General features: G+C 43.0%; 2 protein-coding genes across 2 annotated transcripts in view; both read left to right on the forward strand.

Annotated features, from left to right (window-relative positions):
- The first annotated feature begins 562 nt into the window (after nucleotides 1-562).
- LOC106606731 (uncharacterized protein C16orf52 homolog B) lies at nucleotides 563-40,296 on the forward strand. Its single transcript, XM_045720017.1, has 3 exons — nucleotides 563-1,630; nucleotides 21,279-21,491; nucleotides 33,265-40,296. Exons 1-3 carry the CDS (start codon nucleotides 1,525-1,527, stop codon nucleotides 33,447-33,449), a joined length of 504 nt encoding a protein of 167 aa, XP_045575973.1. The 5' UTR covers nucleotides 563-1,524; the 3' UTR covers nucleotides 33,450-40,296.
- A 2,807-nt stretch (nucleotides 40,297-43,103) lies between these two features.
- Nucleotides 43,104-66,193, forward strand: part of vwa3a (von Willebrand factor A domain containing 3A) — a 38,387-nt gene continuing 15,297 nt past the window's right edge. The window contains exons 1-16 of the mRNA XM_045720018.1: nucleotides 43,104-43,568; nucleotides 47,848-47,975; nucleotides 51,698-51,816; nucleotides 52,161-52,241; nucleotides 52,464-52,518; nucleotides 52,632-52,733; nucleotides 53,493-53,599; nucleotides 57,213-57,344; nucleotides 57,789-57,897; nucleotides 58,028-58,090; nucleotides 58,205-58,339; nucleotides 58,451-58,589; nucleotides 58,867-58,970; nucleotides 59,745-59,825; nucleotides 60,082-60,176; nucleotides 61,142-61,261. Of these exons, the coding sequence (XP_045575974.1) occupies nucleotides 47,853-47,975; nucleotides 51,698-51,816; nucleotides 52,161-52,241; nucleotides 52,464-52,518; nucleotides 52,632-52,733; nucleotides 53,493-53,599; nucleotides 57,213-57,344; nucleotides 57,789-57,897; nucleotides 58,028-58,090; nucleotides 58,205-58,339; nucleotides 58,451-58,589; nucleotides 58,867-58,970; nucleotides 59,745-59,825; nucleotides 60,082-60,176; nucleotides 61,142-61,261 (1,565 nt within the window). The 5' untranslated portion in view covers nucleotides 43,104-43,568; nucleotides 47,848-47,852. The remainder of the gene's footprint in view (nucleotides 43,569-47,847; nucleotides 47,976-51,697; nucleotides 51,817-52,160; nucleotides 52,242-52,463; nucleotides 52,519-52,631; nucleotides 52,734-53,492; nucleotides 53,600-57,212; nucleotides 57,345-57,788; nucleotides 57,898-58,027; nucleotides 58,091-58,204; nucleotides 58,340-58,450; nucleotides 58,590-58,866; nucleotides 58,971-59,744; nucleotides 59,826-60,081; nucleotides 60,177-61,141; nucleotides 61,262-66,193) is intronic.

Consider the following 66,193-nt stretch of genomic DNA (forward strand, 5'->3'; position numbering starts at 1 on the left):
GTGTTGAGTGGGTGGGTGGTTACGTTCTGCTGATTGCTTTGCTGCTCTAATGGAAATAGTGGAAAGCGCTGACCAGCTAAGTACTGCTATCTGGCACACTCCCTTGATAGATCAGAGGATTTGCTTTGACCTTAACTACAGCATGTGTCAGTGAGAATAAACTAAGGCATCTACAAATGCTTTTGTTGGCAAAAATGTGTCACAAAAAGGTAATCATACAAACATTTCAGATTGTAGTTTTTTCCCCCCATCACTTCCATCTTGGGGACCACTTTTATCTGGTAGAATTGACACTTATTCAAACATGGGATAAGGAGCCTTTGGGTGTTAAAAGGAAAGGCGTTACTTCTTCCTCTGATGAGAATAATAAACGGTTTGATGAATGTCAAGTCCTTCTAAATGAGTGGTCTCATCTACCCCCTATGCATGGTCCCATCTGTCTGAAACGTCTCTCAGGCCAACGATCTCGCGAGACGATAGCGAATGCCCCCTGTGTGTGTGTGTGTGTGTGTGTGTGTGTGTGTGTGTGTGTGTGTGTGTGTGTGTGTGTGTGTGTGTGTGTGTGTGTGTGAGAGAGAGAGAGAGCTGTTGTGTCTGTGGAACGCACTGCGTGAGGGACGGTGTTAGGTTGATAGGGGGCCAAGCTAGTGGGCTAATCGGGGAAAGCATAATCACCATCTTTCCTAGCGGCTTTAATAATATTGTATTTCCATATAAAGATTATGCGAAAGCCGCCGACCCTGCTCGAGCTGCCTTGGTTCCTACTTCGCTTTGTCGGCACCAGAGCTTGCTAGCTAGCGGACTATTTACACTACGGATGCTATTCCAGCAGCGGAGAAGAAGGGGACATGAATAAGCAAGAGGGAGGATGGGTTCTCGTTTTCCTGACGGCTAGCTAGCCTTAGAGCTTCTCAGAAAACAAGGACATACTGAAGGCACAGCATTATTAGATTATTTAGTACCTCTGTCTGACGGAGTTTTGTTCGTAAAATGGTTTAAAGTACTTCTTCAAATGGGGGTTCGGCCGTCAAGCACCCTCTCTGGGTTGTTGTTCGGCACACGGAGTTCGATTGTGGGAAATAGCTAGCTAGGTGGCTAGCTATCCTGCTAGTCTCAATAACCAAATGCTGCTGCTGCTACCGTGCAGATCCGAGCGAGAACACCAGCGACTGGAGACCTGGGCCCTGACGCTGCGCGACCTCCTTTTGCTTTATCGGAGGAAGATTCGGGGCGAAAAGATGGTCGTTTGAGATGTGATTTTTTTTCTCCGTTTGTAGCCATATGTAAGCAGAATGAAGGTTTGTTGATTTGCTGTTGCTGCCATGTCCAAAGGAATAATGACAGGCTGAACCTCAAAACCAGTTGAATCTCATTTGAAAGGGGTGAGGTGGACTGATAACTATCTAACGTAAACATATATCTAAAAACGGTATCTCTGAGGTTTAAACTCCTTGGTCTTACCTGGAACTCTAAACCACGTCTTTCATATCTGCTCATTTAAAGCGCACAGACTTGTCTGCAAATATGGATAAATTAACAATTATATCAGGATGTCTGTTTCTGGCAGCGGATATCTTTGCGATCGCAAGCATTGCAAACCCCGACTGGATCAACACAGGCGAATCTGCAGGTAATTGGTGAATTATTGAACTCTTATCTTTGACATTGACCACTGTATTTTCCTTTTAATGTTACAGCATCACTGATGGAATGATTCCCCTTTGCAGATTGTAGGGCTATACGTTATGCATTCATTTAAGCTTTTCCCTGCTGCTGCGTTCATCATCCACAGAACAAAGATCCACCCGCTAGCAATGTTTACATATCAGCAGGGGTATCTTGTCCCCTCTGCAACTGTCGTTTGTTCTATGTTCCTCTGTGAATTGAAACACTGGGCTACTAATCCAAAATAGTGATGCATAATAAACATATCATTTATTTATCACATTTAGATATTATTTTAGGCCTATATAATGTTTTTGCTGATATATTGGGGACACAGAAATGATTTGATATATGTTATATTCTCTACTACACTTGTTCCCATGTATTACCTAGTGGTAGTGTTGTAATGATTTCATATTTGCAAGACCAAGAAGCACTACTCAGTCATTTCTTGGCAGCGGTTGTTTATTTAGTAGATAGATCTGTCATCAGAGCAATTGGCCACGTCACTTTCAGATCAATCCTGTAGGTCAATCGACAGACTTGATCAACTGTTACAAGTCTTGAATACAGGCTTCCTGCTGGCCTCCCGAATGCCAGTTGGTCTTTTTCTGTTGACAAGCCTCAAAACATATCCACATGCCATTAATAGGCTGATGCTCTTCTTTGTCCCCACCCACGATGATGACGGCTTATAGTAGGAACTGGGTCAGGAAGGGTTCATGCACCAATGTGAAACCAATGTAACCTTTCAGCTGCTGCAGCAGAAGCAATTTGTTTTCATTGCCCTATTTTCTAAGAAGAAAAGGGATGGATGTTTTCAAAACACTGATTTTGATGTGTGTTCACTGTCTTTCTTTCAATTAGACAGTGTCCACACACACTCTCACACATCAACTCATATAAGCCTTCTATGACAATAACATTCATGTTTTGTCTTCAAAAACGACTTGACGATATTGACACCCTTACTGGAAATGAAGAGTAGCTAACTCATGTTCGACCGTAAATAACATTGTAATTACATGTAATTAGAAAGCATGCTGAGTTGCTTCAGTATGCCTACTCAGCAATGGCCTCAGTAACCTATTCCTGGTAGACTGTGCCATCTGCCTCACCCCTGCTTTGTTGATAACGGTCACACCTGCAATTAGCCTACCACAGCAAAGTGCTGGTAAGTGTAGGGTTGCATGCATTGCAAACCACACATCTTAGTGTTTCCCCTTGGATTTTTGTTCAGCAGTGGTGGCAAGGGTAGCGTTAGGGCAATGACATGCAAGCTGTTCCCATAGACTTCCAGTCATTGAGCCAACGACTATTAAAAGCGAGTCTCAGCCGATATTGATTATAAACAACAACATTTTTTGCAGTGGTGGCAATAATTAACAGTGGTGGGCCACCACTGCTAAATGAATATAGGGAAAACAATGTCATAACCGATTCCAATTATATAATGTTTTAATTCTGGACAATTTATTAGACTTTCCAAGGTGCAACTCAGGCTGCAATTGGCCAAAAGGGCTTGTTTTGGTTTGGCTGCTGGTTTTAGTAGAGCGGTGCAAACGACCATCCTCTCATGTCTCCCCCTGTTCTCACTTCCTCTCCCCAGTTTCCCCTGTTGCTTCTTTGATGATGATGGTGGGTCTTTTGTTGGGCTCTGTTTATGAGATGGAAAGACCGTTCTTAACATCCCGTCTCTGAAGGCTAGCACCAGGCTTAGCTTTTCTCACCCAGGGATTTACAGTCACAAAGCCTGTGTTTGGTGTCCTGTGCTTCTCATCATACCCTCCTGGTTTTGTGACAGGCTGCGGGTGCTAGGTGTAATCAGTCCAATTCATTATAGAAGTAACTCAATATAGAGAAGAAAATTGCCAGCACATTGGCAGCCTTTTAATGTATCGCAGAACAAGTATTTTGGTCAGGGTTGGCCTTTGTGACGCATCACAAGAATTTCCCGCTGTAGTCATGGTTTGATTGTGATGGGTTTGTAGACATAGTGGTTAGCCTAATTGCTCACCACAATTTGGGAGGTAATTGTAGATCTTACACTCCCAGCAAGCACATTAATGGAAGTGATAATGTTATTTGTTGGGCTGATTTATTTTGGGATGAAGGGAAAGCAAACATACAAATGCAGTTTGTTTTGTAATCTTTTTTCTTCTTCTGTTCTCAATTTATACTGGCATAATTGGCCTAACACAGCCTCACTTCTGTAATGCCTGTACAGGTAACTAATAGGCTATGCGCTATTTGCCCCCAAACAACATTGCTATAGTAGAAAGATTTGAACATAAAAAACAGAAACAAGCAAAGAGCTCTATCATCAGTCTTCAGCCTCTGCTTTTGATTAAGTCATCTGAAAGTAATTTATGAGACTGAATGTATTATTGGTTGTAAGACATTGTGTGACCAATGTGAATATTGCTTTAATCTTCATCTGTCAGTTTCAGTTTCTCTTAGCGTAGCACAAAGATGCAGACATGGCATTTAGCAAAGCATTAAATCATCCGCTATCCTTTATTTAACTAGGCAAGTCAGTTAAGAACAAATTATTATTTACAATGACGGAATACCCTGGCCAAACCCAGACAATGCTCGGCCAATTGTGCGCTGCCCTATGGGACTCCCAATCACGTCCGGTTGTGATACAGCCTGGAATCAAACCAGGGTCTGTAGTGACGCCTCCAGCACTGAGATGCAGTGCCTTAGACCGCTGCGCCACTCGGTGACAAACAATCTGTGTAATTGTTTGTCACTTGATTACTCTTCAGAGAAGGCATGTTAATTACTAAGTGATGAACAGATATGATTCTACCATGGAAGATGTAAATGTTTGACAGGGTGGAATCTCTCTCTTCATCTTCTACTGATGCTGGCAAGGCTACAGTGGGCTCCCAAGTGGCGCAGCAGTCTAAGGAACTGCATCTCAGTACAAGAGGTGTCACCCTGGTTCGAATCCAGGCTGCATCACATCCAGGCGTGATTGGGAGTCCCATAGGGAGGTGCCCAATTGGCCCAGCGTCGTCTGGGTTTGGCCGGGGTAGGCAGTCAACTGACTTGCCTAGTTAAATAAAAAAATACAGTGGGTGTATCTCAATAGTCTAAAGTGGCTTCCTATCCTCCACCTGTACCGAACAGGTGAATTCCTGGATGGCTGTCTATCCATATGGTTTTAACCTTGCCCAGAGGTTCCCAAAAGTCTTTGGCCCGTGACCCCATTTTGATATAAAAAAAAATAATTATTGCGACCCCACAATGTAAAAAAAAAAGTTATGTAATCAACTGCCATTGTTTACTTTTTTAATTTGGACTATGACAGTATGAAGTGACTGAAATGCATCAAAGGTATTGGGAAGTTCAGAAGTTCATCAGGCAATAATGTTGGATGATCTTCTGTGTAGAAAAGAACATCATCATTGATGATGTTCTTTCCCCACAGTCTGATTTAGTGCCTGGTCTTGTCCACTCGGTTGGAATGGCTTTTGGGCATAGTACAGGGAAACAATACATTTGTAATGTTGCAACACAACATTGCACTATTTGTTTATCATGGCAAGTGCTTCAATACAGAGTTCTACTAAGTGTTTCATTATAAATGAAAAGAAATTATGCAAGAATCTAGGCAACAATGCAGCAACCTTCTCCTCTGTTTCCAGCTGGCTGAGGATGTTTGTGACTGCCAGGGATGATGACTTTTCTGCCAACAAAATCTCTGTACAGATGAACATGCTCTGCATGGTACTTCACTGCCTCAAATGAGCTTTTCCATCTGGAGCTCACTGCTCCAGGAGGAACCTTGGCCTGCACAAACTCCTTCATAATGAGGAAGCTGACCCGTCTTCTATTTCTGGCAGGCTTCTTGAAGAAGACAGATCTCATCCATGTCCCAAGTGATGCAACTTCAGAGAAGTATTTGTAGTGCTGCCAGGTTTCACCCTCCAGATTGATGACATGGCAGAGACAGGTTACATGGACACTGTTGGGCATCACTCCTTTCAGAACCTCCTTGTATGTCTTCAGGCAGTAGGAGGCATTATCTGTGACCACTGCCCAGGCATCGTTCAGGTTCAGATCGTTGCTGTGGAGGGAGGCTAGTACAGCTTGGGAAAACGTTGAGTAGTTGCATCTGTCCATGAAAATGACATCCACCAGAAAGTACAATTCACATTGCAGAATGTAAATGTATGCTATTGCAACGCTTTATTAATAGGCTGTTAAGTTAACTCCCCAATGACGATGTTTAGAACGCTGCAATCCCTTGCATCTGTTGTCTCGTCAACAACCACCGCAAACTTCTTCCCACGGATCTTCTGTAGAACGGCAGTCATATGTTGGTCGAACACACGAGGCAGGTGAGTTTGGCAGAGGCTCCTTCCTGTTTGCAGTGCTTCACACTAGAAACGGCCATAGCTTTCTTAGCTTTTCTAACGGGATGTCCGACTCGGCGCGCACACAGCCACAAAGTCCTGAATAAATTCTCGTCTTGAATGTGCTGATTAGCTTCCACTAGTAGTGGTTGTTTGAAGAGGCAGGCTCTGGCTAACACAGTGCTTTTCCTTGTTCTACACATGGGCTTTACACTTTAAGTGGTCATCACATGTATTTTTACGGGTCCAATCAATAGTATGCTGACATAATTTGCAGAACAGCTTATCGCCTGACTCATAATAGTCCTCTGGGTATTGCTCTGCTCTGAATTTAGGGGTTAGGGCCACATTTTTTCGTGTTTTTGATGACTTGGCCATCTCAGACGGCCTCCTCGACATGTTTCTCAAAGTGACAGCCAAGTTGTGAGGTGACGTAAGGGTCCCACGCACGACAGACCCCCCCCTCAAAACACCCGAATCGAAAACTGAATTATTGTAATTTTACAATTATGAAATCATTTTCAATTTCAGCCAAATTATGGAAAATTCTGCAATCTTCCATGTTTTACAGTTGATTCCATTTTTCTTACCAAATTCCGCGATTCCGTCTGCGTTTTCAGCGTCGCGGAAATCATAGGGCCCTACAAACCACTCTGTTTATTAAAACCGCATCTAGGTTAATGACGTAACCCTGGTTCTATGAAGCAAGCACACATTTTCTCTCGCGACCCCATTTCCAAGCAGGCGACCCCACATGGGGTCGCAACCCCTAGTTTGGGAAACCCTGACCTAGCCAGTGCACTCGGTAAAGATGGAGTAGAGGAGACCAGCAGAGTTGGTCACTTTAGGCTATTAAAATGCTTCCTTTGTGTGTTACCCACACACATTCCTCATCGCGGGGGATTATGGATTGGGGTGAAATGTCACCCAGACACAATCCTAGTGGAATTTGCCCCTATGCTCAGATCTAGGATCAGACGACCCTACCCCAGCCTTAATCCTGAACCATTACTATATAAAAACAAAAGGCAAACCTGATTTGGGATCAGTGGCGGAGGACCTCATCATGGTGTCTCTCTAAGGTCAAAGTGTAGAGAAACAGAAATGCCTCCCAGGCCAATTAGTAGGGATGCATGAAGATGTTGCCCACAGACACTGATCATAGGTCAGATTTTTGTAACCTCCTAATTAAGTTAGCTGTACCTACATCAGTTATCTGGGTTAGCGTTAATGGAATCAGGATTTTGATTTTGAGCTACTCATTAACTCTTAGGGTGGTGCCCTTATTAACGTGCGTTGATTTCCTACAGGAGAGCTCGGCAGCCCTAGGCACCCTTGTAATTGGAACCTTGAGTCAGATACCTTGAGCGTATAATATACAGAAGAAGGGTTGAGTCTCCTCACTCAACACAATGACACAGCTGTGTTTCCTAAATGGGTTACTGTACACCTGTCTTTGGTCATGGCTAAAGATAATTCCAATGGAGATAACATTATTGATTTGTAGTTGAACAAAACCAATTGAAAAGCCTGGAAGTGAGTAAGTCATAAGTAGAGCCTGGAGTTTCTCCAATCCTGACTACGTGACCTGACTAGGAACAACTCCTGGCCCAGGGCAACACAGAGACGTTTGGGGACCACGACAACCACTGGCACAAAATGAGGAGAATTGTTGCCTCTCCAGCTGAAAATACCCAGTCCTCACCTCTGTGTGACGTTCCCAGGCAATCACAGCTAACTTCATTTCCTGCCTGGGCTCCTACACAAAGTCCATTATTACTGGCAGTGTCAGTGTCACGGAGACAACTGTGAATCTGCCCGCAGCCCTCTGCCCTCCTGTAGATCCTGTTGTCTTCAGAGTGTTTCTGTCACCATCTGAATGAAAATAGACGCACACACAGAGAGAGACAGTGAGATTAGAAAGGGTCACGGTTCAGATATTAAAAAGGGTCACGGTTCAGTATTTAGTGTTTTTTGTTTTCTTGACTGATTAGCAAATGCGATATGCCATCTCTCACCATGCTATCCTACAACTAGACTTGATGATGAGATCCTCGCTTCACCTTCCATCTGTCAGACATACGTAGGACTATCATTTCATGCAGGAAGCATATTGTGTCTTCTATACATTTCTATCCAAGACAAAAAGCGTGGTCAACTTCATGATCATTTCAGCACCGTTTTGATTGGGACAGCACCATCGCGCTGCTTTGAAACAAGCATGGGGGCATTATCTGAATATCTGTTTAGAAAATATAGATTGCTATTATTTTTCTATCGGTATCATGATGAAGATACTCCAAATGTAACAGCCTAACAAAGCGGAGCCAGGGTAGGAAAAAAAGATAAAGGGTGCAGAGGTTCATCCAGGTCAAATGTTTTATTTCTTTACATGATCGGAAAGAGCAGACTCTGTTTTCTAAAGCACATACAGCGCCTTCAGAAAGTATTCACACCCGTTGACTTTTTCTACATTTTGTTGTGTTACAGCCGGAATTTCAAATGTATTAAATTTAGATTTTGTGTCAGTGGCCTACACACAATACTCCATAATGTCAAAGTGGAATTATGTTTTTAGAAATGGACAATTTAATTAAAAATGAAAAGCTGAAATGCCTTGAGTCAATAAGTATTCAACCCCTTTGTTATGGCAAGCCTAAATAAGTTCACGAGTAAAACATTTGCTTAAGTCACAAGTTGCATGGAATCACTCTGTGTGCAATAACAGTGCTTAACAGGATTTTTGTACCCCACATGTACAATTATCTGTAAGATCCCTCAGTCGAACAGTGAATTTTAAACACAGATTCAACCATAAAGACCAGTGAGTTTTCCAGTGCCTTGCAAAGAAGGGCACTGATGGTAGATACGTAAAAAAAAAGCAGACATTGAATATCCCTTTGAGCGTGGTGAAGTTATTAAAAACACTTTGGATGGTGTATCAATACACCTAGTCACTACAAAGATACACACGTCTGTCCTAACTCTGGTGCCAGACAGGAAGGAAACCTCAGGGAATTTACCATGAGGCCAATGGTGACTTTAAAACCGTTATAGAGTTTCTTTTTGGGCTGTGATAGGAGAAAACTGAGGATGGATCAACAACATTGTAGTTACTCCACAATACTGACCTAAATGACAGATTGAAAAGAAGGAAGCCTGTACAGAATACAAATATTCCAAAATATGCATCCTGTTTGTAATAAGGCACTAAAGTAAAACTGCCAAAAATGTGGCAAAGAAATTAACTTTATGTTCTGAATACAAAGTGTTATGTTTGGGGCAAATCTAACACAACACGTTACTGAGTACCACTCTTCATATTTTCAAGCATGGTGGTGGCTGCATCATGTTATGGGTATGCTTGTCGTCGTCAAAAACTAGGGATTTTATGGGGATAAAAGAAATGGAATAGAGCTAATCACAGGCAAAATCCTAGAGTAAAACCTGGTTGTCTGCTTTCCAACAGACACTAGGAGACAAATATATCTTTCAGTAGGACAGTTACTTAAAACACATGGTCAAATATACACAAGTTGCTTACCAAGATGACATTTAATGTTACTGAGTTGCCTAGTTTACAGTTTTGACTTAAATCGGCTTAAATCTATGGCAAGACTTGAAAATGGCTGTCTAGCAATGATCAACAACCAACTTGACTGAGCTTGATGAATTTTAAAAAGAATGTGCAAATATTGTACAATCCAAGTGTGCAAAGGTCTTATAGACTTACCCAGAAAGACTCACAGCTGTAATCGCTGCCAAAGTTGATTCGATCATGTATTTACTCAGGGGTGTGAATACTTACCTAAATTAGATATTTTTGTATTTCATTTTCAATAAATTTGCAGAAATGTCTAAAAACATGTTTTCACTTTGGTATTGTGTGTAGATGGGTGTGAGATTTTTTAAGTCCATTTTCAATTCAGGCTGTAACACAACAATGTAGAATAAGTCAAGGGGTATGAATGCTTTCTGAAGGCACTGTACAGGCACCTACAAACTCTCATGTGCAATAAAACATTTTTTTTGTGAGATGACAGCTATTTTATTAAAATAGACGCACAAACACATCTGCACACCCCTACTCTCACTCGTCACCTGTGCCGGCATGCGCTAGGAATATATACATGTAAAAGGCTTATGCCGACAAGAATGTGGTAAAAATGGGCCTGTTTGAAAGGGGGTCATGTAAACATTGCAAAAACAAAATACCACATTCCTACAATCCTATGTGAAAGGGATATTACTGACACTTAAGTGAAACAGTTTACTCTACTCCTGCCCAAGTCCTTTTTTCATGGCAAGATTTGAGTGCTACTTTTGGTGATACGAACACACACAACACATATTGATAAGACAACAGATTTTAAAAATTTTCAGATTCTCTGTATTTTCACGCTGCTCAGAGATTCTAAGAGGCATAAAGACATTGGATTAACACCGACATTCCACAAGTCCATGCCTATAACCGAGGGCTACAACATCACCCTGAAAACACAGTGGAAGAGAAGCTTTGACATGAGCTATGAGAGAGAACAAAGTCCACCATAGAAGAAGACCAGAACAAAGTCCACCATAGAAGAAGACCACAAGGTGATAGTCGTGACAATTTCAGAAAAGAGAACAGCCAGCAAGGCCGTCATGGCGTGTATAAATTCTGTGTTTGAGTGTGTGTATGTGTGTTACAGCTGCGAAGGGAGAAAATTATTTATCTCTTTTATCTCTCTCCCGCTCTGTCTCTCACACTACCTCTTCGGTTCTATTCATCGGTGTGTTGACATGGACGGCTGATTGTCTCTCTCAGTGATAGGTCGTGTCGGTGGCTGTTTTTAGAGTGATTTCTGGTCTACTTCTAAATGGCAAAGCCAGCAAGCGGTGCCAAGCCCTCCCACTGCTGTGAAAATGTTCTGTTCTGATCGTTGGACGGAAACAACCTTTATGCTGAGGTACAATTGAGGAAATAGTTTTTGTTGTTGTTTAAACAAAGCCGTACCATTGAAAATGTGATATTTAAAAGCGTACATCTGGAAATAGCTCTTAATTTGTCCTCATCCTTGTACAGTCAAAGCATCCCTGTTGCTTCCTTGCGTGCTATTGGGCATAAGGTTTGGATAACTGTCTTGGTTAGCCTTGTTTTAGTAGAGCAAGCACAGTTACAGTGGGCATACTGTAGGCTGTATGTGTGAATGTAGCAAGTTAATATTTGATCATTAACCCTTTACCACATAGGTTAACTGAGAACACATTTTCAACACCCTGGCCAGGGAAGAGTTGCAGGGGAGTGTAGAGAGATTGAACGAGCCAGTTGGAGGTGGCCATGCTAGTATCTACAGCCAAGTTGGGACACAGCCACAATAACCACCTGTTTCTCTGTACCAGCTGTACCAGAGAGCAGAATCCTCCTCCACCATCTTTGTCTGCACTGACTGGGCGGCATCCTGTTTTAGTACATGGTCAGGGCATGAGGGACTAGGGGGAGAAAGAAGTGCTTCGCTGTTGAAAAGTATACTACCAGCTTCCTGCCCTTTCCCTTAACAAGCGCTTTTATGTTGTTGTGTTAAGTAAAACTGTGTGTGTAAGCGTCTGTCCTTCTGTCATGGAACGAATATGAAGACACTTGTCTTCTGGAAACGTTGTTTGGAAAACTTATGTAGTGGTAACTACCTTCAGACCGTGGCTATGTGTTTTCCTACCTTTTGAAGTCCACCTTTGAAGACTGTATGTAGTGTTTGTTTGTGTACGGGTATTGAATATGCAAACCAGTTTGTGTGTGTGTTGTTTGTATACGTCTCTGGAATGAATGTTTGTATGTATGCGTGTCTTTACCTGTGTGTGTGTGGCTATGTAGTCTGAATTTGTGTGTGTGGGTGTGTGTAGTCTACTTGTGTTTGTGTGTGTGTCTGGGGACAGTCAACACTACAGTCTACCTTCCCCTGCAGCCCTGTGATGTAAGTACAAGAACGGCCGGGCTGTTAAAACCTGCGGTGGCTGCCTGCCACCTCCACCTCCATACTTCCACCCAGCAGAGTTTAGAGGCCTCCTGCTCCACTCATCCCTCCAGTGCTGCCTGCTGTCTGGCTAACAGCAGCTAACACCTCTCTGCACCTACACTAATGACAGCATTGCCATGCTCAGGACCAACTCACACAGCCCTCATTTCCTCTCGTTTAGACACAGACTGGGCGAGAAGCAGTAATCTAATGGAGATAGAGAGAGGGGGTGAGAAACAGTGATCTCACTCAAAGAAGAGTGAATACGGATGGAGGGAAAGAAGGAACGAACATAGAGAGAGAGAAGCTGTGATAAACAGTGAGACGTCAGGATGGAGAGAATACAGAGGGAGGAGACGGGGATCAGTAGAACACATGCAGGGACACAGAGAGGCAGAGAGAAACAGAAGATGGTGAAAAAACAGACATGGCAGGGAAGAGTGAACACACAGGGAGGGAACACCGGAGAAGAGGAACAGATGTAAGCTGTGTGAATACAGAGAGAATAGAGGAGAGGCACATGGGAGGGAACACAGGAGAAGAGGAACAGATTTAAGCTGTGTGAATACAGAGAGAATAGAGGAGAGGCACATGGGAGGGAACACCGGAGAAGAGGAACAGATGTAAGCTGTGTGAATACAGAGAGAATAGAGGAGAGGCACATGGGAGGGAACACAGGAGAAGAGGAACAGATTTGAGCTGTGTGAATACAGAGAGAATAGAGGAGAGGCACATGGGAGGGAACACAGGAGAAGAGGAACAGATGTAAGCTGTGTGAATACAGAGAGAATAGAGGGGAGGCACATGGGAGGGAACACAGGAGAAGAGGAACAGATGTAAGCTGTGTGAATACAGAGAGAATAGAGGAGAGGCACATGGGAGGGAACACAGGAGAAGAGGAACAGATTTGAGCTGTGTGAATACAGAGAGAATAGAGGGGAGGCACATGGGAGGGAACACCGGAGAAGAGGAACAGATTTAAGCTGTGTGAATACAGAGAGAATAGAGGGGAGGCACATGGGAGGGAACACCGGAGAAGAGGAACAGATTTAAGCTGTGTGAATACAGAGAGAATAGAGGGGAGGCACATGGGAGGGAACACCGGAGAAGAGGAACAGATTTAAGCTGTGTGAATACAGAGAAAATAGAGGGGAGGCACATGGGAGATGGTTAGATAGAGACATGGGGATCCATGGAGATTACAACTGTTAGTAATGTTTTTATGGGGACTGTCAGTATCTGTGTGACGAGGCTGTATTACTGTGTGGGACAGTGTATGAGTGTTGTTGTGCTCTGTGTATATCTGGATGTCTGTCTGTACACACCAGCAGCAGCAGTGGTGGGTCTTGCTGTACCCTTCACCAGCTCTGCTCAGCGGTGGGCTGGGGGGAAATGAGGCGTCGCTCCGTTGCTCACACTTTTCATTTTAGATTCCAGGTTTATTTATCCAGATGTGTACTCTCACGGAGTGTGTGTATGTGTACGTTTGTGTAATTTGTGTCAGAGTACCCTGTTTTTGCATGGCGTGTGTGTGTCGTGTCCAGTGGTGTGTGTGCCATGCCGTGCCTGCCTGTTGTAAGGAATTCCACTGAGAGCTAGTGAATCAGCAGGAGGCTGGAGGATCCAGGGGGAAATGGCCATAAAACAAGACTATTAGTGCTATCAGAGCCCGCTGATGTTCCACACATTCACACACACCCACTTCCCGTCCTCAGACAGGTTCAAGGTTACAGTACCCAGGCAGGAACATATGGCCTACTTCACTTCAGAAATAGGCTCTTGGGTAAGCTCTAGTGCTCTGGTGGGCGTTCCAGGTGCCATTTTAGTCTGCCTCGCTCTGACCTCCTTCTTTCTTTAGTCTAAAGGCTGAGTAGCTCCGACTTCTTCCGGTTGACAGAAGAACACGTCGGCCCCAGTGCAGACTGCACAAGGCAAGGAAATAATGGTCTTCTAGAATGTTGTAATTCTTGGATGTAGCCTATTTTAGAATATCCAGGGCTAGAATTCTAGAATATGTTGATTATATAATCTCTAAAATGTTCTCTATTGTTCTAGCACATGAAAGCATTCTCCAGCCGAGGAGCATTAGGCCTACATAGTGTTTGTACGTGTGGTTAGGGAAGGGTTGAGGCTGTGTTTGCTTGTTATTGTAGAGGCGGTGTTGTGCTGGCCTGCTAGCTGTTCTAAAGGGGACAGGATTTCCTCTGGACTGATGGCCAGTGGACTGTTTGGCTCGCTGTGGGATACCAGAGGAGAGGAGACCCGCCCTGCCCCAGTGCAAAAGGAGATTCCCAGGCCAATCTGTCTTTCAGCATCTCCACCATTGGACCACCAATATGTATTGTATCATCTTTTCTACCATGTCTTTCCAAGTTTGCTGTAGAAGAGAACGTATTGTCGATAGCCTACCTGGTAAGATTATGGTGAAGGTGGTAGTAAAACCCACTCTTCATAACCGAGCCCACCTTTCATGAAAAAGACTACAGGTTCCTACCACCTAAACCTTTCATGCATAATATGATACCGTTATGCTTACTCAGGTAGAAATCTCCATGAAGACCAACGCACACGGATTTAGTGTCTCTCCTATGGTTCTCAGTGGTCTGATCAGAGTGTGCGTGTGTGTGTGTGTGTGTGTGTGTGTGTGTGTGTGTGTGTGTGTGTGCGCTCATGAGCTAGTCTATCTCAGGCAGACGTCATCATGGCTCAGTCCAGAGGCTATAAATCCTCAGTGTGTGTCTGATCAGTGATAGATGGCTCCAGTAGGCTCTCCGCCATAGGCTAGATATTATCTCCTCTCCTCCGTGTTCCAGACCAACAGATGTGCATACTTACTGACTGACTTCAAGATCAGGGAAGGAACTCAACTGGAGAGAGGGAGGGAGAGAAAGAAGCCTCTTCAATTTGAAGTGAGAGAAAGTTAAGTAGGAAAAGAGGAAGAGAGAAGACAGGAAGGTGTGTGTGTGTTTGGTAGATAAATCAAAGGGAGAAATACTATACTATGTCTGATGGGAGAAGTGAGATGAAATATATAGTAGCGATGCAAACTGCTGTCACGTTAGCTAGCAGCATTTTAGACTTATTCAAAGACTCTGCTTCTTAATGAACTGACACATTATACAGGGAATGCTGAGGTGTCAAGACAAACATCCGGATGCAGTGTGTGTACGTGCCTGGGAGTGGATAATTATTTATCTGTTGCTGTGTGTACGTGCACATGTGTGTGAGAAGAACCATTACAATCGGTTGCAGTGTGTGTGGGAGACGTGCATGTATGTGTGTCCTTGTGTGTGTGACAGAGCGACAGCCTCAGCCTCCTCTGACATAATTGGGCCCTGTAGGCTGCAGAGAGGAGCCCCTAGCAGGCATTGATTCACAGACAGATTAAAGGGGGGGGGGGGGGATTCCACAGTAACGGAATTACACTTTGTCTCAGTCTTTTCACTTTAAAATGTATGCCAAACAAAAAACATTGATTTTCAAAGTTTAACAAACAATAGAGCTCTATGCACAATGGCTACTTTTAACAATTTCCACACATTTCTTTTTACAAAAACGAATTTAATGTAAGTACTGTGCAGATGGAAACTTTGGTAACGGAATTACTGTAAAATCTCCCTCAGGTTTTTATGTGACCACGTTTTCCAAAAACAGTTAAATATACGCTCAGAATTAAAGCTACACTATGCAGAACTTGTAACACCATTTCCTGGTTGCTAAAATTCTAATAGTTCGCCTAATTTCAGTTTGTGACAAAACAAGCTCGTATAGTGTAGAGAATCATTGTACCATCTAAATCGCTGTGAAATACTATATTTTCCATAACAAAAATATAGTATTTTCATCTGTTTAAAGCTGTGTACAAACCCGAAGGTAAAATACACAAGAAGAAGCATAGAAATAGTGCTCATAGAACAAATATACCGCTTCTTAGACTTGCTTTCAATGTGAATGGCTGTTCTATAACTCACATTTCTATGTGAATTTGGTCAGGTCGCCCAAAATGTTACATACTGAGAATTAAGATTCAAAGATGTCTGCAGAAAGAATGGGGTGTCAGCTATGGCATCTTGAGTTTAACAAAAATCTATTTTGGTTATTGAAGTGAAGTGGAATTACGGTAACGGAAATACATCATGGGTCCCTGATCTATACTACACAGAAATGCGTAATTATGGATATGAATATCATTCTCCTCATGTTTTATAAGTTTGGACATCGCAGCACAGATGAGTGGAGTTCTGTACAGCGCAGTAGAGTACAGTATAGTTCAGTACAGGACAATATACTGTACTTTACACTTAATTTATTTACTGTCCTCTACTATATTTTACTGTACTATTGTATTGGACTGTACTATACTATGTTCTACTCACTGTGCTGTATAGAGGTCGACCGATTAATCGTAATGGCCAATTAATTAGGGCCGATTTCAAGTTTTCATAACAATCGGAAATCGGTATTTTTGGACGCCGATTTGGCCGATTTTTTTAATTTATTTTTTTTAATTTTTTTTAACACCTTTATTTAACTAGGCAAGTCAGTTAAGAACACATTCTTATTTTCAATGACGGACTAGGAACGGTGGGTTAACTGCCTTGTTCAGGGGCAGAACGACAGATTTTTACCTTGTCAGCTTGGGGATTCAATCTTGCAACCTTACGGTTAACTAGTCCAACACTCTAACCACCTGCTTTACATTGCACTCCACGAAGAGCCTGCCTGTTACGCGAATGCAGTAAGAAGCCAAGGTTGTAACGGGTGTCGTAATAATCAGACCAAAGCGCAGGGGGAACGTGTATACTCATCTTCTTTATTACTCAAAAGAAGGAAAAAACTAACAAATCACGTATACAAAACAAACGAACGACACTAACAGTCCTGTCAGGTGCTCAGACACTAAACAGGAGACAACTACCCACAAATCCCATTACAAAAACACCCCTCTTAAATAAGACCTTCAATTAGAAGCAACGAGAGGCAGCTGCTTCCAATTGAAGGTCAACTCCATTAACTAACATAGACATAGAAAGACTAGAACTAACATAGAAATAAACTAACAAGAACATAGCCCAAAAACCCTGGAACACTCTAAAAAAACACCCCTCTTACATAATACATACCCCAACAAACCCCGAAACACATAAAACAAACACCCCCTGCCACGTCCTGACCAAACTACAATAACAAATAACCCCTTTACTGGTCAGAACGTGACAAAGGTAAGTTGCTAGCTAGCATTAAACTTATCTTATAAAAAACAATCAATCAATCATAATCACTAGTTAACTACACATGGTTGATGATATTACTAGTTTATCTAGCCTGTCCTGCGTTGCATATAATTGCTTAGGTACATGTTGCTCCAACGTGTACCTAACCATAAACATCAATGCCTTTCTTAAAATCAATACACAAGTATATATTTTTAAACCTGCATATTTAGTTAATATTGCCTGCTAACATTAAGTTCTTTTAACTAGGGAAAATGTGTCACTTCTCTTGCAACAGAGTCAGGGTATATGCAGCAGTTTGGGCCGCCTGGCTCGTTGCGAACTGTGAAGACTATTTCTTCCTAACAAAGACAGCCGACTTCGCCAAACGGGGGATGATTTAACAAAAGCGCATTTGCGAAAAAAGCACAATCGTTGCACGACTGTACCTAACCATAAACATCAATGCCTTTCTTAAAATCAATACACAGAAGTATATACTTTTAAACGTGCATATTTAGCTAAAAGAAATCCAGGCTAGCAGGCAATATTAACCAGGTAAAATTGTGTCACTTCTCTTGCGTTCATTGCACGCAGAGTCAGGGTATATGCAACCGTTTGGGCCGCCTGACTCGTTGCGAACTAATTTGCCAGAATTTTACGTAATTATGACATAACATTGAAGGTTGTGCAATGTAACAGGAATATTTAGACTTAGGGATGCCACCCGTTAGATAAAATACGGAACGGTTCCATATTTCACTGAAAGAATAAACGTTTTGTTTTTGAGATGATAGTTTCCGGATTCGACCATATTAATGACCTAAGGCTCGTATTTCTGTGTGTTTATTATATTATAATTAAGTCTATGATTTGATATTTGATTGAGCGGTGGTAGGCACCAGCAGGCTCGTAAGCATTCATTCAAACAGCACTTTCGTGCGTTTTGCCAGCAGCTCTTCGCAATGCTTCAAGCATTGCGCTGTTTATGACTTCAAGCCTATCAACTCCCAAGATTAGGCTGGTGTAACTAGTTAGCGGGTGACTAGCTAGTTAGCGGGTGCGCACTAATATGACTAGCTAGTTAGCGGGTGCGCGCTAATAGCGTTTCAAACGTCACTCGCTCTGAGACTTGGAGTAGTTGTTCCCCTTGCTCTGCATGGGTAACACAGCTTCGAGGGTGGCTGTTGTCGATGTGTTCCTGGTTCGAGCCCAGGTAGGAGCGAGGAGAGGGACGGAAGCTATACTGTTACACTGGCAATACTAAAGTGCCTAAAAGAACATCTAATAGTCAAAGGTATATGAAATACAAATCGTATAGAGAGAAATAGTCCTATAATTCCTATAATAACTACAACCTAAAACTTCTTACCTGGGAATATTGAAGACTCATGTTAAACGGAACCACCAGCTTTCATATGTTCTCATGTTCTGAGCAAGGCACTTAAACGTTAGCTTTCTTACATGGCACATATTGCACTTGTACTTTCTTCTCCAACCCTTTGTTTTTGCGTTATTTAAACCAAATTGAACATGTTTCATTATTTATTTGAGGCTAAATTGATTTTATTGATGTATTATATTAAGTTAAAATAAGTGTTCATTCAGTAACAAAGTAACGGTTTATATGGTGCCTTTCTGTTCCTTTTTAAACTTCTGAAATCAGTGCGGATAGAGCAGCTTGTGGTGGAGCGGGCAAAATATTTACATGCACTGGACAGATGAGTGTAGGGCGTGAGATGTGACTGAAATTTTGCAGTGGGGAGAGAGAGAGAGAGAAGGTTGAGGAGGCTTGGCTTGAAGCGCTGGGAATCTTGTTATGACATGCATTATCTGAATTAGGCTCACAGAATTATACCTACGGAGGAGCGGCTTCTATAAAGGAACTTTGAATGTCTTTGAACGTCATAGTTGGCTTAACGTTGGACCTGCTAGCTAGCTAACAAGCTTGTGTGTGCAGAGCAGCACCGGAATTAAAATAGTCGTTCATTTTGTAGTTAATAAATCCAATGTTATAACTATAGTATCCTTAACTAGCATTGAAAAGGTCAATTAATTATTCTCGAATTAAAATCTCTCCCTAATTTCTGAATCACGCTTGTAATGTCAGTAGGCTACTAGACTATGGTTCAGAGGGGGAGGGGTCTACACATGCACACTTACTGGCAAATATTTCCAGGTGGCAGGCCGGCAGACACTGGAAGAAGTTGATTAGCGACATGCTGAGGGCGTTGCATAGGAACTTTGTTGTGTTTTTTGGGGGGACTGGAAAAAAATGTCCGGAACATAAAGTAACGTTATTAGCCGATTCTCATGCTTTTAAAATAACATTTATGTTCTGGAACAGTATAGATAACTTTCATTCGCGGTTCTGATTATTTTCCTAAAAAAATATCATTATTTTCCGGTTTTCTGTTCTGTTCCCTGAACCGGTTCCAACCCTTGCTCAGTACTGTATTGTATTGGACTCTACTGTGCTCTACTCACTGTACTGTACTGTGCTATCCAAACTGTCTCTGGACATTAACATCAAGGCCAGGGTGGACTGACCAAATTTCAGGTACTTTTCAACGTCCATGGAGGTCTGTTGTCGGTCGGTGCTCAGTGGGTAAGGATGCTGGTTAAATTAAATGGAAAGGGAGGGGGCTCATGGGTAGGTGTCAGCTGGGAGAGGTGACATTAACTGGAAATGAGAGAAAGGAAGAAAGAACGGCAGAGAGGGAAGGGTTGTCTAGACTGACTGTTTTAACACTCTTGGTTTGACCACCAGACGACAGAAAGAAAACTGCTATGAGCTGAACATAACAGTATTCCAGTTGAAAGGAGGACAGTAGCAGGTGACCCTATGAGCTGAACATAACAGTATTCCAGTTGAAAGGAGGACAGTAGCAGGTGACCCTATGAGCTGAACATAACAGTATTCCAGTTGAAAGGAGGACAGTAGCAGGTGACCCTATGAGCTGAACATAACAGTATGCCAGTGTAAGGCAGGTGAACCAACTGGTTTGTGACTACTATGATTTCCCATTGTAGCCAATTTCATTTGCAGTAATTCTGTTACAGATTTGTTGGTAATTCTGTTAACAGTTTGGGAACAATTTGAGTGTTGTGAAACCAGGCAATTTTTTCCTATAAAGAATCTGATTGGTTAGTCGACAGAGTGTGTGTTCCAGCTGCCCTGACATGGATGTAGAGCTGGGCGATATGGACAAAATATATCATCTTTTTGACAGTATGACGGTATTTGACAGTATTTTATATAAAAGTTCTAAATATGCTTTATGAGTTGTGCATGGCCCTAGGGTGGCAACAAATACATTTTAAGTGTTTTTAATGGGGCTTTCTCTCTTCTGATTGTTTTATACGTTTCAATCAAATTTCAATCAAAAATAATGTTCTGCATTTTCATCAGTTTCTGCATTTCTTTCACTCATTTGATGTTATTTCCACACTATACCACATTTGTTTTGTCTTTGTATGCCTCTATTTTGTGAAAGTCACTTTTTCTTTCCTAGTACCATATATTTTAAATGGATTCAATGGCAGTTATTTTCGCCACAAGGGGCATTGTGCCGATTTGTAGAGTGCTCTTGTCACCCGCACTGCCTCACAGGCAAGATTTGTGGCAAAAAAGTACATTTGCACATCTTTGGCTCCAGTGCTGCCTGTCCAGCACTATTCATAGCAAAAACAAATCACAGGCGCGCACCAGAAGCTCTTGCTAGGAAATTAGCAGTTCTCAGCTGTTCGCAGTCTCTTACTGACGGTAAGAACGGGCGATTGCCATATATTTTTTTGTTACATCACTCAGTTATTACATTTCAATTATATTTAACAAACCAAATACCATTATGTAAGCTAAGGTAAAGTAAAAATGCAAACCGGACTGTGCATCAATACCTGTATATAGTAAAATACGGTTTACTGCCCAGCCCTACAAGGATGTGCCCTAACAGTATGGCTGGTGTGAGTATTTAAATGTGTGTATGATCTAACACCTATTCTCTCTCTCTCTCTCTCATATATATATATATATATAGGTGCCCTGACGGTAGGCCTGGTGCGGCAGTGCCAGACCATCCACGGTCGAGACCGCACCTGTATCCCCCCGCGGCTTCCCCCCGAGTGGGTCACCACGCTCTTCTTCATCATCCTGGGTATCATCTCCCTCACGGTGACCTGTGGCCTGCTGGTGGCATCCCACTGGCGCCGCGAGGCCACCAAATACGCCCGCTGGATTGCCTTCACCGGGAGTAAGTGACTAGTGACCGAAACGACCCTACCTTAATGACGGTGGAGTGTACTTTGACCAATCAAAGCCAAGCTCAACCAGCTGAGTGTACCTTTACTGATAGACGTTACTCAGAGACACACTACACTTCACCACTAAATAGTGGTACTTGGTCACTCAAACGTAAAAAAAATACACCCTCTCTATCACCCTGTTAAGTAGCTTGACCAAACAAGCTGTAGGCCTAGATACAGAGGTCTCAGATATACCCTCTCTCCTACACGGAGGAGGGGTAGGGGTAGAGACAGAGTAAGTTGAGGGAGAGAAGAGGAAAGGGGGAGGCGAGGGAGAGGGGGGCTGTGAAAATATTGGTTTAGCTTTGCATTCATGCCCAGAATTTCAGTGTTGAAACTGATTTCAGGTAAACCAATGGAACCAATGTGTGTGATGTTTGCGTCTTTTGTGTGGGCGGTGTGTGTGTGCGTGCGTGCGTGCGTGCGTACTTGTATGCTGTATGTGTGTCTATCCTCCATGCCTCCAGATCATCCCTTCCCTGCAGCTCTTCGACTGAGAAGTGCATTCTATGGTACCTGTGTGGGCGTCATAGAGTACCACTCAATCGCTTCTTTTTGTCTTTCAACACTCGTCCCCTCTTTTTAGACAGGAATTCAGAGGAGACAGTTCTTAACTCAATACCAACCCAACATTCAGCAGCCCTGCTGAGCTGGGCTGTTTCGTAAGGCTGTGTCGGTGTTCATATTCTGATTGGTTGTTTGGCAAAGAGAAGAGACACCCCCCCTCACTCACTCACTCACCTAGAGGCAGAGTTTTACTAGCACACAGACACAGTTGATTGAATTGGTGCATCACAGTCATTATCTGTTAGTCGTATATAGAGAATAAGAATGATTATATTTTCTATGGTGTGTTTACCCAAGAATCACCCAATAATCAATTTCCCTCCAACCCCTCTAAAAAGATGCGTTGTCAATGTGTTCATTGCAAATCTGTGTCACGTGCTAAATGTGATTTAATTTAGTGATTTTTTGACAATCACACATCGCTCTGAGCCAAGTGATGAGGTTGCCTTGGCAACAGGGATGATATAGTCCCAATCATCCAGGGTTTTGTTGGCTGTATCAGGTCCTCAGTGATACTCTCTCACTTTCTCTTTCTCTCTCTCTCATGCTTTCACACTCTCTGTCTCTGCCGCTCTCCCTCTTGTGCTTTCACATTCTATCGCTTTCTCTCCCACTCTGTCACTGCAGTGAAGACTACCATTGATGGCTTCTTTCAGACAAAGAGATGCATTTTAAAGGGAAAGGGGAAACCTAGTCAGTTGCACAAGTGAATGCATTCAACCGAAATTTGTCTTCCGTATTTAATCCCTCTGAATCAGAGAGGTGAGGGGGCCTGCCTTACTTGATGTCCATGTCATCGGCGCCTGGGGAGCAGGTGGTGTTGCGGGGGTTAACTGCCTTGCTCAAGGACAGAACGGCAGATTTTTCCACCTTGCCGGCTCGAGGATTCGAACCATCAACCTTTCGGTTACTGGCCCAACGCTCTTAACCGCTAGGCTACCTGGCGCCAGAAAGAAATAGATTGAGAGGGAAGGAACGGGAGAATGTTTGTAGGTAGGGGTAGAGATTGAGATGTGTGAAGGGGAGACTACAGAATGACACTGAGCTACACTGGACCAGGAAGAGTGAGAGAGGGAGATGAAGAGAAAATGAGAGTGGGATTGAGAGACTGGAGAGGTAGAAAAGCATCACTTGTAATCTGAGAGCCAGCTATGGGAGGAGGAAAGGGGGAGGAGGAGAGAGGGGTTCTAAACGGGGTAGAAAGTAAGAGGGCCTTGAGTATTTCCCTGACAGTGCTGAGCACTGCACCTCACAGGGTTGCTGTTGCTGCTGTGTAATGGGCAGGCTGGGCTTTCTCCTTTCAGGAAAGAGGGAGAGGGGAGGGAGAGGTAGAGTGAGGAGAAGTGGTAGACTAAAAGGGGATTAAAAGAGAGGTAGAGTTAAAGTGGGGGAGAGATTGAGTATGTGAGAGAGCGAGAGTGAGGGGGCTGGGGATAAGGGGCATATGTGATTGGTGCTCTGTGTTACAGAATGAAAGGTGCAGGCCCCCTATTAGCTAGGGGGGGTAGCTAATAGGGGGCTAACAGGTGATGATTGCTGGCTGGGGAAAGGAAGCTACCAGTAGGCGTAGCTGGCCCAGGGCCACTGCCACCTGAAAGGATCCCTTTGTACAGCCAGTACAGGCCCCCTTCTGTCCCCTGTACACTACAGTCTTTACACTAAGCCCTAGCCAGGCCCCCGTCTGTCCCCTGTGCACTACAGTCTTTACACTAGGCCCTAGCCAGGCCCCCTTCTGTCCCCTGTGCACTACAGTCTTTACACTAGGCCCTAGCCAAGCCACCTTCTGTCCCCTGTACACTACAGTCTTTACACTAGGCCCTATCCAGGCCCCCTTCTGTCCTCTGTGCACTACAGTCTTTACACTACGCCCTAGCCAAGCCCCCTTCTGTCCCCTGTGCACTACAATCTTTACACTAGGCCCTAGCCAGGCCCCCTTCTGTCCCCTGTGCACTACAGTCTTTACACTAGGCCCTAGCCAGGCCCCCTTTTGTCCCCTGTGCACTACAGTCTTTACACTAGGCCCTAGCCAGGCCCCCTTCTGTCCCCTGTGCACTACAGTCTTTACACTAGGCCCTAGCCAGGCCCCCTTTTGTCCCCTGTGCACTACAGTCTTTACACTAGGCCCTAGCCAGGCCCCCTTCTGTCCCCTGTGCACTACAGTCTTTACACTAGGCCCTAGCCAAGCCACCTTTTGTCCCCTGTGCACTACAGTCTTTACACTAGGCCCTAGCTAGTAGTCTTGGGCGGTATACCATATATACCGGGGTATTTGTAAATAGCTGCGGGATGGTTTTTCAGTACCAATACAGGTACTGCTACAGTATCAATACAGTTGGAACAATTTCTTTGAAGTGTTTTTTAATAAATTATAATATTTGTTGCTACTTTTTAAGTAAATACCTGCAGTCAACTTCAAATCAAATGTTATTTGTCACGTGTCGAATACAACAGGTGTAGACTTACAGTGAAATGCTTACTTACAAGCCCTAACCAACAATGCAGTTTTAAGAAAAAAAAGAGAGGAAAAAATGAAATAAAATTAACAAATAATTAAAGAGCAGCAGTAAAATAACAATAGCGAGGCTATATACAGGGGGTACCGGTACAGAGTCAATGTGCGGGGGCACCGGTTAGTTGAGGTAATTAGTACATGTAGGTAGAGTTGTTAAAGTGAGTATGCATAGATAATTAACAGAGAGTAGCAGCAGTGTAAAAGAGGGGAGGGGGGGGGGGCAATGGAAATAGTCTGGGTAGCCATTTCATTAGATGTTCATGAGTCTTATGGCTTGAGGGTAGAAGCTTTTTAGAAGCCTCTTGGGTCTAGACTTGGCGATCCAGTACCGCTTGCCGTGCGGTAGCAGAGAGAACAGTCTATGACTAGGGTGGCTGGAGTCTTGACACTTTTTAGGGCCTTCCTCTGGCACCGCCTGGTATAGAGGTCCTGGATGGCAGGAAGCTTGGCCCCAGTGATGTACTGGGCCGTTCGCACTACCCTCTGTAGTGCCTTGTGGTCGGAGGCCGAGCAGTTGCCATACCAGGCAGTGATGCAACCAGTCAGGATGCTCTCGATGGTGCAGCTGTAAAACCTTTTGAGGATCTGAGGACCCATGCCAAATCTTTTTAGTTTCCTGAGGGGGAATAGGTTTTGTTATGCCCTCTTCACAACTGTCTTTGTGTGCTTGGACCATGTTCGTTTGTTGGCGATGTGGACACTCAACCTGCTCCAATACAGCCCCGTCGATGAGAATGGGGGCATGCTCGGTCCTCCTTTTCCTGTAGTCCACAATCATCTCCTTTGTCTTGATCACATTGAGGAAGAGGCTGTTGTCCTGGCACCACACAGCCAGGTCTCTGTCCTCCTCTCTATAGGCCGTCTCGTCATTGTCAGTGATCAGGCCTACCACTGTTGTGTTATTGACAAATCTAATGATGGTGTTGGAATTGTGCTTGGCCGTGCAGTCATGAGTGAACAGGTAGTACAGGAGGCGACTGAGCACGCACCCCTGAGGGGCCCCAGTGTTGAGGATCAGCGTGGCAGATGTGTTGTTACCTACCCTCACCACCTGGGGGCGGCCCATCAGGAAGTCCAGGATCCAGTTGCAGAGGGAGGTGTTTAGTACCAGGGTCCTTAGCTTAGTGATGGGCTTTGAGGGCACAATGGTGTTGAACGCTGAGCTGTAGTCAATGAATAGCATTCTCACATAGGTGTTATTTTTGTCCAGGTGGGAAAGGGCAGTGTGGACTACAATAGAGATTGCATCATTCTGTGGAACTGTTGGGGCAGTATACAAATTGGAGTGGGTCTATGGTTTCTGGGATAATGGTGTTAATGTGAGCTATGACCAGCCTTTCAAAGCACTTCATGGCTACAGACGTGAGTGCTACGAGTCGGTAGTGATTTAGGCAGGTTACCTTAGTGTTCTTGGGCACAGGGACTATGGTGGTCTGCTTGAAACATGTTGGTATTACAGACTCAGACAGGGAGAGGTTGAAAATGTCAGTGAAGGCTCGTGTCACTGGGCAGGCTGGTAGGCTCGTGTCACTGGACAACTCCTTTTGTTGTCTGTAAAAGTTTGCAAGCCATGCCACATCCGACAAGTATCCGAGCCGGTGTAGTACGATTCGATCTTAGTCCTGTATTGACTCTTTGCCTGTTTGATGGTTCGCCAGAGGATATAGAAGGATTTCTTATATGCTTCCAGGTTAGAGTCCCGCTCCTTGAAAGCGGCAGCTCTACCCTTTAGCTCAGTGCGGATGTTGCCTGTAATCCATGGCTTCTGGTTGGGGTATGTACAGTGAGGGGAAAAAGTATTTGATCCCCTGCTGATTTTGTACGTTTGCCCACTGACAAAGAAATGATCAGTCTATAATTTTAATGGTAGGTTTATGTGAGAGGCAGAATAACAACAAAGAAATCCAGAAAAACGCATGTCAAAAATGTTATAAAATGATTTGCATTTTAATGAGGGAAATAAGTATTTGACCCCTCTGCAAAACATGACTTAGTACTTGGTGGCAAAACCCTTGTTGGCAATCACAGAGGTCAGACGTTTCTTGTAGTTGGCCACCAGGTTTGCACACATCTCAGGAGGATTTTGTCCCACTCCTCTTTGCAGATCTTCTCCAAGTCATTAAGGTTTCGAGGCTGACGTTTGGCAACTCGAACCTTCAGCTCCCTCCACAGATTTTCTATGGGATTACGGTCTGGAGACTGGCTAGGCTACTCCAGGACCTTAATGTGCTTCTTCTTGAGCCACTCCTTTGTTGCCTTAGCCGTGTGTTTTGGGTCCTTGTCATGCTGGAATACCCATCCACGACCCATTTTCAATGCCCTGGCTGAGGAAAGGAGGTTCTCACCCAAGATTTGATGGTACATGGCCCCGTCCATCGTCCCTTTGATGCGGTGAAGTTGTCCTGTCCCCTTAGCAGAAAAACACCCCCAAAGCATAATGTTTCCACCTCCATGTTTGACGGTGGGGATGGTGTTCTTGGGGTCATAGGCAGCATTCCTCCTCCTCCAAACACAGCGAGTTGAGTTGATGCCAAAGAGCTCCAATTTGGTCTCATCTGACCACAACACTTTCACCCAGTTGTCCTCTGAATCATTCAGATGTTCATTGGCAAACTTCAGACGGGCATGTATATGTGCTTTCTTGAGCAGGGGGACCTTGCGGGCGCTGCAGGATTTCAGTCCTTCACGGCGTAGTGTGTTACCAATTGTTTTCTTGGTGACTATGGTCCCAGCTGCCTTGAGATCATTGACAAGATCCTCCCGTGTAGTTCTGGGCTGATTCCTCAACGTTCTCAGGATCATTGCAACTCCACGAGGTGAGATCTTGCATGGAGCCCCAGGCCGAGGGAGATTGACAGTTCTTTTGTGTTTCTTCCATTTGCGAATAATCGCACCAACTGTTGTCACTTTCTCACCAAGCTGCTTGGCGATGGTCTTGTAGCCCATTCCAGCCTTGTGTAGGTCTACAATCTTGTCCCTGACATCCTTGGAGAGCTCTTTGGTCTTGGCCATGGTGGAGAGTTTGGAATCTGATTGATTGATTGCTTCTGTGGACAGGTGTCTTTTATACAGGTAACAAGCTGCGGTTAGGAGCACTCCCTTTAAGAGTGTGCTCCTAATCTCAGCTCATTACCTGTATAAAAGACACCTGGGAGCCAGAAATCTTTCTGATTGAGAGGGGGTTAAATACTTATTTCCCTCATTAAAATGCAAACAATTTATAACATTTTTGACATGCGTTTTTCTGGATTTTTTTGTTGTAATTCTGTCTAATGACTTTTTTGTCAGTGGGCAAACGTACAAAATCAGCAGGGGATCAAATACTTTTTTCCCTCACTGTACGTACAGTCACTGTGGGGACGGAGTCATCAATGCACTTATTGATTAACTTCTTTTGGATAGGGGGCGGTATTTTGACGTCCGGATGAAAAGCGCGCCCAAAGTAAACTGCCTGCTACTCAGGCCCAGAAGCTAGAATAAGCATATAATTGGTAGATTTGGATAGAAAACACTAAAGTTTATAAAACTGTTAAAAATAATGTCCACTAGTCTTTACACTAGGCCCTAGCTAGGCCCCCTTCTGTCCCCTGTACACTACAGTCTTTACACTAGGCCCTAGCTATTCCCCCTTCTATCCCCTGTACACTACAGTATTTACACTAGGTCCTAGCCAGGCCCCCTTCTGTCCCCTGTACACTACAGTATTTACACTAGGCCCTAGCCAGGCCCCCTTCTGTCCCCTGTACACTACAGTATTTACACTGACCCTAGCTATTCCCCCTTCTGTCCCCTGTACACTACAGTATTTACACTAGGCCCTAGCTATTCCCCCGTCTGGTCCCTGTACACTACTCTTTACACTAGGCCCTAGCCAGACACTACTATGCCCTAGCAAACCCCGCTGTCTGACTTCGCTGTACACTACTCCCCAGGTACAGTGAGGTACAGTATTCTGACAGGCACTAGTCTAAGAATCTGTAACGTATCAGCTAAGGTAGTTTGAAAAACACTGAGGTTCTGGCTTGCGGTGGGTAAACACATGGCCGCGGCAGTGAGGACAGACATAAATATTAGCTGTGTCTGCCCAGTCCGGGGGGGGGGTTAGCCAGACAACACTCTGCTCGCTAGCTGGCAGCACAGACAGGACACATTCAGCCAGCCAGCCTGCCTACTAGCGTAGAGAGAGCCATAGAGAACCAGCTGCATCATCTGAGCTGTTTTAGCTAGGCTAAATCAGTCCCTTTCTGAGGGGGAAAATAGCCTGTGTGGGTTTGGGCTGGAGGACATGATGTGTAGCTGTAGTGTTGTGGAAGCATATGAGGAGTTATTGCCCCAAGCCTCTTTTGATTTCCATCTACGTGCGTTTGGAAAATCAGCCCTATGATTGAAGCTTTAGTTAGGGCACTCAGTGTGAATGGAAGAACGTTTAATCTGTAAGCCTTTGATTGTGTCTGGCGAAGCAACATGATTTGATTTAGTCCGTTTCCAGTTTGTCTGTTCAGTGGTAATTCACAGGAATCAGAGAATTATCTTGTTTGACTTTCGATTGACAGTTGCACTTATCGACAAGACCCAGCGAACACTTCCCTAAACGTTCTCCTTTGGTTATTTGACATACAGTGCCTTCAGAAAGTATTCACACCCTTTGACATTTTACCGATTTTGTTGTATTACTGCCTGACTTTAAAATCGATTAAATTGAGATTTTTTTTGTCACTTGCCTTTTTTTTGTACCTCATAATGTCAAAGTAGAGTTCTCTTTTCCCCAAAAAATCATAATTTCTAAACATTTTAAAGCTGAAATGTCTTGAGTCAATAAGTATTCAACCCCTTTTGTTATGGCAAGCCTAAATAAGTTCAGTAGTAAACGTTTGCTTAACACATAATAAGTTGCATGGGCTCTGTGTGCAATAATAGTGCTTAACATGGTTTTTGAATGACTACCTCATCTCTGTACCCCACACATACAATTATCTGTAAGGTCCCTAAGACAAGCAGTGAATTGCTAACACAGATTCAACCAGTGAGATTTTCCAATGCCTCACAAAGAAGGGCACCTATTGGTAGATTGGTCAAAAGAAATAAAAAGCAGACATTGAATATCCCTTTGAGTATGGTGAAGTTATTAAATACACTTTGGGTGGTGTATCAACACACCCAGTCACTACAAAGATACAGGCGTCCTTCCTAACTCTGTTGCCGGAGAGGAGGGAAACCACTCAGGGATTTCACCATGAGGGCAATGGTGATTTTTAAACGGTTTGTTTTCTCCGATCACACTCTGAGGATGGATCAACAACATCGTAGTTACTCCACAATACTAACCTAATTTACAGAGTGAAAAAAAGGAAGCCTGTACAGAATACATGCATCCTGTTTGCAACAAGGTAATAAAGTAATACTGCAAAAAATGTGGCAAAGCAATTCACTTTTTGTCCTAAATACAAAGTGTTATGTTTGTGGCAAATCCAAAACAACACTTCACTGAGTATTACTCCCCACATTTTCAAGCATAGTCATGGCTGCATCATGTTATGGGTGTGCTTGTAAGGACTGGGGAGTTTTTCAGGATAAAAAAATAACTAAAGAGAGCTAAGCACAGGCAAAATCCTAGAAGAAAACCTGGTTCAGTCTGCTTTCCACCAGACACTGGGAGATTAATTCACCTTTCAGCAGGACAATAACCCAAAACACAAGGCCAAATCTACACTGGAGTTACTTACCAAGAAGACAGTGAATGTTCCTGAGTGGCCGAGTTACAGTTTTGACTTATCTGCTTGAAAATCTATGGCAAGACCTCAAATTGGTTGTCTAGCAATGATCAACAACCAATTTTACAGAGCTTGAAGAATTTGGGGCAAATGTTGCTCAATCCATGTGTGATAATCTCTTAGAGATTTACCCAGAAAGACTCACAGCTGTAATTGCTGCCAAAGGTGATTCTAATATGTATTGATTCAGGTGGTTGAATACTTATCTAATCAAGATATATTAGTGTTTTATTTTTTCAGAATATTTTACAATTGAGTATTTTGTGTAGATCGTCCTGGGATCTAACATTTGGTAGCTGGGGAGGCTGCAATATCTTCAAATAAATATTCTGAAAGCCCCAAAATAAAACCAAACATGAGGAGTTTCATGATGCTAATTAACAATGGCTTTTATAATTAACTGGTCCTACCAAGAGGCTGATCACTTGGATTAAGACCGATAACTACCCTAATGATTTTACTCCTGACCTTGCCCCTGTGCCCAGTCACTGCTTACACACACACACTGAACACACACACATAAACCGTATTGTGCCCCATCAGGACTGGTGTGTCACTCCACTTTGTTGGGTGCCAGAGCAGTGACGTATTATCAGTGTTATCACTTCTCTCAGCAGGAAGTCTAACACACTAATTGGTGTCTTGAAATGGACGCCAAGTGCTTGTCTCTTCAGAAATACATATTTATGGCCTCCCGAGTGGCGCAGCGGTCTAATGCACTGCATCGCAGTGTTTTGCGGTGTCACTACAGCCTTTGGTTCGAATCCCAGGCTGTGTCACAATCGGCTGTGACCGGACACAATTGGCCCAGCGTCGTCCAGGTTTGGGAAGGGTTTGGCCAGGGGGGCTTTACTTGGCTCATCACGCTCTAGCGACTACTTGTGGCGGGCTGGGCGCCTGCAGGCTGACTTCGGTCGTCAGTTGAACGGTGTTTCCTCCGAAACATGGGTTAAGCGAGCGGGTGTTAAGGAGCACAGTTTGGCGGGTCATGTTTAGGAGGACGCGTGACTCTCCCGAGCCCGTTGGGGAGTTGCAGCGATGAGACAAGATCGTAATCACGAAATTGGGGAGAAAAAGGGGGGCACATTTTGGACACACCTACTCATTCCAGAATTGTTCTTAATTTTTACTATTTTCTACATTGTAGAATAATAGCGAAGACATCAAAACTATGAAATAACGCATATAGAAAACACAAAATAGTAAAAATAAAGAAAAATAAAGAAAAACCCTTGAATGAGTAGGTGTCCAAACTTTTGACTGGTACTGTATATATTTCTTTATTTTTACTTGTTGGTTTTTTATCTAATGATACTTGTTGCTTTTTTCGACACAGAGTAGGATGCCACATTAAGTGGTGGCCTATTTTCATGGTCCATACGTCTGTAATGACTGTCAAGCTCTCGGCTATCTTTGGGTAGCCTCTATCGCACTGTAGCTAGTTTTCAGTAGGACATGCCTGGGGAACATGTCTGCAGTCTCTCTCCTATAGCTCCTGGTATGTCTCATACGGCCCTGTCATGATGTGACAGTGTTTGTGATGGGGTGGCCCTTCTATTGCTGCTGACAGGGAGAGAACACGGATACTCTACCATGTAGGAGAGAGGAGAGCAGAAGTTATTTGACGGCAGACCACCACATGTCCACTGAATTAGCATTAGCCTAAGTGATTAAGTTACACTATATCGAATTAGCTTTTAAAGTAATCTTTTAAAGTAATTCAACTCTATATTTATACTACCTTTTGAGTACGTTTTATAGAGTATGTGTAAGTCCTTGGCTCTGCCTTTTCAGATTAGTAACACTGCTTCAGATGGACAGATTCACTCAAAGCCCACAGAATCTATGTTGTGCGTACATGTGTGGGTGTTCAGTTGGTGTTTGTGTCTCTTGATCAGGTCCTGAGTCCCTCTCTATCCGCTGCCCTGACTGTCTGAAGAGAGAGAGATGCTCCCTGGTCTCGGCTCCCTCTAGCTGAGTGGATTATAAAATTGCCTCAGTTTGTTACAACGCCAACTCATTTTTCTCTCTCTCTCTCCTACTCTCTCTCTCTCGCGCACACACACACACACACACACACAGTCTTGTGTAACTAACCTTGTGGGGACACAATTCAGTCCCATTCAAAATCCTATTTTCCCTAACACTAATTCTAACCTTAACCCTAAACCCCCTAGAAATTAACATTTTACCTTGTGGGGACTGTCCCAAGTTGTTACATTTTTTTTTTAAATTACTATTCTTGTGGGGACTTCTGGTCCCCACAAATATAGTTAAACACGTCCACACACATACACACACACTCTTTCTCTCTCCTCTCTCCATTCCTCCATCTCTCTCTCTCTCTCCCTCTGATCATTGATCTGCTTGGACGCCCACTGAAAGGCCCTATTATCCTATGCCGAAGAGCGTCCCGTCTGCCTGCCTGTTTTGGAGCTCTTCTGAAAGCCTGCATGGTCTGGTTGGTGTGTTCGTGGCCTTGGTACATTCACGGTGGTGAGACTGGAGTGTGTCTCCTTCACAGCTAAGGTCTATTTATGTAAAAGGGTTGAGGCGTGATGATGTCTGGGGCCTTGGACGAGTGTTTTGGTTCTGTAGTGTGTGTGACATTGTGCGGTAGGTAGTATATAGGCCTACTGAGGACGAGTGACGATTCAGTCATTAAATTCATCAATTAATTAGTCAGTCACTCAATCAATTAACAAATCAAGTCGATCTTTATTATCCCAGAGGGAGATTTGGTTGACAAGCATCCAATCCATCCCAGGTTTCATCCTAATTGAAAGCGGAGCGGTCTCCAGTGTAGCAAACACCACAGGAAATAGTAAAACAATTCCAACATGTCTAACATTATCTCTCTCTCCCCCTCAGTGATCCTGTTCTGTATGGCGGCGCTCATCTTCCCCATCGGTTTCTACATCAACGAGGTGGGTGGCCAGCCATACAAGCTGCCCAACAACACGGTGGTGGGCTCCTCCTACGTCCTCTTTGTCCTCTCCATCTTCTTCACCATAGTGGGACTGCTGTTCGCAGGCAAGGTGTGCCTGCCCGGCTGACTGCGGCTACCGCTCTGCCACCTGGAATTTAAGCTGGGGCTGAGGAAAAACATACAAAGGAGATAAATAAAATGGAGGAGAAGAAAAATGGACGACTGAAAAGAAAAACACTGGCCAGAAAGCAGGGATGGGATGTCTCTGACGGACGGTGTGACGATATGCAGCTGGGACGGTTAACGCGGAGTAACAAACTAACTGAGATGAATAGACACGGACGAATATGGACGCTGTCGAACTGACTCAGGCTTTTTTTCCCTCTCTGCCTTTGCTTATTTAAAACATGTCATTTTTACATTGTTGTTGTTGCACTTTGGAGAGCGATGCGGGAGACACACGTCCGGTCCATGGGGGGGGTGAATAGGGGTGGGGAGGGGTTCTTTCCCCAAACCCCCTGCCGTTGTCATGGCGACAGTAACTATGACGTCACACCTTTCGGAGGATCTCCACTTCACCCTTCGTGCCCAGCGAGAAAACAAACCGTTGTCATCTCAACCGTTCCTGTTGCTATTTTTGGCTTCTTACACTATTTCAGTTGTTTTGGATTCTTCCATTTAGTGTTTTTTGGGTTGTTGCTTTCTCCTTTCCCCCTTTTTCACTGAGGTGGTTTGAGGGGAAGTTTGGGCCAACAAACCTCTGGAGGAGCTGTAAGGGTATATTAAGAGGCTGCTGATGGGGTCATTGTCTCTCTGCCTCCCCATGTGTGGCCTGGGACAAGAGTCACTTCAGCCATGGTTAGGCAGTAACTAGGGAGGGGGCTATTTGGGGTAGAGGGGGAAGGTTGGTTGAGATGACATCCTAGGTGGCATCCTAGCTTGCTGGGCATGAGCAAGTCCCCTTTGGAAGAGGTAGGGTGGACTGCTACATTGGCCTTTCCATCTTCACCCTAACCTTAACCCCAGCACCATGACCCATATAATCCAGGGGATTTAGACAGGTGCGCTGTTCCAGAGAGGGGAGGGTAGGACCCCAGGCCCTGACGACCAAGGTTCCTTAATTGGCCAGGCACCACACAGTAAGTCAAGCACCTACCAGCTGCTCTACAGGAAAGGAAAAAGGGAATGAAGACTGAGAGCACCTGGATTATTATGAAACATGGATGGGATCAGGCAGGAGTGATGTTTTGCTTTGTAAAATAGTAATAAAAAAGCATCAGGCACTGCAGGTCAGGTCGTTGTGGGGCTGTGCCTCACTACTTACTGTGCTGTGCCCGATGCCTGTGAAACACACGCACACACACATTAACAGATGCACAAAAGACTTGCACACAAACACACACACACGTGTTTCGGGCTCAATCTCTAAGTCATGGTGAAGTATTTGTTGTCCATTTCCATTCCTGCTCAGCTTTTCTTTGTGTTGGTCTGTATAATATGGATTGTGAAGAAGCCCTTTCTGGTTCCTAGTTTGATTTGTTGTTGTGCCATGATCAGAATTTCTGTTTTAGGAAGCACTGTGCATTCAACGGTATAGCTAATAGCAGAAGAGGCACCACAAATGTATAAAACAATAACTTCTTACCTCATTTTTTTCTTATTCAAACTACTACTATTATGTTTTCCAAACCATGACGATGAGTTCCCTAGAAATTGTATTGTCTTGATCAGGCGGCTAGGCATAAAGCTTGTGATCAACGCAAATGATTTATCTTTCACTGAATAAAAAGAGAAAAAAGACGGATGTGTTTGAGTCTGACACAATCACTCTACATACTGTATAATGTTTATTCTGTTTCAACATGTTAGTGTTCAGCTGCAGGCCTCGAGGGTGGTTTGTAATTTATCAACTAGTGTCTGACTGGCTAGGGAGTAGCCAATCACACCGGTCTTTGAAAAAAAGGCAATGACAAAAACCAGGGCGACGTTCAGTAGGAGAAAACATTTGAAACAGGGAGGTTATGTAAAACGTATATATACAATAATCCAGAGGACTTCTTTATTTTACCACAAAAACTTTTAATTTGGGGGGGTTCAGTTATATATTTTTCAGTTTCTTATGGGATAATCTGTAGAACAATGTGCCATCTCCAAATGGTCTTCCCATCTGAACGTTTTAAGACATTGCACTTTTTTCAACACAAACCTATGTAGAAGACAGGGGCAACCAAGGTGCATCTCAGTTGAAGGGCTATATGTTTTCAGTCAGCCTGTAAAGTGCTTATTGTTCATCTGGAAATGAGCACCAGTGAAGTTAGTGAAGAACAAAACGTACAGTACCCTCCCAACCACGCCACTATTGATTCAAGTTGTTTCTTTGAAGACTTTAACAGTGCTTGCCATATTCACCTTTGAATTGACTTAATCTCTGGTTAAGTTTTACAGTCAAACCTATGAGTGACCTTTCATTCGTGTTCATACTGCATTCATGATTCTGTTAAATGTGGATTTTGTTCAGAAGTCTGTGTGCTCAGTGTCCAGCCAAGAATGGACAAAGATTTACATAATGCAACTGATTAAATTTTTCCTTCCATCATTTACAAACACTAATTATTTACAGTGCAAAAAGGAATGATGTATCCACAGCAAAATGCTAATCTGATTATATGGAAGTGCACGTTGACTGTTTGGGTAAGTGATTAGCAAGACACTAGTCACTAACATCTGACTGTATAGAATAAAAGGCACCAACTATGCAAATAAAGACATGAGCTCTACAGGGGTAATAGTCAAGGCTCCTCTTCCATCTAATTACAGCATCTTGTCTGTCAACCATCTTGAAACTAATCAATGCCTGTGATGTGATCCATACTCAATTAAATCCAAAAGAAAGGAAATAAAGGGCCACATTTACCAATCACTTCCACCAGTCCAAAGTTTGCACCAGTTCTTTTCTGAGAGAAAGAAATTAATATTTTAAAATGAAGTTAAACCATGAAAATGTCTTTAGTAACACCTGCTTCACTCTCCTTGGATAACAACAGATGGAGCGAACTTCATACCAGAGCAAAACATTTAGGTGGCACCCTATTCCCTATCAAATGGCACCCTCTTCCCTGATCTGTTGGTATATAGTGAATAGTGGGCCATTTTATAATGAGGAATGCCCCAAATCTGGTTGTTTGGATAAAGAGAGCTGGTTCTTATTTGGGTATTAGGTGAAGTCTGCCATTTTGCCATTCAAATGAATTTACCAGCTAGATTGACCCCCTAGAGTCTATGTCCGTGCCCCTGTGGAAATGTAATTAGCATAATAAACAAATCCCCATCAAAATCTGTCTAAGATGAAGCATTTGCGGTGGAAGTTGGCCGAGCTACACCGGTGTTTGTCAGACAATGACACATCCCGGTCTTCTCACGAAAATGTCTGTAGTGTCCAAATGGTTTGGCCTCCAAACTAATAGAGCCCCACAGTGGAGGTGTCATAATACCCGTAAAACCTAGCGGTCAAACAAGGAAATGGTTCCAATCATTTTTCCCAAATTAATTTTTCCTATAGGGAATGTTAGAAACACTTAAATAAGGGCTGGGTTTCTTGTAGGCTTACCCTGGCGTGACGTTTTGATAACCGTGTAAATCTCTCTCTTACAAGGTAACTTTTATCAATATATTTACTCTCAGATTCGAAAATGCTAATTAGCATCAAAGTAGACACCATACAAGACTACAAATCCCTGCAAGCTCCTGCGCGTCATCTTTAGCTGACACTTTTGCTAACAGGTATACTGTCAAAGAAATGTAACCAATTTATTCATTACTAAATTTATCTAACATTAGATAGTTAATCTAGAGATTCTTACCTTTGCCTTGATTTGGCAGTTTTGTCCAGATCATCATGGCATTTGTAGTTATTTGACAGCCAAATTAGCAGCTAATTAGCATTTCATTTTTGTGGGGGTGAGGGGGGGTAAATACAGGCGAATATATTGATAAAAGTCACCTTGTCCTAGAGAGATTTACACGGTTATCAAAATGTCACGCCAGGGTAAGCCTATACGAAACAGCCCTTATTTTAAGTGTTTCTAAAATCTCCAAGGGGCAAAATGAATGGTAGATAAACGATTGCAACCATTTCCTTGTTTGACTGCTAGGTTTTATGGGTATTATGACTCATACTGTGGTACTCTATATGACCACTCTATGGAAAGATGAGACTCTCACGATGGTGTTTTCCGTTTTGTGTTCTCTACGACCCCCACAATCGTCACGGGACTCGTCAGAAGTCGGTACCGCCAATCTGCCAACTTCTGTCTGTAGCGTCCAAACAGTTTTGGCTACACACTAACATGACCCCTCTATGGAAAGTTGAGACTCTCACGAACACGGAGAGGTGAGAATCTCATAAACAGGTCGGTTGTTTTGCTCTATGACCCTCACAAGACGCATCTGAGGGGAGCCCGGTACCAGTTAAAAGTTTAGTGCCCCCAAAAAAAGGTTAAATATGGGCTTAAACTCTTAAGGATTAAATTCAGTCAACCAGAGACAGGAAGCTTTTCCTGACCATGTGACCTGACCAGTAACAACTCTTGGCCTAGTCTACACTCTTAGCAAAAAGGGTTCTTTGTCTGTCAACATAAGATAACCCTTTTTTGGTTCCAGGTAGAACCTTTTTGAGTTCCATGTAGAACCCTCTGTGGAAAGGGTTCTACCTGTAACATAATGGGTTCTACCTGGAACCAAAAATGGTTATTCAAAGGGTTCTCCTATGGGAACAGCCGAAGAACCCTTTTAGGTTCTAGATAGCACCTTTTTTTCTAAGAGTGTATAGCCTAGTATATAATTTAGGTTCAGAGGTTTTCCAGGTGACATCACGTGATCCCGAAAAAATTCCAGACCCTAATTCTGTTATGGAGTGATCTGATATGGTTGCCTTGAGACTAGACCATGACTTTGTTGCAGAACAGCTTTACATGCATAGAGAACAGCAGCCACATCTCTTCCTCCTCAATGGTGACTCATCTACATACAGTACGTGTCTAATCTGTTTATCTGCTCTGTCTGAGCACACACTCTTTCTACCCATTCCCTCACCATCTGAGGTTCTTCCCCTCTCTTTGTGTTCTGCTCTGCTCTGTTGGTACAATGTTGTTGTTTTTCTCAGTAGCTTGAGCTAAATGACAGCTGAAAGCCTTCACAGAGCCATAGTGTATGTGTGTGCACATGCATGCATCTGCGCATGTGCGGGTACCTTATGTATGTCTGTGTGGGTGTGTGTGTATGTTTGAGTGACAGGTTATGAGGTTTGAGGATGAGTCTCCCAGCCTAGAATTACATGGGCTTCCCTCTGGGCCCTGGCTGATGAGCCCGGGCTGATGAGCCCTGGCTGATGAGCCCTGGCTGATGAGCCCTGGCTGATGAGCCCTGGCTGATGAGCCCTGGGATGAGCCCTGGCTGATGAGCCCTGACAGATCTGAGAGAAGTGTGGGTGTGCTGGCTGGATTCAAACAGTCAGAGGCTCTCTCTGGTCCCTTAGCTCGTCTGTGACTAACCAATCCATTCATTTGCCACCATAAAAATAGAAAGCCATTTTCTCTTCTAGGAATTCTATTTCTATGTTTGCCACATTCTCGTGCTTGGAATGAGTCATTGGTAAAACAGTTTGCAGAGGAGATCTATATTCACGCTGAAACCATTTTAAAACAGTTTTATATCATTAAAACCGGCGGGAGAAATGTATAGAGTGTTTGAGACCATTCTCGAATGCAAATTAGTTATCAATTAAGAATATTTGTTTGTAGTTAACGTTAATTAAGATGAATCAGTTGCGAACTTGACTAAAAGCATCATGGTCATGTGATGATGAATTGAACAAAGAGCTAATCTTAAATTGACCACTCAATCGCAATTAAGAGCTCAATTAATTAAGCTTGATTCATTGAGAGCTCAGAATGTAATCAAATTGAAACCCTGCAATCAGATTGGCCTGAAGCAACACCATGCAGACATAATAATGATGGGTCCTTTTTCATATTGATGAATATAAAGCCTATTTTTCTCCACATAATGTTACATTTTAAGTAGGAGCACAACCTGATCATATTAGGATACCCAATCACCAAGAACATGTTATGGATCTATTTTCAAAATCTGTCCGTGACCCCACTCTCTGAGTGTCTCAGGGAGAGTGGTAGATACAAAAACACATTTCCAATTCACACATGCGTATTAATACACGCTTGTATTGGTGTGAAATAGGACAAATATCAGCACCCATCAAATTATTATTATAAATCTGTATAATTTATACAGAGCTAAGAGAATTGTGGAAGAATAGCTGACTTCTATGATGAGTGATGATTCATTCTACTGATGAAATGTTCAGAGGGCCATATCAAGTACACAGTCCCTATATATTTTCTGTTGTCTTTACTTATACCAACACAGATTCACACACACACACACACACACACACACACACACACACACACACACACACACACACACACACACACGCACCCTATAGGCCTATATCAGTCAAAATGGTACATTGCTTTGATGATGGAAACAACCGGCATCTTGTCTGTATAGATTTATTAGCAGACCACATTGAGGTTATCAAGGAGAGAGCTGTTCACTGTACAAACAACTGACTCCTCAATGGGACTAAAATGAAGAGTCTTTAGCGATGAAGCACACTCAAGTCGATGTCGATTTTGAACATTATTTGGTATTTCTCTGCCGGAAATGCTGGGGAATTATTGTAATAATCACCAATGTATGTTTTTTTGTGGTGTATGTCTGGGAAGATATCACAGGTTATAATTGTTTATATATTTTGGGATTTTAACTTTTCAGAATGTGTTTTTATTTGTATTCTTCTGTTGATTTGTGGTTTATGAACAAGGAACCCCTTTTCATCACCTGTACTTATGTTATTGAGCAAATGTACCAAAATAAAATCCACTGCTTAAGGATTTCATGAACTGACTGTTTTAATTCCTGCATACTCTACATTTGTCTTCATAAAGGTAACATTTTTATATTATTCCTAACTCTATAATATTAACCATTCATTACACATTTATATCCTAAGCACATCATTAAAATGACATTATATATCTAGATAGAGGTTAATGAATGTAGGTACACTGATACATGCATAGACTGGCGGGTAGGAGCGTTGGGCCAGTAACCGAAAAGGTTGCGGGATCAAATCTCTGGGCTGACAAGGTAAAAATCTGTCATTCTGCAAGGCAGTTAACCCACTGTTCCCCGGATGCCGAAGACATGGATGTCGAATAAGGCAGCCCCCCGCACCTCTCTGATTCAGAGGGGTTGGGTTAAATGCGGAAGAAACGTTTCAGTTGAACGCATTCAGTTGTACAACTGCCTAGGTATTCCCCTTTCTTTTCCCAATATCCTGTGGTCCTGTGTGGCTCAGTTGGTAGAGCATGGTGCTTACAACACCAAGGGTTGTGGGTTTGATTCCTGCTGTGGCCTGCCTTGTGTGAAATGTATGTATGCATGACTAAGTTGCTTTGGATAAAAGTGTCTGCTAAATGGCATATATTAGTAACCTAAATGTTGGTTAATTGCTCCATACTACTCTGTAGGTGTTGTAGCCTACACACTGACAGTGCTGATATCATCTCTGTAGGTGTTGTAGCCTACACACTGACATGTGCTGATATCATCTCTGTAGGTGTTGTAGCCTACACACTGACATGTGCTGATATCATCTCTGTAGGTGTTGTAGTCTACACACTGACAGGTGTTGATACCATCTCTGTAGGTGTTGTAGCCTACACACTGACATGTGCTGATATCATCTCTGTAGGTGTTGTAGCCTACACACTGACATGTGCTGATATCATCTCTGTAGGTGTTGTAGTCTACACACTGACAGGTGTTGATACCATCTCTGTAGGTGTTGTAGTCTACACACTGACATGTGCTGATATCATCTCTGTAGGTGTTGTAGCCTACACACTGACATGTGTTGATACCATCTCTGTAGGTGTTGTAGCCTACACACTGACATGTGTTGATACCATCTCTGTAGGTGTTGTAGCCTACACACTGACATGTGTTGATACCATCTCTGTAGGTGTTGTAGCCTACACACTGACATGTGTTGATACCATCTCTGTAGGTGTTGTAGCCTACACACTGACAGGTGTTGATACCATCTCTGTAGGTGTTGTAGCCTACACACTGACAGGTGCTGATTTATAGGGGCATATGTTATGTGGGTGGGAAGTGTAGGAACACAATCTCACAGGAAATAATATTGTATATGGAAACATTTCATTTTCAAAGGATGTAATTGAATGCAACAATGTTTTTTCTTGCTAAATGCATGCTTTTTATGCGTTATGGCTTTCACGTTTGTTGACTGTGATAGATTACTGTGTCAGTGCTGCCAAGTGCACTTAGACTTTAACGTGGTGCCCATCTGCTCATTTGATGGCCTTCCAACTTGATTTAGTTCACCTGAGCAGATAATACCAGCCAGGCTGCAGCAGTCTCTCCTTCTCCATGCAGCAGTGAGGACAGAGGTCACTGTAGTGAATTTGGCAGGAAGCTGTAGCTTACACTCTAAAAATTAGAGGTTTAACAAGGATTCTTCTAAGATCCTCAAAGTTATTTGAAGAACCTTAGTGTTCTTGGCACTGAAAATTGCCCCCAAAAGGTTCTTCCAAAAACCCCATAGGAGGTGGGGTTCATAGAGGAACCTCCTTAGTTCTTGGGGGTTCCTGCAGGAACCTAACTTCCCAACTAGAAACATTTGGATTTGAAGTTGAATGGACAGCAGGTGCAGGCACTTAACTGAGAAATGTAAAGATCTCCTCAATTTAAGATAAGGTTTGTCCCTTATATGATCTAAATGGATATTGTTTTGTAATGATACCATCTATCTTTTCATATTTGTACAAATCTTTCTAAAACAGAAAATGGACACAATTCAATGGATATCAATCAACAAAGAGGTAAGAATGTGTAGGCTGTAAGAATATGTTGAAGGCTAGCTGTATTGGGTGCAGATGACTGAACTGCTCACTTTTGTGTCTGTGTCTGCAGGTATACAGACGAGGAGGCATACAAAGGCATGTCTATTGGTATGTTATGCAGATCACATGTATCATCATCTTCCCTTACCTCTTCAATGAATATCCCATAGGCCTCTACAAGGTACGTGTATGAAAATCATCATAATTTTTTCATTCACATTTAACACAAAAACCAAGGTATGAATACTGTTGTGTGCATGTTTTGTTAAACATCTGTATAATTACAATTTTTGGATTCACAGACTTCACCCTCCCTACACCTCTGATGAATATAACAGGAAACCTGTTCAATCACCATGCACTGCAAAATCATTCTGGCTATGGATACAGAGAACATCAACACATTAACATCAACAAGCTAGCTGGCTAATGTTAGGGTTAAGTTTAGGAGTTAGGTTAAAGGGTTAAGGTTAGGTTTAGCTAAAAAGGTTAAGGTTAGAGGAAGGGTTAGCTAACATGCTAAGTAGTTAAAAAGAAGCAAAAAGTAGTAAGTAGTTGAAAAGTTGGTGAATACCTAAAATGCTAAATTTCTCCTGATGAGATTCGAACTTGCAATCTTTGGGTTGCTAGACATTTGCGTTATACACCCACCCGACTAACCATCCTGCTTTTGTTTTTGCCTTAAGTAACCATTTGTCTTATCAACACTACTAAACGTAACATATCATACTAATGTTGGTGTCCCGGATTGACATTTACTATTTTACGTCTAGTCTATGAGACCAGACTGAGAACAGTGTTATTTGGCCTGCCTAGGCCTACCCTACAGGTCAAATATTAACGTTTTTGATTCAGATGTTAAATCTATATAACATTTTCCTGTCAATACAGTTACAGGTATTTTATGTTCCATGCCTTTACCTGCCTCTAAGTCTTTATGTGCTCTCTTTCAAAAATGCGCACTCACGCAATTGTCGGTCACCTTGGAGATGAGAAACATTGAGGAGGGTAGGTTACGACTGTCTCAGCCTCTACTTTCCACACGAAAACTCTCAGCGAAGCACCCTCAATATATCTATACAACTTTATATACGATTTAAGAAGCTTTGAGAAAAAAGCGATGATTGCATAAACTGTCGCGAGGCACCTGTCGGACACATCCATGTTTTGCGCCTTCAGAATGTCTTGAGAAAGAAGACGCTCTGATTGTCCACCGGTCGAGCCTGCACGCAAAGGTAGAACCCGCCGGTGAAATTGTATCAATTTACAAATGACAAGATTCTGAAACTCTGCTGCATCCTATCTAATTCAGATATGATGTAATTTAATCGCATGTTTTCAAAACCCTATAGTATTTTTCTTGAAATAAGGAGTAGTCTAAGAATATGATGCCTTAAACCAATGTGGTTAAAAAAGGGCCATCCTGGGATTATAATGATTTGCCTTGAAATTTAAACCAAAGTTTCCTCACATCCACAAGCCACGAATGTTTAATAACGTTACATTTTAACGTACAGTACTTTACCGGTTGTCTTTGGCAGTTGGTCGTTTTTGGCGGTAGGAATGTGAGACAATATACCCACCCACAAAAATACAGTGCACTCTGGAAGTATTCAGACTTAACTTTTTCCACATTTTGTTACTTACAGCCTTATTCTAAAATGTATATTTTTTCCCCCTCATCAATCTACACACAATACCCAATAATTACAAATCAAAAACGATGTATTTTTTGGCAAACTCCAAGCAGGCTGTTTACTGAGGAGTGGCTTCTGTCGGGCCACTCTACCATAAATGCCTGATTGGTGAAGTGCTGCAGTGATGGTTGTCCTTCTGGAAGGTTCTCCCATCTCCACAGAGGAACTCTGGAGCTCTTTCAGAGTGACCATCAGGTTCTTGGTCACCTCCCTGACCAAGGACCTTCTCCCCCGATTGCTCAGTTTGGCCAGGCAACCAGCTCTAGGAAGAGTCTTGGTGGTTCCAAACTTCTTCCATTTAAGAATGATGGAGGCCACTGTGTTCTTGGGGACCTTCAATGCTGCAGACATGTTTTGGTACCCTTCCCAGATCTGTGCCTCGACACAATCCTGTCTCAGAGCTCTAGACAATTCCTTCGACCTCATGGCTTGGTTTTTGCTCTGACATGCACTGTCAATTGTGGGTCCTTATATAGACAGGTTGTGCCTTTCCAAATAATGTCCAATCAATTGACTTTACCACAGGTGGACTCCAATCAAGTTCTAGAAACATCTCAAGGATGATCAATGGAAACAGGATGCACCTGAGTTCAATTTCAAGTCTCATAGCAAAGTGTCTGAATACTTATTTTTATTTAACTAGGCAAGTCAGTTAAGAACAAATTCTTATTTACAATGACGGCCTAGGAACAGTGTGTTAACTGCCTTGTTCAGGGGCAGAACAACAGATTTTAACCTTGTCAGCTCAGGGACTCGATCCAGGAACCTTTCGGTAACCACAAAGCTACCTGCCGCCCCATGTAAAGAAGGTATTTCTGTTTTTTATTTTTAATACATTTGCAAACATTTCTAAAAAACTGTTTTCACTTTGTCATTCTGGGGTATTGTGTGTAGATTGATGAAGAAATATGTTTATTTAATACATTTTAGAATAAGGCTGTAACGTAACAAAATGTGGAAAAAGTCAAGGGGTCTGAATACTTTCCGAATGCACTGTATATGCAACAATTTCAGTGAATTTACTGAGTTACAGTTCATATAAGGAAATCAGTCAATTGAAATAAAGTCATTAAGCCCTAATCTATGGATTTCACATGACTGGGCAGGGTGCAGCCATGGGTGGGCTTGTGAGGGCATAGGCCCACCCACTGGGGAGCCAGGCCCAGCCAATCATAATTTGTTTTCCCCCACAAAAGGGCTTTATTACAGACAGAAATACTCCTCAGTTTCATCAGCTGTCCAGGTAGCCGGTCTCAGACGATCCCGCCCGCAGGTGAATAAGCCGGATGTAGAGTTCCTGGGCTGGCATGGTTACACGTGGTCTGCGATTGTGAGGCCGGTTGGACGTACTGCCAAATTCTCTAGTTGGCTTATGGTAGAGAAATGAACATTAAATCCTCTGGCAACAGCTCTGTTGGACATTCCTGCAGTCAGCATGCCAATTGCACGCGACCTCAAAACTTGAGACATCTGTGGCATTGTGTTGTGTGACAAAACTGCACATGTTAGAGTTGCCTTTTATTTTCCCCAGCACAAAGTGCACCTGTGTAACGATCATGCTGTTTAATCAGCTTCTTGATAGGCCACACCTGTCAGGTGGATGGATTATCTTGGCAAAGAAGAATTGCTCACTAACAGGGATGTAAACAAATTTATGCACAACATTTTAGAGAAATAAGCTTTTTGTGCATTTGGACAATTTTTGTGATCTTTTATTTCAGCTCATGAAACATGGGACCAACACTTTACATGTTGCGTTTATATTTTTGTTCAGTATATATACATTTTTCAAAGCGCTGGTAGTTCCTTGAGATTTATATCACCTGAAGCATGCGCATAACCATGTAAACACATGCACAAATCGGCAAGTACTGCTCAGGGATTAGTGTTTTATGATTTGTGTTTTTTGAGGTCAGTTCTGTTTCGGTTCGATTATTAAAAAATAATCACTGTTTTGATTTTGGTTTAGATAATTTTTTTCAACATTAAATGCATTGTGCATTATGTGGGTTGAATGCTGTAACAACACAGAATTAAACAGTTAATGAAAGTTCCATGATGGTAGTGACTGGCTATTACTGCTTATCAATTATTAACCATCATTTATTCAACTTTAATCAAATATTTCAGTTGTTTTGTATATTACATTTGTTTTATTTAATTACTTTATAATTTCATTCCAAGTCATCATCTCATCTCTATAGAGCTGCTGCCTATGCAGTCTGACTAAATCACTATTTTAGTAGTTCTTCAAAGTAAATAAGGCATTGTAGTTAATTATTCACATTTTATGGGTTAAACTATTTAGAATATTGGCCTGTTGGAAACTACTACTCCCTACTACATCGCACGGTTCAGACTGGAATTGATTTATCTCTGGAAAAACTCATTGAGCTCACAGAAAAAAAAGAACAAAATGGAATTCAAATAATTTAACCTATGTCAGTCAATTAGTTGTTTAAAAAACTTTTAAAAAAATGGTTAATCGCTTAGCACTATTGGCAGGTATGCATGTATTAGTGCATGTATTTGTATGTTGTGCGCATGCTTCAGGTGATAGAAATCTGAAGGCACTACCTTCTTATCCTCTCCTGGGAAGTCTGAAGGCACTACCTTCCCTCCCTTCTTATCCTCTCCTGGGAAGTCTGAAGGCACTACCTTCCCTCCCTTCTTATCCTCTCCTGGGAAATCTGAAGGCACTACCTTCCCTCCCTTCTTATCCTCCCCTGGGAAGTCTGAAGGCACTACCTTCCCTCCCTTCTTATCCTCTCCTGGGAAGTCTGAAGGCACTACCTTCCCTCCCTTCTTATCCTCTCCTGGGAAGTCTGAAGGCACTACCTTCCCTCCCTTCTTATCCTCTCCTGGGAAGTCTGAAGGCACTACCTTCCCTCCCTTCTTATCCTCCCCTGGGAAGTCTGTGCACCGCAGAGGAGGCTGGTTGGCTGAGCTATAGGAGGATGGGCTCATTGTAATAGCAGGAATTGAATTCATGGAACAGTATCGAACACATGGAAACCATATTTTTTCTTCCAGTCCATTAGTTCCATTCCAGTCATTACAATGAGCCCTTTTATAGCTCCTGCCACCTCCTCTGGTGGACAGGTGTCTGACAGATGGCTGCATGGCTAAGATCCTTCATGAACAGAATCAATGGGTATTGATTACACTGAAGCCCCAGTCAGTCTGTGACAGTGCTGTGCTGCTGTTTTGTTATTCCCCAGTGGCCACAGAGCTCACAGGGTTACTGCTTCTGTCTGAACTGTGTCTCACTACAAACTCTTCTAACTACACTGGATGTCTCCATCTGTTCTGCTACGGCCACACTACAGGGAGCTGCTGCCTTCTGTCCTTTCATAAGGGTGTTTTCTTTACCTCAATTTAACTAGGCAAGTCAGTTAAGAACAAATTATTATTTACAATGATGGGCTAAAAACGGACAACGTTGGGCAAATTGTGCGCTGCCCTATGGGACTCCCAATCACGGCCGGAAGTGATGCAGCCTGGGTGTGCAAAGAGGATGTTAGTTACTGTACTTTGGCAGGTCTTACAGATGCCTTTGAGGAACTCTTTTAGAAGAAGTCAAGAGTGTCATATTGTGTTGTCTGTCATTAGATCAGAGGTGATGGCCAATTTATCCATGTTAATAAGCCACCGGCCTATGAGGATGTTGCACACTCCAAAGGTGTTGCAGCGGGTTGCACACTGTTACCAAGGGTTGCATGATGCACAATATTGCCATTCTGAATGAAGGTTGGAGATCCAGTGTGTTTTATAGTGTGTTTTTATTGGGTTTTATTGGGTGTTCATTGGTGAACAGGTGTGATGGAAGCGGCCAGTACTTCCCTCAGAGATGACTGCCCTCCCTGGGAAGATGTGTCTCTGTCTGCCCCTCACAGAGACGATGGCCTACTGGTCACCAATGTCAACCAAACACAGGACTTACTGGTGAGCTGGTCAAGTTCTCTCTTGAAAAATACATTTTATCTCCATGAGACTAACCTGGATAAATAGTGTTTAGTCTTCCCTTGAAAGCATTTAATTGAACTGATTTGTAGTTTGTGTCTAATGTATAGTCATTCAGATGCTGAATCCACAGGGTAATGGGGTAAATCTTGTTTGTGTCTTTCTAGTTCTTTCTCCACGTTATTACTGCCTGTGTCGACGCTGTCTGTGTTTTAGTCCGTATTGTCCCTGTCTGTCTGTAACGCTGTCTGTGTTTTAGTCCTTATTGCCCCTGTCTGTCTGTAATGCTGTCTGTGTTTTAGTCCGTATTGCCCCTGTCTGTCTGTAATGCTGTCTGTGTTTTAGTCCGTATTGCCCCTGTCTGTCTGTAATGCTGTCTGTGTTTTAGTCCGTATTGCCCCTGTCTGTCTGTAATGCTGTCTGTGTTTTAGTCCGTATTGCCCCTGTCTGTCTGTAATGCTGTCTGTGTTTTAGTCCGTATTGCCCCTGTCTGTCTGTAATGCTGTCTGTGTTTTAGTCCGTATTGTCCCTGTCTGTCTGTAATGCTGTCTGTGTTTTATTCCGTATTGCCCCTGTCTGTCTGTAATGCTGTCTGTGTTTTAGTCCGTATTGCCCCTGTCTGTCTGTAATGCTGTCTGTGTTTTAGTCCATATTGCCCCTGTCTGTCTGTAATGCTGTCTGTGTTTTAGTCCGTATTGCCCCTGTCTGTCTGTAACGCTGTCTGTGTTTTATTCCGTATTGCCCCTGTCTGTCTGTAATGCTGTCTGTGTTTTAGTCCGTATTGCCCCTGTCTGTCTGTAACGCTGTCTGTGTTTTAGTCCGTATTGCCCCTGTCTGTCTGTAACGCTGTCTGTGTTTTATTCCGTATTGCCCCTGTCTGTCTGTAATGCTGTCTGTGTTTTAGTCCGTATTGCCCCTGTCTGTCTGTAACGCTGTCTGTGTTTTAGTCCGTATTGCCCCTGTCTGTCTGTAATGCTGTCTGTGTTTTAGTCCGTATTGCCCCTGTCTGTCTGTAACGCTGTCTGTGTTTTAGTCCGTATTGCCCCTGTCTGTCTGTAATGCTGTCTGTGTTTTAGTCCGTATTGCCCCTGTCTGTCTGTAACGCTGTCTGTGTTTTAGTCCGTATTGCCCCTGTCTGTCTGTAATGCTGTCTGTGTTTTAGTCCGTATTGCCCCTGTCTGTCTGTAATGCTGTCTGTGTTTTAGTCCGTATTGCCCCTGTCTGTCTGTAATGCTGTCTGTGTTTTAGTCCGTATTGCCCCTGTCTGTCTGTAATGCTGTCTGTGTTTTAGTCCGTATTGTCCCTGTCTGTCTGTAATGCTGTCTGTGTTTTAGTCCGTATTGCCCCTGTCTGTCTGTAATGCTGTCTGTGTTTTAGTCCGTATTGCCCCTGTCTGTCTGTAATGCTGTCTGTGTTTTAGTCCGTATTGTCCCTGTCTGTCTGTAATGCTGTCTGTGTTTTAGTCCGTATTGCCCCTGTCTGTCTGTAATGCTGTCTGTGTTTTAGTCCGTATTGTCCCTGTCTGTCTGTAATGCTGTCTGTGTTTTAGTCCGTATTGCCCCTGTCTGTCTGTAATGCTGTCTGTGTTTTATTCCGTATTGCCCCTGTCTGTCTGTAATGCTGTCTGTGTTTTAGTCCGTATTGCCCCTGTCTGTCTGTAATGCTGTCTGTGTTTTAGTCCGTATTGCCCCTGTCTGTCTGTAATGCTGTCTGTGTTTTAGTCCGTATTGTCCCTGTCTGTCTGTAATGCTGTCTGTGTTTTAGTCCGTATTGCCCCTGTCTGTCTGTAATGCTGTCTGTGTTTTAGTCCGTATTGCCCCTGTCTGTCTGTAATGCTGTCTGTGTTTTAGTCCGTATTGCCCCTGTCTGTCTGTAATGCTGTCTGTGTTTTAGTCCGTATTGTCCCTGTCTGTCTGTAATGCTGTCTGTGTTTTAGTCCGTATTGCCCCTGTCTGTCTGTAATGCTGTCTGTGTTTTAGTCCGTATTGCCCCTGTCTGTCTGTAATGCTGTCTGTGTTTTAGTCCGTATTGTCCCTGTCTGTCTGTAATGCTGTCTGTGTTTTATTCCGTATTGCCCCTGTCTGTCTGTAATGCTGTCTGTGTTTTAGTCCGTATTGTCCCTGTCTGTCTGTAATGCTGTCTGTGTTTTAGTCCGTATTGTCCCTGTCTGTCTGTAATGCTGTCTGTGTTTTATTCCGTATTGCCCCTGTCTGTCTGTAATGCTGTCTGTGTTTTAGTCCGTATTGCCCCTGTCTGTCTGTAATGCTGTCTGTGTTTTAGTCCGTATTGCCCCTGTCTGTCTGTAATGCTGTCTGTGTTTTAGTCCGTATTGCCCCTGTCTGTCTGTAATGCTGTCTGTGTTTTAGTCCGTATTGTCCCTGTCTGTCTGTAATGCTGTCTGTGTTTTAGTCCGTATTGCCCCTGTCTGTCTGTAATGCTGTCTGTGTTTTAGTCCGTATTGTCCCTGTCTGTCTGTAATGCTGTCTGTGTTTTAGTCCGTATTGCCCCTGTCTGTCTGTAATGCTGTCTGTGTTTTATTCCGTATTGCCCCTGTCTGTCTGTAATGCTGTCTGTGTTTTAGTCCGTATTGTCCCTGTCTGTCTGTAATGCTGTCTGTGTTTTAGTCCGTATTGCCCCTGTCTGTCTGTAATGCTGTCTGTGTTTTAGTCCGTATTGTCCCTGTCTGTCTGTAATGCTGTCTGTGTTTTAGTCCGTATTGCCCCTGTCTGTCTGTAATGCTGTCTGTGTTTTATTCCGTATTGCCCCTGTCTGTCTGTAATGCTGTCTGTGTTTTAGTCCGTATTGCCCCTGTCTGTCTGTAATGCTGTCTGTGTTTTAGTCCGTATTGCCCCTGTCTGTCTGTAATGCTGTCTGTGTTTTAGTCCGTATTGCCCCTGTCTGTCTGTAATGCTGTCTGTGTTTTTAGTCCGTATTGTCCCTGTCTGTCTGTAACGCTGTCTGTGTTTTAGTCCGTATTGCCCCTGTCTGTCTGTAACGCTGTCTGTGTTTTAGTCCGTATTGCCCCTGTCTGTCTGTAATGCTGTCTGTGTTTTAGTCCGTATTGTCCCTGTCTGTCTGTAATGCTGTCTGTGTTTTAGTCCGTATTGTCCCTGTCTGTCTGTAATGCTGTCTGTGTTTTAGTCCGTATTGCCCCTGTCTGTCTGTAATGCTGTCTGTGTTTTAGTCCGTATTGCCCCTGTCTGTCTGTAATGCTGTCTGTGTTTTAGTCCGTATTGCCCCTGTCTGTCTGTAATGCTGTCTGTGTTTTAGTCCGTATTGCCCCTGTCTGTCTGTAATGCTGTCTGTGTTTTAGTCCGTATTGCCCCTGTCTGTCTGTAATGCTGTCTGTGTTTTAGTCCATATTGTCCCTGTCTGTCTGTAATGCTGTCTGTGTTTTAGTCCTTATTGCCCCTGTCTGTCTGTAATGCTGTCTGTGTTTTAGTCCATATTGCCCCTGTCTGTCTGTAATGCTGTCTGTGTTTTAGTCCGTATTGCCCCTGTCTGTCTGTAATGCTGTCTGTGTTTTAGTCCTTATTGCCCCTGTCTGTCTGTAAGGCTGTCTGTGCTATAGGCCAACCAGATACACTCTGAGCCTCAGAGTATATCTGTACTCTACCTTACTTTCTGGGCTCCTATCTGTAGTTGTGAGCCTCAGAGTGTATCTGTCCTCTACCTTACTGTCTGTGCTCCTCTCTGTAACCCAGAGGTCACAGGGTCAGGCTGCGGAGTGGAAGAGCTCCTCTGATTGGCTCCTGACCCACAGTCTCTACAGCTCCGGCCTCTCCCTCTCAACACTCCTCTCACACGGGACCACCAAGATCAGGTAAGTGTGTGTGACAGAGGCCAGCTTTACAAATCTGGGCCCATATTCACAAAGAGTATCAGGGTAGAACTGCTGATCTAGGATCAGTTTTGACTTAAATCATAATGAAAAAGAGCAGGGACCTGATACCAGATCTTTTACACTGAGACGCTTTGTTAATACGTGCCCAGGTCCCTAGCACGTCTAGCTCGTTCCATATTACAAATGCCCTATGCACCTCCATCCAAATTATCCCATCTGGGCAGTTATTGCCTGAGCAAGGCTGCCTGAACGGCCACGTATGAACTATGAGCTGATAGCAGTTGCCCTTGTCCTCTGCTCTGACCTCTCTGTGTTGGTGGCAGTGCTGGGGAGGATGGAGGCCTCAGCAGACAGCTGGAGATCACTGCTGCAGCACTCATTCACTTTGACTTCCAGCTGTACCAGTGAGTACTCCTCTCTTACACACACACACACACACACACACACACACACTGGCATGTGGTGCCACGCACACACAGGCACACATACACACACTGGCATGCACCCACCCACGCAGGCATGCAAGCACACGCACACACAAAACAAGTGCTGTCACCCACACACACACAGCTGCAACCGTGACTGCCACTGTTTGTGATAATGAACGTGTTGTTTGGACTCTACAGGGCCATTGAGCTGTACCATGGCAGAATAAGATGGCTGAACCAAGGAAGTAGGAAGGTATGGTATAGTAGATCTTCATCATCATCATATACAGTATATAACTATTGCTATACAACCTAAAGTGTCCAGAGTGACAGTATAACTGTGCCATTCCCCTGTGTGTGTGGCAGGTGTTTGGGCTGGTGAAGGGGTCCAGAGTAGGGGTCATAGTTGACACCTCAGATGTTAACTGCACCAAGTTCAGACTGCCAGATCTACAGAGGAACCTCCTGGTAAGATAGATAGACGTTTAAACCACTGGTTTCACCTCATCATTTACTGGTGAGATAAATATACATTTAGACCCCTGGTTTCGCCCAGTGATGTTTATAAACCCTGGATGACTGACAGGGGGCGGTGTAATAAAGCTACCATGCAGCCATCTTGGTACTCCTCCTCCCGTGTAAAAAAGATTTTGGAAGCTATAAAAATGCATTTATTCATGTCTAGATTCGTTTTTGACATGTTTATTCTATTACAGACACTTTAATGCATACTTTGAAATTATATTATGTGAGCTAAACATACAAATGAAAAATTATATTAAAAAAATGACCTTAAAGTATTTCTTTAGAGAATACTAATATTAGTGTCCTCACTACAACAAAAACATTCTTAAATACAAGTAATTTTGTCCTTGAAACATTTCATTGAAATACTGTTGAATTCCCTTCATTCCTATGGAGGACTGCTCCTACAAAGGAGTGCTAATATGGCCGACCAGTGGCTTCAAAGCCTCTCAATGGCCAATATATTGCATCAGCAATCCAGAGTTTGTATATATCATTGGTTTCACCTCATCGTTTACTGGTAAGATAAATAGATATTTAAACCCCTGGTTTCACCTCTCATTTACTGGTGAGCTAGATAGACATTTAAACCTCTAGTTTCACCTCATCATTTACTTCATTTACTATGGGCTTTGTCTCTCAGAAAGCATTGAATGTGTGTGTGTTTATGTGTGTATGTTTGTGTGTGTGTGGGTGTGTCAGTCTCTGATAGAAGAGCAGCTCAGCTGTAAGCGTCAGCTGTACCTGATGTCCTGTGGTACTGAGACCAGCAGCCTTTGGGACGGCCCCAGAGACGTCAACACCTTCAGGTGAGAAGTCCTAAGAGAGGTCATCGAGGTCATAACATTGTGCTTTAAAGGTGTATCCCATAACCTTTTTGCCCCCTGTGGCCATCAGACTAAATGCTGAAATAATCCATGCTCAAACACACACATACACACACCATTTTGGCGTAGCTGCGCGAAGTAGGGTGCTGAGGGTGCTGCAGAACCCCCTGAAAAATCGGGATTATTTTTTGTTGTTGTTGAAAGAATATATCTTCTAAAAATTATAATTTAGAAAAATCTGAAAAGTACTGCCCTGGGCCTTTAAAAGTCCTGTATTAGCGGACCGATATATCAGTCTGCAGCTGTCACACATCGTCGAAAGGGGACCAAGGCGCAGCGTGTAAAGTGCTCACATTTCCTTTATTTAGGATGACACTTAAACAAATTAACAAACCCGACAGCCAACAGTTCCGTCAGGTACATCGACAAAACGGAAAACAACTACCCACAAACCCCAAAGGAAAACAGGCTGCCTAAGTATGGCTTCCAATCAGAGACAACGAAAGACACCTGCCTCTGATTGGAAACCATACCCGGCCAAACCTGGAAAACAAAACATAGAAATAGAATACTAGAAAAACCCCACCTACAAACAGAAAACCCAAAACCACCCAACACAACCACCTGTCACGCCCTGACCACTCTACTATGGCAAATGACCTCTTACAGGGGTCAGGACGTGACAGCAGCATGGGCAAAACTTTTTTCCAGCCCCTCCCCCAAACTACTTCCCGTGGCTATGCATTTAGGTACCCCGTCAGCCTGCCAAGTAGTTTTCTTTAACCAGAAAGGAAACTACAGAATCCACCTTTGACCCAGAGGGATGACAGGCATATTATTTTTAACCACAAAATAGTCCACTCTAGAATTCCAGTTGTTCACCATTGAGAGGATATTATAGCGTTTTGGTGGGATAAAATACTATTCTTTTTCAGATGTTGCTATAGTATCCTTAAAAAGCTTCCCAGTCACTTTAGCTCAAGTTCCATGATAATACCAGAGGACTCTGGATGTTGATGTAACAGCATGGAGCTGGAGGGGAGAGGCCTGCTGGACTGTCTCACGGCCTTTGTATGTGTGTGTCCCTGCAGTCTCACGGACCTAACCCAGCACAGCGCCCACTGTTTATTTCAGCTCGCTCCTGCGTTTATTTTCATTAGGTTATAATGTCTATTTTAATATGCTTCTTATGCCTCTTGTGTTATTTTAGATGAGTCATTTGGGAATGCGTGTGTACATGCGAGAACAGTTTGTGCCTGTGTTAGTAGAGGAAGACACACATACATACACACACACACACACACACACACACACACACACACACACACACACACACACACACACACACACACACACACACACACAAGGAAGAGTGAGGGACAGTGAGAGCTACTGTGCACTGTTCTGTGGTGACTGACTGGCTGTATTCAACACTAATGCCAAAGAATACAAACAGAATGTGTTTTCATAATGAACACTTTAGTATCTATTAGTGTAAATAAATGTTAAGCGTTCCATCTTTTAATACCCTCATAGATCATCACTCATTCCTACAGTTAAGTGTATCTGTGCTTTAAAAAACCAGTCCATTCCTACACTGGTTTGTGAAAACATAAACTGTGTATAGTTTGGGGGACGCCCATATTTTCAGGTAGAGTAATACACTCATGTTTCCTCAATGAAATAGCACAACATACAGTTGATCTAGTACTGTAGGAGGTAATAGAGCTACAGTGTTGGGTTAGTATGTTCTGTGTGAAACGTCCGTATACACACTTAATGCTAGTTTGTTTTTGTTCTTATTGTTGTAAGTAGATACAGTTGAAGTCGGAAGTTTACATACACCTTAGCAGAATACATTTAAACTCAGTTTTTCACAATTCCTGACATTTAATCATAGTAAATATTCCCTGTCTTAGGTCAGTTAGGATCACCACTTTATTTTAAGAATGTGAAATGTCAAAATAATAGTAGAGAGAGTGATTTATTTCAGCTTTTATTTCTTTCATCACATTCCCAGTGGGTCAGAAATGTACATACATTAAATTAGTATTTGGTAGCATTGCTAGCTGGTGTGGTGTAACTGAGTCAGGTTGCAGGCCTCCTTGCTCGCACACACTTTTTCAGTTCTGCCCACAAATTTTCTATAGGATTGAGGTCAGGGCTTTGCGATGGCCACTCCAATACCTTGACTTTGTTGTCCTTAAGCCATTTTGCCACAACTTTGGAAGTATGCTTGGGGTCATTGTTCATTTGGAAGACCCATTTGTGACCAAGCTTAAACTTCCTGACTGATGTCTTGAGATGTTGCTTCAATATATCCACATAATTTTCCAGCCTCATGATGCCATCTATTTTGTGAAGTGCACCAGTCTCTCCTGCAGCAAAGCACCCCCACAACATGATGCTGCCACCCCCATGCTTCACGTTTGGGATGGTGTTCTTCGCTTGCAAGCCTTCCCCTTTTTCCTCCAAACATAAAAAGATGGTCATTATGGCCAAACAGTTCTATTTTTGTTTCATCACACCAGAGGACATTTCTCAAAAAAGTACAATCTTTGTCCCCATGTGCAGTTGCAAACCATAGTCTGGCTTTTTTATGGAGGTTTTGGAGCAGTGGCTTCTTCCTTGCTGAGCGGCCTTGCAGGTTATGTCGATAAAGGACTCGTTTTACTGTGGATATAGATACTTTTGTACCTGTTTCCTCCAGCAACTTCACAAGGTCCTTTGCTGTTGTTCTGGGATTGATTTGCACTTTTCACACACAAAGTACGTTTATCTCTATGAGACAGAACGCATCTCCTTCCTGAGCGGTATGACGGCTGCGTGGTCCCATGTTATTTATACTTGCGTCCTATTGTTTGTACAGATGAACGTGGTACCTTCATGCGTTTGGAAATTGCTCCCAAGGATGAACCAGACTTGTGGAGGTCTACAATTTTGTTTCTGAAGTCTTGGTTGATTTCTTTTGATTTTCCAATGATGTCAAGCAAAGAGGCACTGAGTTTGAAGGTAGGCCTTGAAATACATCCACAGGTACACCTCCAATTGACTCAAATGATGTCAATTAGCCTGTCAGAAGCTTCTAAAGCCATGGCATCATTTTCTGTAATTTTCCAAGCTGTTTAAAGGCACAGTCAACTTAGTGTAGGTAAACTTCTGACCCACTGGAATTGTGATACAGTGAATTATAAGTGAAATAATCTGTCTGTAAACAATTGTTGGAAAAATGACTTGTGTCATGCACAAAGTATATGTCCTAACCGACTTGCCAAAAATTTACTTTGTTAACAAGAAATTTGTGGAGTGGTTGAAAAATGAGTTTTAATGACTCCAACCTAAGTGTATGTAAACTTCTGACTTCAAATGTATGTCTTTTCATCCTTTTATCCATTTATCAATATGTTTTAGATAGAGCTATACCATTTGTGTGCTCATGGATTTCAGTTTGTATTGACTGCTGTGTGGGTGTAATTGAACATGAACTTGAACTAGACCTAAAGTGCTAGTTTCTATAGGCTGACTCGTTGTCAGTGGATCTGTTTAGCCTGCCTTCTACAGTAGATTGTGTCTCTGTGGCCTGTTCTATCTCCAGACTGCAGGAGGCTTGTGGCTGGGTGGATGAGCTGGGAGCCAGGGGGGGATGTAACCTCCTCCAGGCCCTGAAGAGAGGCCTTGGCCTGGGCTGCACTCAGCTTGACTCCCTGGTCATCGTCCTGGGCTCCAGGTGAATCAACTTCAACAGGACAGTGATGTAGTGGAACTGATAATGAAAGTACAGCAATAACTACATTGGATTGTACACCATCTACACATTGGGTATTATGTATTATGAATGAACTAATTAGAGAGCAGGGCTAGGATGACCAATCAGAGAGCAGGTGTATGACAATGTCATTATTATTATCATGTCATTTTTAAGGGACAAATCAGAGGGCAGGGTTATGATGACCAATCAGAGAGCAGGGTTATGATGTCATTGTGAAGGTACCAATCAGAGAGGAGGGTTATGATGATGTCATTTTGAAGAGACCAATCAGAGAGTGGGGTTATGACGATGTCATTATAAAGAGACGGATCAGAAAGTTATTCTTACACATGACAAGTAACAAGTCCCCTGTGTTTGATGATAGTACCTCCTCCTCTAACTTCTCTCCTTTCCTCTCTCTAGCCCTGACCAGACCTCAGATGCCCTCTTTGATTACGTAGGACAAAGCATTTTGGGAAGGGCGTTGTTGATCCATGTGGTGTCCTACTGTAGCGTTAGCCATCTGACCATTGTGAGTCAAACTGCTGGACCTTCAGGTCACCAACAATCATGTGTTTTTATTAATAGAGGGACAGATTTACTCAACTTTCTAACCTGTGAAAAGTTTGGTCAATGATTCACTGTGTCTCTGCCTCAAACAGGCAACTGTAAAGAGACTAGCTGAAGTTACACGGGGACGCCACCACATCTTCTCAGCTTCCCTGGTAACCTGTCTGTCCTGACTGTGCTATTTGGGTTTGTGTTTTAGTGTGTTGTGCTCAAAAAATAACTTTCCCTGCTGTTTGTGTGTGTGTGGTGTGTGTCTGTGTGTGTATCAGGGTGTAGTGGACAGCAGTACAGATGTGGAGCTGCTGTGGACAGAGATCAAAGCAGCCAGAGAGCTGCTGGGACACACTGAGGCCCTGCGTCAGGGACGGCTGAGGGACATGTCTGTCACTGTGGTGGGACAACAGGTGAATGGACTCTGTGTGTGTGTGTCAGTGCTGGTGTCTGTGTACAGCATCTTTTTTGAACATCTAACATAAACCTTTTAGTGAATCTTTCCTCTTACTGTACTCCCCCAGATTTCCACAGAGTTGGACAGCTTTTCACTCTCTCCCTCGCTCCCCAGACCACCCAATCACAATGCCCCCCTGAGCATCAAGCCCCCAGGTGTCCAGCCCAGCTCCTCGGCTGATTGGCTGAGGAACCATGGACTGAAAGGTAAGTGCTCTAGGTAGAAGTTACACATAGGCACAGATCTAGAATCAGCTTACCCACTTTTATCCTAACCTTAACCATTAAAAAGGAACAATGCAAAACTGACCATAGATCCGTGTTAAAGTCAACTTCATCCTACTCTAAAAGTAACTGTGGCAACCAAGTATTGATTCCAAAAGCCATTGGCCATGACAATAATAGATTCAGATTGAAACTGAATGAAGCCTCTGTCCTAAACTCTGATGTTGGATGTATTATCTAATCCTCTCTCTACCTGTAGCTAAGAGACTGGGGCTGTACCAGGTTCTGTCTCCCAATGCCTATTCTCTACTGGAGGGGTTTGTTCCTATCCTGAACAAGACTGTCAGCTCAACAGTCCATGAGGTACTACTGTCTGTCTCTTCTTTCTTATTTCTCCTTCTAGACTGTTTTCTTTTCTCATTTTCTTGTAATGGCCCGACAGTCGATGGTTCATGAGGTATCACTGACTGGCTATTTTTATCTTCTGCACACACACTGCTTTCTCTCATTTTCTTCTGGCTCTTCTTTTTATGGCCAGGTCACAGTACAGGATGTACCACTCTGTCAATCCCTCTATCCCTTTCTTTCTTTCTCTTTCCTTTTCTCTCTTATCTCCCTGTCTTTTGATGTTCCAGTCAATCTTAATGTGGTCCTTGACCAAACCTCTTTAGGTGGTGCAGAGGAGTGGAACCCAATGCTTATTAGACTGGGCATAATGAACTAATATCAGTTAATCAATGCTACTTTATCAATTACTCTTCCTAGTTTAGTGATGTTTCATTCTGTCTGGGCAGGGGAGGACTTGGAGGAAAATAATTTAGAGTAATTGCGTCGGTCTCTCTTGGTTAGTAAGCTTTGTATTTACGACTGTTCTGTCCTTTTTCCTTTCTTTTATCTCAAGTGGGAGGATGGGAGGTGGCTGATATGTCTTAGCCTGGTCAAACAGACTGATCACTGCGCTCACGTTTCGTTTCAAGTGAAACAGCATGTCAGATCAGACAGTTTCCACCAGGCTAGATATGTCTCTAGTCTCTTGTACCTTTCTAGCTGTGAAATATAAAACCTTTGGTCACAAACAATTATGTTTATGAATGTATTTGTCCTGGACTTCCTCCTTCCATGTTGGATCCTACCCAGAAGGCCATGGTGCAGTTTGAGTGGCATGATGGAACGGTGAAGAACGTTCATGTGGACTTGCCCTTAATCTACCACTACCAGGTGGGTTCACCAGTCAGGATGTGATGTCAGAAGCACATGATGTCTTGTCTGTCTTTTGATTTGATTATTAGTCTTAGTCTAAACCTTTCTTCTCTTCCTGACCAATAAAAACAGTTATCTTCTCACTAGTGTAAGTGTGGTTATAGTGATGATTTTCTCTCACCTTTCGTCTGTATCTATCTCACCCATAACCCCTGTCCATCCTGTCTTTCTCTCTTACATCCCTATCTCTCATCCCTCCCTTTGTCCCTTACAGAAGCAGCTGATGTCTGCGGTGGCTGTGTTGGAGAGGAGGGTGCGGTGGCTGAGCAGTGGGAGCAGGCAGATCTGGGGGACAGTGTGTGAACAGAGGTACTGTAGGACGCTGGGCTTCTCTCCTCTCATACACAGCTATAATGATGTCCATTATCTCTCTAGCCTGTGTCAGGGGCAGTTATTTTCTGTCACAGTATACAGATGTAGGATCTTCATTTGTTGCTGAGAAATGTTCCTGTACAGCTGGAAATGCAAACTTGTAGTGTATTTGAAGTTTAAAAATGCTTCTAAAGTCCACTTTAAAATGACAGACTGGATTTGCCCTAACAAAACATGTATCAACCCCTACACAAAATGTCAGTTAATTATAATCTACATAATAATTCACATTTACTATTGCTTCAGGATTATTTTCCTGCTGTAGCAAACTGGCTCAAATAAAGCAGTTTCAAAGGTCCACCAATCTCTCTGTCCCTCTTTCTCTCTCGCTCTCTCTCTCAATTCAATTCAAAGGGCATTATTGGCATGGGAAACATATGTTAACATTGCCAAAGCAAGTGAGGTAGATAATATACAAAAGTGAAATAAACAATAAAAATGAACAGTAAACATCACACTCACAGAAGTTCCAAAGAATAAAGACATTACAAATGTCATATTATGTATATATACAGTGTTGTAACGATATACAAATGGTTAAAGTACAAAAGGGAAAATAAATAAGCATAGATATGGGTTGTATTTACAATGGCGTTTGTTCTTCACTGGTTGACCTTTTTTTGTGGCAACAGGTCACAACTATTGCTGCTGTGATGACACACTGATATTTCACCCAGTAGATATGGGAGTTTATCAAAATCGGGTTTGTTTTAAAATTCTTTGTGGGTCTGTGTAATTAGAGGGAAATATGTGTCTCTAATATGGTCATACATTGGGCAGGAGGTTCTCTCTCTCTTGTCTCTCTCTCTCTCTCTGTCTCTCTGTCTGTCTGTAGGGTGGTGATTGTGGTAGACATGTCTATGATGATCTCTGTCTCTCTCTGTCTCTCTGTCTGTCTGTAGGGTGGTGATTGTGGTAGACATGTCTATGATGATCCCTGGCTTCTCTCTCCACATCCAGCATTCCCTCAGGGTGCTACTGGAGGAGCAGCTGGCCAACAAACACAGCTTCAACATCATCGCGTAGGTCACACACACACACACACACACACACACACACACACACACACACACACACACACACACACACACACACACACACACACACACACACACACACACAGAGGCATGCAGAAACACACACACATATACAATCACCATTTGATAGCACATTGAGCTCACATGAATCCAATCACAACGCTGCATGTTCTAATCGTTGATAAGACAACTCTTTGACATGACAAGCCTGTACACTCCAACACTCTCTCACCTCCACTCCCCCAATCTCCAGTTTATTCATGTGTGATTTGCTTACGTTCTGCATGAGAATAGATGTAATTGATTTGGTTGTCAAAGCCTCTCTGTGCGTTAGCACGTCTACCTGCCTCGCAGACCGTGACCTCACCTCACCACATACGTTTTCAACAGACATTTGCATGATGGGATGTTTAATAGAGTGGAATGACTCACTCTAATAAGAATCCAAATTATCCCTGCTCATTCTCATTGAGATAGAGAAAGCCTGGGGTCATAGGTAATTGTCGGAGTTCAATCTATTTCTAATGCAGATTGGATGCGGTATTGAAATATAGAGTTGTTACTGGAATTGAAGTGCATATACTGTATCTGGATGATGTTTCTGTAGTATGTGCAGTACATTGCAGAGTACATTGTTGCATGTTGTGATCCCTAATCTACTCTCTCGTTGTTGTCCCTTCACTGTCAGTTGACAAGGTTACAATGGAGTTGTATGGTTGGTTGTTTGTGGCATCACCAGCACTCAAGTTTCACTTTTTATAGTCACGTGGACAAGTACAGTGAAACACCTTTCTTGCAAGCTCTTTTCCAACAACGCAGTAATCATTATCAGTAGTACTATAAAATAAAGTAGAACAAAAACACACAAGAAAATAGAAATAAGAAGAACATGAACAAGTAAGTAAGCTACTGTATATACAGGGTCAGTTTAGGGTCAGTTCCAATACCATATTTACAATGTGCAGGGATACAGGAGTGGTACAGGTAGATATGTAGGTAGATATGTATAGGGGTAAGGTGACTAGACCAATGTACCACTAATACCATATTTACAATGTGCAGGGATACAGGAGTGGTACAGGTAGATATGTAGGTAGTATGTGCAGGGATACAGGAGTGGTACAGGTAGATATGTAGGTAGTATGTGCAGGGATACTGGAGTGGTACAGGTAGATATGTAGGTAGTATGTGCAGGGATACTGGAGTGGTACAGGTAGATATGTAGGTAGATATGTATAGGGGTAAGGTGACTAGACCAATGTACCACTAATACCATATTTACAATGTGCAGGGATACAGGAGTGGTACAGGTAGATATGTAGGTAGATATGTATAGGGATACAGGAGTGGTACAGGTAGATATGTATAGGGGTAAGGTGACTAGACCAATGTACCACTAATACCATATTTACAATGTGCAGGGATACAGGAGTGGTACAGGTAGATATGTAGGTAGATATGTATAGGGATACAGGAGTGGTACAGGTAGATATGTATAGGGATACAGGAGTGGTACAGGTAGATATGTAGGTAGATATGTATAGGGATACAGGAGTGGTACAGGTAGATAGGTAGGTAGATATGTGCAGGGATACTGGAGTGGTACAGGTAGATATGTAGGTAGATATGTATAGGGATACAGGAGTGGTACAGGTAGATATGTAGGTAGTATGTGCAGGGATACTGGAGTGGTACAGGTAGATATGTAGGTAGATATGTGCAGGGATACTGGAGTGGTACAGGTAGATATGTAGGTAGATATGTATAGGGATACAGGAGTGGTACAGGTAGATATGTAGGTAGATATGTATAGGGATACAGGAGTGGTACAGATAGATATGTAGGTAGTATGTGCAGGGATACTGGAGTGGTACAGGTAGATATGTAGGTAGATATGTATAGGGATACAGGAGTGGTACAGGTAGATATGTAGGTAGATATGTATAGGGATACAGGAGTGGTACAGGTAGATATGTAGGTAGATATGTATAGGGATACAGGAGTGGTACAGGTAGATCTGTAGGTAGGAATGCATAGGGATACAGGTGTGGTACAGGTAGATATGTAGGTAGATATGTATAGGGATACAGGAGTGGTACAGGTAGATATGTAGGTAGTATGTGCAGGGATACTGGAGTGGTACAGGTAGATATGTAGGTAGATATGTATAGGGATACAGGAGTGGTACAGGTAGATATGTTGGTAGATATGTATAGGGATACAGGAGTGGTAGAGGTAGATATGTAGGTAGTATGTGCAGGGATACTGGAGTGGTACAGGTAGATATGTTGGTAGATATGTATAGGGATACAGGAGTGGTACAGGTAGATATGTAGGTAGTATGTGCAGGGATACTGAAGTGGTACAGGTAGATATGTAGGTAGATATGTATAGGGATACAGGAGTGGTACAGGTAGATATGTAGGTAGATATGTATAGGGATACAGGAGTGGTACAGGTAGATATGTAGGTAGATATGTATAGGGATACAGGAGTGGTACAGGTAGATATGTAGGTAGTATGTGCAGGGATACTGGAGTGGTACAGGTAGATATGTATAGGGATACTGGAGTGGTACAGGTAGATATGTAGGTAGATATGTATAGGGATACAGGAGTGGTACAGGTAGATATGTAGGTAGATATGTATAGGGATACAGGAGTGGTACAGGTAGATATGTAGGTAGATATGTATAGGGGTAAGGTGACTAGACCAATGTACCACTAATACCATATTTACAATGTGCAGGGATACAGGAGTGGTACAGGTAGATATGTAGGTAGATATGTATAGGGATACAGGAGTGGTACAGGTAGATATGTATAGGGATACAGGAGTGGTACAGGTAGATATGTAGGTAGATATGTATAGGGATACAGGAGTGGTACAGGTAGATATGTAGGTAGATATGCATAGGGATACAGGTGTGGTACAGGTAGATATGTAGGTAGATATGTATAGGGATACAGGAGTGGTACAGGTAGATATGTAGGTAGATATGTATAGGGATACAGGAGTGGTACAGGTAGATATGTAGGTAGTATGTGCAGGGATACAGGAGTGGTACAGGTAGATATGTAGGTAGATATGTATAGGGATACAGGAGTGGTACAGGTAGATATGTAGGTAGATATGTATAGGGGTAAGGTGACTAGACCAATGTACCACTAATACCATATCTACAATGTGCAGGGATACAGGAGTGGTAAAGGTAGATATGTAGGTAGATATGTATAGGGATACAGGAGTGGTACAGGTAGATATGTATAGGGATACAGGAGTGGTACAGGTAGATATGTAGGTAGATATGTATAGGGATACAGGAGTGGTACAGGTAGATAGGTAGGTAGATATGTATAGGGATACAGGAGTGGTACAGGTAGATATGTATAGGGGTAAGGTGACTAGACCAATGTACCACTAATACCATATTTACAATGTGCAGGGATAAAGGAGTGGTACAGGTAGATATGTAGGTAGATATGTATAGGGATACAGGAGTGGTACAGGTAGATATGTATAGGGATACAGGAGTGGTACAGGTAGATATGTAGGTAGATATGTATAGGGATACAGGAGTGGTACAGGTAGATAGGTAGGTAGATATGTGCAGGGATACTGGAGTGGTACAGGTAGATATGTAGGTAGATATGTATAGGGATACAGGAGTGGTACAGGTAGATATGTAGGTAGTATGTGCAGGGATACTGGAGTGGTACAGGTAGATATGTAGGTAGATATGTGCAGGGATACTGGAGTGGTACAGGTAGATATGTAGGTAGATATGTATAGGGATACAGGAGTGGTACAGGTAGATATGTAGGTAGATATGTATAGGGATACAGGAGTGGTACAGGTAGATATGTAGGTAGTATGTGCAGGGATACTGGAGTGGTACAGGTAGATATGTAGGTAGATATGTATAGGGATACAGGAGTGGTACAGGTAGATATGTAGGTAGATATGTATAGGGATACAGGAGTGGTACAGGTAGATATGTAGGTAGATATGTATAGGGATACAGGAGTGGTACAGGTAGATATGTAGGTAGATATGCATAGGGATACAGGTGTGGTACAGGTAGATATGTAGGTAGATATGTATAGGGATACAGGAGTGGTACAGGTAGATATGTAGGTAGTATGTGCAGGGATACTGGAGTGGTACAGGTAGATATGTAGGTAGATATGTATAGGGATACAGGAGTGGTACAGGTAGATATGTTGGTAGATATGTATAGGGATACAGGAGTGGTACAGGTAGATATGTAGGTAGTATGTGCAGGGATACTGGAGTGGTACAGGTAGATATGTTGGTAGATATGTATAGGGATACAGGAGTGGTACAGGTAGATATGTAGGTAGTATGTGCAGGGATACTGGAGTGGTACAGGTAGATATGTAGGTAGATATGTATAGGGATACAGGAGTGGTACAGGTAGATATGTAGGTAGATATGTATAGGGATACAGGAGTGGTACAGGTAGATATGTAGGTAGATATGTATAGGGATACTGGAGTGGTACAGGTAGATATGTAGGTAGTATGTGCAGGGATACTGGAGTGGTACAGGTAGATATGTAGGTAGATATGTATAGGGATACTGGAGTGGTACAGGTAGATATGTAGGTAGATATGTATAGGGATACAGGAGTGGTACAGGTAGATATGTAGGTAGATATGTATAGGGATACAGGAGTGGTACAGGTAGATATGTAGGTAGATATGTATAGGGGTAAGGTGACTAGACCAATGTACCACTAATACCATATTTACAATGTGCAGGGATACAGGAGTGGTACAGGTAGATATGTAGGTAGATATGTATAGGGATACAGGAGTGGTACAGGTAGATATGTATAGGGATACAGGAGTGGTACAGGTAGATATGTAGGTAGATATGTATAGGGATACAGGA

The sequence above is a fragment of the Salmo salar genome, chromosome ssa06 (genome assembly GCF_905237065.1).
Source record: "Salmo salar chromosome ssa06, Ssal_v3.1, whole genome shotgun sequence".
NCBI classification, from domain to species: Eukaryota; Metazoa; Chordata; class Actinopteri; order Salmoniformes; family Salmonidae; genus Salmo; species Salmo salar.

Coding starts and splice junctions, on each gene's coding strand:
- LOC106606731 (XM_045720017.1), top strand. CDS start 1,525: ATGGATAAATTAACAATTATATCAGGATGTCTGTTTCTGGCAGCGGAT. Junction 1,631..21,278: donor CAACACAGGCGAATCTGCAG/GTAATTGGTGAA, acceptor ATATATATATAG/GTGCCCTGACGGTAGGCCTG. Junction 21,492..33,264: donor CTGGATTGCCTTCACCGGGA/GTAAGTGACTAG, acceptor TCTCCCCCTCAG/TGATCCTGTTCTGTATGGCG.